This window comes from Brachionichthys hirsutus, chromosome 19 (genome assembly GCF_040956055.1).
Source record: "Brachionichthys hirsutus isolate HB-005 chromosome 19, CSIRO-AGI_Bhir_v1, whole genome shotgun sequence".
In the NCBI taxonomy this organism is placed as follows: domain Eukaryota; kingdom Metazoa; phylum Chordata; class Actinopteri; order Lophiiformes; family Brachionichthyidae; genus Brachionichthys; species Brachionichthys hirsutus.
The window spans coordinates 9,324,128-9,383,582 of record NC_090915.1 but is presented as its reverse complement, the minus strand read 5'-3'; the positions used below and the strand labels follow the sequence as shown (position 1 = coordinate 9,383,582).

At 41.9% G+C, this 59,455-nt stretch overlaps 2 protein-coding genes across 2 annotated transcripts; one reads left to right on the top strand and one right to left on the bottom strand.

The window, feature by feature from the left end:
* Positions 1-6,543: 6,543 nt before the first annotated feature.
* On the bottom strand, positions 6,544-32,778 carry si:dkey-247m21.3 (5-hydroxytryptamine receptor 4). The gene is made up of 6 exons (XM_068752761.1): positions 32,756-32,778; positions 32,481-32,666; positions 31,656-31,856; positions 29,093-29,246; positions 27,317-27,981; positions 6,544-6,637 (listed from the first exon to the last, which is right to left on the bottom strand). The coding sequence occupies exons 1-6, from the start codon at positions 32,776-32,778 to the stop codon at positions 6,544-6,546; spliced, it is 1,323 nt and encodes a 440-aa protein (XP_068608862.1).
* Positions 32,779-44,618: 11,840 nt separating this feature from the next.
* LOC137908815 (uncharacterized) lies at positions 44,619-58,300 on the top strand. The gene is made up of 11 exons (XM_068753236.1): positions 44,619-44,957; positions 45,979-46,056; positions 46,883-46,967; positions 47,812-47,847; positions 47,960-48,099; positions 48,410-48,533; positions 48,863-49,007; positions 49,165-49,269; positions 51,234-51,361; positions 54,751-54,838; positions 58,103-58,300. The coding sequence occupies exons 1-11, from the start codon at positions 44,768-44,770 to the stop codon at positions 58,298-58,300; spliced, it is 1,317 nt and encodes a 438-aa protein (XP_068609337.1). The 5' UTR covers positions 44,619-44,767.
* The last annotated feature ends 1,155 nt before the right edge of the window (positions 58,301-59,455 follow it).

Here is a 59,455-nt window from a genome sequence, read left to right as displayed (position 1 = left end):
CAGGTCCGCCTCATCACATCATCATTCGGCTGTGTTTTTCTGAGATGAAACAATAGAGGGAGGCACTCGCCCAGAGAGAAGGAGCAACTCGAACTCAAACAGGATGTGACTTTGGCCATACCTCCCTTACTGGTGCCTCTGCATCCACCATCAGCCTGTTTCCCCCTGAATTGCAACGCACTCTGCTGCTTTGTGACTGCTTCCTGCTTCCTCCTGCAAAGCATGATGGGAGCCTCTGGTTGGAGGTGAAGGGAGGAGGAGGGAAGAGTCGGGGAGACTTAGCGTGAAAGGAGGGGCTGTTGGTGTTTAATGATGGAGACTAAGCTCCTGCTGATGCGCGCACGCTCGTGCGTGTTTATAACAACAATGAATGATCCTGTGTCGCTGCTATTCATAAACTCATTTCAGTCCTCATCTCTACATGCAGTGTTTGATGTTTCCCGTGCGATCTGATGTCTGCAAACATGACATTTTGCAGAGTCTCTGTACAAAGCACCAAGATAATTAACTTATTTGCAGAATAAACTTCACTGGAGGTGGATGATGTGCTTTTTCCAACTGCCTGATGATATTAACACCAAGGAATTTAGCATGTTTATGGAATACACTTGGAGTGTATCATTTAGAAAGGCTTGTTCAAGCATAAATTATCTGACAATCAAAGACAAAGGTCAAGATTTCCTCAAATTGAGTTTTAAATCAAGCGCGATAACCAAAGCCGATAGGATAGTTCATCTTTTGGAATGGACAAGATAGAAGTGAGAGTATCGGCGAAAGTGGTTTGAGGCTTTCTGAGGACAATTTCAGATAAAGTTCAAAGCTGGTTAATATTTATGATATGCAGGAGTGACTTTCACCATGTTTCCACTCACCCACGTCTGTTTTTGGTCACCTTATAATCACTGCGTTTACTTCACATCCTGTCTGTCGGATTAATCTGTGACTTATTTTCAATAGATGGTATGAATGAAGTCTCCAGCAATTCTGCAGGCAAGGGTCATGAAGATAATTAAATATGTTAAGAAGAATATATTTAAGATTGCAAAGAATGAAAAGTAAAATCGTCTCTCGTTCAAGGACCCCTCTCTTTGTGTGTTATGAACGCAGATCTCGTTCAACAAGTGCAGTACCAATACCTGTACTGTATATTATATGTTGCAATACTATATGTGTTTATATGTGTGGTTTTTTTTTAAAAACTATATTTATACTGTCTGTTTCGTGTTGCATAATTTATTATTATTATAAAAGCACCTTTGCACTTTTTAATGGGTCTTTACACAAACTAAAGCCACAATATATACAATGAAGAATGCACATGTTGTCACATGAACTCCACGCATTTCTCCTTTAAATTATGGAGGCTGAAGTCGCTTACAGAGCTCTAAATCGGTCTTGCAGAGCCCTTTAGGTCAAGATGGGCTTGAAGAAAAGACAAAAAGAAAATTTAAAGTTCCATGGTCTCTTGTGATTCCACGAGTGCTGTTCTGTTCTGCAAATTGCCTTATAGTTAAATTATGAACTATAATTCTTTAAAACCAAAAAGGTGTTATTTTAGGCCAGATATTGCTAATTCCAAGACGTTTTTACGAAATAGTCTTGCAACAGTTATTATGTGTCACATAAGGGGTAACACATTAAAACGTTCCATCCTGATAAACACACAACACATCACCACTTAACCTCTTGTTCCAACATTTCTCAGAGGTCACAAGGGCCCCACAGAAGATGCTGAGAGTTTATTCGCGCTACATATTAACTCCTCGAGTTGCGAAACCTCTTTGCTGTTAGAAATGTAAATGTTTAAGGGAGATTAGCTGCAAGACAGGAAAAGTCATGCTCACAAAAGGCCTGCTGTCAAGCAGAATGACCAGAAAGTTGGTCATTCTGGTTTAAGTTTTCATGAAGGTTAGCTATTTAAAAAAGCAACAACGCACATCCTGGCTGGAAACATCACAAATTGGCAACGGAATTGTGTAACCCAGGACAGGAAAATGATTCACATTTCCTTCACATGTATTAAAATAAAAGCCCAGCCCAGCTTCTGTCCTCCTCGCCACACCATAAATGCACCATTGGTTTGTGTTGAATAAAGGTGTTACAGCTTGTATTTTGTCACGCGACCCTGCGCAGAATGACGAATCAACCTTAAACCTTGAAGTAAGTTGTCCTGTTGACTGAGCAGGAACATATCAGTGACTGTTTCTCACCCTAAAACTCACAGGATGACTAAAAGGTATGTCTAGAGGTACTTTTAAGAAAGTTTTAATTGAAAAAAATAAAAGGTTTTTATTGATGTTCATGTAACCTGTGTCCTCCTCCTCCTCCTCTGGTGTGCTCTTCCAGACTCAGGGAGTGTTGTCAAATTCTCTCTACGGATGTTGATGAATAATTATGTTTTAGTTAAAAACTAACTTCCTTCCTTCCACCCATCCTTCCTTCTTTCATCCATCCATCCATCCATCTGTTTTCTTCTGGTTGACTACCAGCCAGTTGCCCTCACTGCAGTGGCGATGAAGAATCTGATACGGGGTCACATCACATCACTCCTCCTCAAAAGTCTCCACCTTCACCAGTTTGCTTACAGGTGAAACAGGTCTACGGAGGGTGCAGTTGCCACATCTCTCCATGCAGCAATGCCCCTGTGTGTGCGTGTGTGTGTGTGTGTGTGTGTGTGTGTGTGTCCCCGCTAAAAACATTAGCAGGGACACCATCAGGGAGGCGGTACAGATCAATCAGAACACGAACAAACAGATTCAGGAACAGTTTATTACCCTACAGTAATAACCACTCTCAGTAAATGGTTAACATAATCTCCCTCATAGGAGGCAATGAATAGCATTATCGTACTATGTGTATTTATTTCTGTTTTATTTTATTATCTTTAATCTTATTCTAACCTTTTACTTGTTTACTCTTGTACTTGTGGAGGGCTTTGCAACTTTCGTTGTACTTGTTGCAATGACAATAAATACATACCGGTATTCTATTCTATTCTAGTAGTAGTTTTACTTCACGAGTAGTTTATCACAGTTTTTTCACAGCAGACATTTTAACTCACAGGAAAAGAGCCGGCGTTGCCAATAAAATGATCAATAGTTCCGATCTGCTCAGCTGACATACTTTTTTTTATTTAGCCACCATTAACTGTATTATCCAAGCCTGTGTTATACCTACTTTAAGACATTAACATGCATTGTGTGAACGAGGTCCTCGTCAGTGGAACCGCTTCCATTGTTAATTGTATAGCTACATCTAGTGGCAGCAATGAGCTGCTTCATCCTCCTCCTCCTCCTCCTCTTTCAGCTTCAACAGAAACATCTGTTTTAACTTTGTCTGACAAAAGAGACACTAAGCCCCACTTTAGAACTGTCAGGAAGTTGCTCGTGTTTCTAGGCAGGTGGTAACACCAAATGTCAGATAGAATTCCAGCTCGAAGGATCTTATCGTTCTCCAGCTTATCGTTCTCCGGACTGAGAATAAGATCTTAGCTTGGCTTTCTGGACATATAATGTATGGAAATTGCTTCGCAGCTTCCATAGCGCAATTCAAATGTAATTCTAACCTTGTAATGTGTGCTGGCATGGTGAGCCAACAAACAGACAAGAACCGGTGATAAGTACATTTTCTCAAATCACTTACCGGTAATTGAAATGAACATAGTTTCTCTTGTTTTGTTTTGTTTGTTTGTCTCTATACTAATGGATTCCTATGTGGAAGATTGGCATCTGCAGTTAAGTTATCAAAAAAATGCAACACAAAATAACGAAGTGAATGAGCTCAGTAACAACAGCCAAAAACAGGCAATCATTTTTACCAGCAGTCGGAGCCGATTGCAGTCAAGGAGTGCTCAGCTTCTCCCAGCTTGGTCTGGTCTTCTCCTTTAGGACCTTTCTTCAGGATTCGACTGCTGATTCTGTGCTACTGTAGCTGTCATGGTTGAACCAGTGACTAAGTCTGGGAACCCACTGATGCTCCACGAGGGACCACAGGGTCCCACCAGTGTTAGACTGCGGCTGTGGCTGAAAGCCAGGCGGAATCCACGTGGACTCCAGTGTTTCGTTCAATCTGAGGAATGAGCCTCTCATCTGTTTAGTTTTAGACGGTGCAAAACATGCAATTCATCCCCTGGAGTTTTCCTGATTGGTTAATGGCCAGCATAACGTAGTGGTCAGCACCAATCAGCACAACACATCAGCTCAGATAGCGCATTCTGCAGCAGAGGGAGTGATGGCATAATTATATTTGCTGTAACCTGAAGAGGGGCTATATGTGCATAATCGCTGCACGCCACCGCCAACAGCAGCAAAGGCTTGTTCAAATGTGCTGCGAGCCCACACAGAATAACATTAGTCTGTGCTTGGTGCTAATGTTGTTCCACCAAAGACAGGAGAACATCACAGAGCTCAAGCGACAAGGTGCAAATCAACAGCAGATGATCTGCGAAGACTGAAATAGTTCGCCGCCTGGAAAAAAAAAAAGGAGAAAATTGAATCATTTGGCACAATGTGAGAATTTACCGTATTTGACAGACGCTGGCTGTGGCTGCTCGAAAGAGAGATCAGGCACCTCCAGATAATTATGAAGTGAAATATAAGTAGAAAAGAACAGCAAATTCACTGGGTATATTTAAACACTTCGTCTTCTTTGCTTTCAGACTGTGCACTTATCCAGCCATTTGATTGGTGCAATTAAAGTGCTACTTTCAGACAAAGAATTTGTCAAAGTATTTAAACTGTTTTACTTGGAAAGGAATATGGCGCTCGTGAAGCTGTGCAAATGATTTTTGTTTTTTTTTAAGCATCATAAAACTGAAATATAGTTGAGGTGATATTCTTAAAGTGTTTGGTTTCATTTTGCATGGATTTAACTAAAACCAATTTAGGCTTGAGATATGCCTGAATTACAAAGTGCAATAAATGTCATATATACCTACTTATACCAGAGCATTAATGCATGTTTATATATATATATATATATTCTTATTATAATCTTATTGTAAAGAAACAGTTCAACCTTTATAGCATGTCCATTCTTGATCTTGGGAAAAATGTATAATTGTATGTATAGTGTATAATTAATAATTATAATAGTTATAATAATAATCTTAGAAACTCTCATGAACACCATTAATGCTGTTTTTCAGGAAAAATAACCACCTCTGATATAAATGACTATACAATGACCAATGCAAAACTAACCAGCTGACACACAGTAGAGCATTTCAACACAGGATAAACCAAACCACAACAAAGGATGGGGATATTTTACTTTCATTCAGGAGTCCAGAAACAAAACCTCAAATGAATAACCATGCATTCCTGAAAGGTTTTCCAGACATATGAATCGCAGCAACACTTTAGAACCTTCGTTATTCAGCCCTGTTTACACAATTGTTTTTGCTGAAAATGTATTTGTATTTTTTTGCTTTGCGTTCACACAGCAACAATGTCTATTTGCTGAACTTTAATGTATTTTCCTGTCTTATGTGGTGCATTTGCTTCCCAGAGACTACATACAGTATGTTAATTGGATGCACACTAAATCTGGTGCATCCAATTTTGATTTTATTTTCGCATTGTTTGCATTTAAAAAATAATCTGCCATTTAAATGAATGGCCAAATGTGTATGTTTAAGTGTGAAACCGCTGTTGTGCAAACAGCCTCAGACACCAATCACAGCCAGAGGTAACGAAGGTCAAACTATAGGAACTAATGCAACACAATTTGATGTGACTTATTCAACAATGGTAATTCTTTAAATACTTTTTATGATACTATATTTCCTTACAAACTTCATGGCTTCCATTTTCACATCCTCAACCTTTGGTGTTATAAAATTGAATATGAAGCCGCATAGTAATAAAATGTCCACACTAACACTACATCCAGCACCATGCTGGAAAAAGGTATGAAAACAGATGTGTGTACATTTGAACTTCAATGTAATACCCAACCCAACCCCAACCCTAACCTTACCTGTGTGGCTCATTTGTCCTTCAAAAGATGCCAGTTTTTATAATATGATGTTTTTATAGGTTTAAAAGATGAATTATCTCATTTCTTTTTTTTTTTTTTTTTTTTTTTAGATCTATGTGCTAGACTGCTGCCTTCATCTTCATCATCCTGTGATCCACATGGTCGACTGACAACGTACCTGGGCACATATTGGCTGCAGGTTTCAGTCCATATATCAAAGTGCTGTGCAACAGATTGCTGATTTTATTTTTTTCTCAATTACAGTCGCCAAATGTCAGATCTGACTTTGTCTGATGCCCAGCAATAGTACCTTTAGATGCCCCTGGCCTGGACAGAAATAAAGATTACCCGGGACAGCATCAACATATGTGTAAAAAAAAAGAAGAAGAAGAAGAAAAAGGAGTCAACACTGATTCTGGATTATAAGTAGAATATCCCAGTAAGACAAATAACCAATACATAGAGGTCAGATCAGTTCAGAGTAGATGCTTGAGATCGCTGAGGTGAAATCTTCTTTACTCCATCCCTCCCTACAGATGATGTCACTTCATGGGGAAGTTGTCCTTACAATGTCCCAAGAGAGCACTGCGACTCCTGCTCATTGGCCAGTATCGTCTGTCCGTTGTCACTGTAGCTCCGGTTTGGCAGGAAGGACAATCTGACAAAGAGACAGAGACTTCTTTATCCATCTTAAATAAAACAGCATCTTTACAAGGTTCTGCATCTTAAAATGTTAATCAAATTAAAACCATTTCTTTGATTTTTCCATTTATTCTCTTGACTGCTTTTTAGAAAATCTGAGTTTTTCAGATGTCTAAGGGCGAGAGGTGGGGTACACCCTGGACAAGGCGCCAGTTCATCGCGGAGCCACACATGGACAGACAATCATTCACACACATGCACACCTGCAGACAATTTAGCACAACAAATTCATCTATAGCTGCATGTTTTTGGTGGTGGGAGGATGCTGGAGAACCCAGAGAGAACCCACGCAGACACGGGGAGAACATGCAAACTCCTCACAGAAAGCAATCGAACCCGGTGCCTTCTTGCTGTGAGGCAACAGCGCTAACCGCTGCACCACCGTGCTGCCTCGCTGTTGAGCACCAATGCAGCAACCAATTAAATAAACTGTCACTGCAAAAGCAAACGTTACAATGTCCCTTTGCCATTGCCGTCTACGAGCGTGTCCTTGCGTGCCTCTGCAACCTGTCCTGTTTTGTCTGTGTCCCTCATCTCCTTCGATCCTTGCAGATGTCTTTGCCACCGACTGTGAGAAGAGGGTCGAACGTGGTTCTCATTCGTTTTTCATTCAGTTCCCATGTGCCCATTCTCTAACGTTCCCACTCACTCTGCCTCAGAGAAACTTCAGTGCTTGTCTTGGCCTGAACTTTTCCTCCTTAAATATTCTGTTGTACTAATATGGACTACCAAATTTCATCTGGATCTGACCGTATATATTAAAAGTGAACAAGACATTGTGGACCCGCCTCTTATGTTGCATCTCCTCTAATATTCAACCCTGAACTCAAAGCATCATTTGTGGATGCCAGATTAATATATTCACGTTTTTTTTTTTTACATCATGGGCTTTTGATCATCACAATCTGGATGCCCATTTTGATTTACTTGTTTAGAAAACGATACTGACAGCTTCTCTTTTGAACCACAAGTAGTAACATCAAAACTCTGCCAGCAGCAGCTGCTCCAACCGCCTGGAGGAAGTTTATGAGTTTGTTGATATTATTTCATTGGAATTTTCATCCAAAAATCCTTAAAGAGAATCTCCTGCAATAAATCATACCCCGCACGTATCCCAGAGATCTGACCCCGGATGTTATCTGAATACGACATGAACTTTCTTTGTGGGAATGAAAATCAGAACCACTCAATCAACTCAATTACAAACAAATTCATGCTTACGTTTGGCATCATGAGGCAAGCTTCTGGAGGCCATTTTGGATCGAGTTTCATCCAGCCTCTCAAGATTAATTCACATTTAAATTAATATGTACAGTTAGACTTAACACTACTTCACCGCTGATAGATTGGAGATTTCTGTAGTCCTCATCGCCACAAATGACCTCACATTCAGTTGAAATGCAGGTCACCTCCATGTATGGTATTGTTTATAAGAAAAACTAGCATGTTATCCTTAAACCTTATCTGTAAAACTAAAGCACATGTTTTGACTGCATGTATTAGATGATAGGCACTTCAATCAGACATGTATAAAAAGTATTTGTCCAGCGCTGAATATCTTTGCACAGATATTCATTTTAGTAGTTTCTAACCATGAGCAGAGCAGCATAAATTTGGCGAGTGTCACAGAAATTTAATCATAAAAAAAAGAAACTGTAATTTGTCAGCCAATAAAAAAAGGAGTTGGAAAGGGGAAACATTCCAACGAGTTAAATCAAATCTTTATAAAAATCAGTGTCACAAAGGAAACACAGCGCTAACTCTTTGTCCAGAGACATTTCAATATAGGCCCGTTTCTGTACCCTCACTGTCAAGTTAAAAGAAAACCCCCCGTAAAAGACAAAAGGAATTATTACTGCTATGCATGTGCACTTGCTATTGTCATTTTTAAAAGCACCCACATGTAGAGAATAGAGAAACAAAATTGATAAAACAAAAATAATGGAGTATTTTATGTACCGGTACATTTCTGTTTCTACTCTGATTTTAGTCGACACTGAGAGTTTATTTCACGACAATAGCCCTTGTTTCTCATTACCTGCTCACATATTGACTTTCATTCAGCCTCGTGCTGGATTTAAACAGCCTTCCATTACAAATGGGATTCACAGGAAATGATGCATCCTGCCTTATTCTAGTTTCTAGAACAGCCGTTCTCATCGTTGCAGCTCGATATTAAAAACCTTTCAAAATACAGCAACTCCTACAGTCTAACAGCTAAAAGAACTGCAATATATTTGTCGCTGGTTTGAACTGGTCTGGTCAAGTTAGTCACAGGAGCTTATTTGTTAATATTGCAGGTAGTAGCCTAACTCCTGTTCCTCTAACTGCAGATCTTTCAAAGCAGCTTCTGTTCAGACTGCTTTTCTTTTTCATTTCAGTAAATTTAAATGTAGGATAAACACAACAGAACACAATTCATGTACCCATAAATGCACACAAAATAAATAAACCTAAAGGTACCTGAAGGCATCAATTAAAACCCTGAAAGGATTTATTATTTTTAGTTGAGGCATCGCAAAAGATGGTAAGAAATGTAATCACAAAATATTGAAATGAATTGTACTTTCAATACTATCCAGTAACCTTTTAGGATTTGCACTATAATATATTTGATCCTCAAATTTGAAATGGCTGAGAAGCAGCTGTCAGGAAAAAGGCAAATTTAAAGCAGTTGTGCATGTCAGGTATTGGACTTGATGCTCCGGCCTGTGTCTGGTTCTGGAGCCATCAGATTTACTGTTATTCGCCCGTTAGGCTGATCTGTGGCTGAATTCCAGTCTGACAAATTGAAACAGTCAATCACAACATGCATCCAAACACCAAGATGGCGAGATGGGGGAGAACTTTGATCTGATTTATTAAGAGATTACAAATCTCGTAGTGAAAGAGGATTTTAACTGACGAATGACATTTCAGATGAAATACGTGCTTTATTTATTGCTTGTGCAGTCATATATTTATATTGGCTTCTGTTTCTGCTGCTTTTTTAAAAGTGCTCTTGCTATAATGTGTTTGACAAGCAAAGAGTTAATTTTAAATACAGGCTAAAAAGAAATACATCAGGCTTTTTAATTAAAAGACAAAATAAGTATTTTTAATTTCACCTGAAGTGCATTAGGCTGCAATCTTGACTGATTCATATACTGTATTTGTAACTGTATGAGAGCAACAGTCTGTGCCGATCCGAAAGGACACATTTATGACAATATATTGTTATAATGACTTTTGCATAAAGACAGAGCATGAAAGATAAAATAGTTGTGAGCAACAATTATCGGTAGCTGACACTGGAGAGTGTGCATGAGCAAACGCTGCTGCATTTGTAAACATGACCTCACAAGAGATTGGCTCGAGATCGAGGAGAGGTTTGTGTTCCTTTAATGCTAACATCTTTCAGGGACATCAAATAATCAAATTGTCTCCTTGCTTTGGGAGCTGAAGATGTAATGCTGTGTGTGTGTGTGTGGGGGGGGGGGGGGGGGGTGTTCTGATGGTGAAGAGAGATAAGGTGTGTTTTCACACATGGAACACTGAGAACCAGGATTGTACTAGTGGAGTAACCAGTTTGATCAAATGACATGTTTTACATGAGTAACTCATTACGGTGACCATTTGCCAGCAAAAATGACTTTGTATTCCAGGAACTTCATTTTGACAAGCGAGTATTGTTTTGGTGCTTGCTATTTTTGACATTTAAGACATTTAATTACCTATCCTTTTTTTGTTTTGTTACACACACATCAAAAGTCGTGTTCATGCACACACACACACATGAAAACAGCAACGAGCACTGGCTGCTTGGATAGCCGGAGCACTCAAGTGAATTTCATTGGCCAATTATGAATTCATTCCGATACCCTCAAACATTCAGAGTTTCCAGTACAACAAATATGCTGGATGGATCAACTGGGAGTTGAAGGATGCAACTTGGGAGCCGGGATCAATATATGCTGTGATGAAGGACACCAAATGAGTGAGTGAATTCGGGACACTCATGTTGCTTCAACCGTGCCAGCATGAAACCGTTTAAAAACAGCCGTCACCATCAACAGCAGGCGTGAATGAATGGACATTTTTTCAGGCACCTGCTGTCGTATATGTTGAAAACACACATAATGTGGACATGAATAACTGGGATCTTTTTTTAAACTGAATTGGTTAGATTGTGGAAACAGCTCCGAGCAGATCCTATGAGGAAATAATTCAGCAGTCTTCATGAATAAATTGTGTGTGTTTCATTTGCCTCAAACTGCTGAGCCTTATATGCAAACTCTAATATCTGATCACCAAATAAAATAAGTTATATCCTCTTCATATGGATCTCAAAATTTAAATAAAATACCAATTAGATAATTCAGAATATTTTTTTATATTTTTTCTTTTCTTCCTTTGTGAGATATCAGCAATTATTCCAATACATAAATACCACAACACATCAAAGTCTGATCTGCATCGCAGCAATATTCCACCACTGGTGATCCAGAAGGTTTAAATTTATAGGACTCACCGGATTTCATGTCTGAAAGGAAGCAGGTGTGAGAGAGCGAGTGAGCGAGCGAGCGATAGAAACAGAGAGAGAGAGAGAGACAGCCAGTGAGGTTTTATCACGAAGCGTCTCCAGCTGGAATCCAGCAGTCCATCTTTCCCGTCAATTCAGAAATCCAATAACTACTATACATACATCAATGCCTAAGAGTGATGGATGTTATTATTTAAGACAACTAAATTAAAATAAAACAGAGTGATCGACTCATGGCCTGGGTCACAGTTTTATCTGGCTGCACCAGAAATGACGGAGCTAATTAGTTAATCACTATTCAGGCAAAGAAAACATGCAAAAACATATGCATGCACTCTAACGTTAGTGTGAGTAGCATAGACTCAATCTTTGGCAACACTTAAAACAGAAGTTGCCTGCATGCAGCGAAGAGCCGTCCATAAAGCTGCAACGCATTATGGAGGATACGAAATGAGCTGCCCATCATCGGCTTCAAGTCGGGAGTCCAATTGTCCTGTCCGGGCACCCATCCATTCTCCCTCTGCAGACAGCCAAGTCTATTCTGGTTTCTACAGGCGAGTGTTCTTAAATTCCTATCAAAGATGATTTTTTTTTTCTAAGTCTTGTTTAAGTAATTCAATTTAGGACCTATTTATTAAGAGATCTCTAATCAACATTTCGTGGAACGTGTTATGGAAAACTCTTTGTTTTCCATGTCTTTTTTCAAGTTGCAATGGGCTGACATCAAAATAAAGAATATCTTGATGTTTAACTATAAATAATAAATGCTAATTTAATTTATTTACGATGCTCTAAATTTGACTTCGACATAGTGACATAACTGGCTCCAAATCTCAGTGAATACATCTGATATTGTGTAATATATTTAGCTCACCAAAATCTAGAAATGATTAAAAGTTTCTCTAATGTTGACAAAAAACCAAGATACATTTTATTTATCATTAAAAAATGGCACTTTGATTTCAGAGTTATTAATTATAAGAAGAATCGGAATCTGGATAATAAAAAAAAGGAGAACAAGATAAAACAACAACATGTTTATTTATTTATTAAACCCCGTGAGATGTCATTCTTCTGCCTTATATTTCATTACATTAGCGTGGAAATAATGAGAACTAAAAGTAATATTTCATCACCTGTTGTTCATAAGGAAATTAATTATATGGACACTTTGGAAAATTCAGCACAGAAAAAAACTAGAAAAGCACTCAGAGAGCGCAAATAAATGAATACATTCCCTGGTCATGTATTTGAACATTGTTGGATCCAGACTGTGATCTGGGTAGTCATTAAAAGGTTCTAAATTCTTCTTGGTATCCTTAGACACCAACCATCAAAAAGAAAAGTGAATCGAATTGTATTTTTAACTGTTTTTTGAATCCATAAATGGGGTTTTCAATTTTAAAATGTAATATTTTCTCCTGACCGCATTCTGGATCAGATCCCAAAGACATTTTTCATGATCATTTATATCAGACCCCTTTAAGACTGTGATTTTTGGTGAGTGAACTGAATGCATATTTTACAAGATGATTTAAAAAAAAAAAAAAAAAAAAAAAGCCTTCATTAAAAGTAAAGGGGAAAATCTAGATTATTTTTTTGTATCCAGACGGGTATCCGGATCGCTCTCAAAATTTGGTGGGATCTAAGTTAGAACGAGACCCATCTTCAGATTTTTGTTTTCATAAAGATCCATCCAGCAGTTTTTCCGTAATCCTGCTCACAGACAGACAGACAGACAACCACGCTCAAAAACATAACCTCCTTGGTGGAGGTAATAAGACGCGAGAGGATCTGACAGGAAATAAGAAGCTCTTTCCCTCCTTTCCTTCCACACCAGCTTGGTGTGTGACCACAGAGTGGAGCTCAACACCCAGCAGCGGGCAGCTGAGGCTGGTCCGAGCCGTGGGAGTGTGGGTGACAGCATGGCATTCTGGTTCTGAAGCACACCGTAACATTTCCATAAATAAATCCAGTACAAAAGTGGAGATAATGAAATGCTGTACACAGTGAGCTTGCAATTAAATAGAGAGGTAACAATGGGAGACAGAACACATGCTGATCAGATCTGAGGGAAAGGCCTCGGCTCCACTCAGACTACACCAAGTCCTCCATGGTTGTGTGTAAATATAAATCACGCCATCGGCTGCAGCTTTTATTGTAATCAATCTGAGATCTGAGATCCATCTGGTTTCTTCACATCTCTGGCGCCTGATCACGTCCATGTAACTCTTTTAAATTAGAGGGAATTACTTCTAATCTATACTACGAAGATGTGCAAAATAACACACATCGATGGCTCCGCTCTGCAAGTCAATGATGACGCAAGTAAATAGAACAATTGATTTAAGGTTTAAGGAAACGTGACACAAACGCGAGTCTAACATAACACAGAGGTGTGTCACGTTAACATGGCAAGTTGAATACTGGCGCTGAACGACTCACAAAATGACAATGACGCCCGACGGGAATGTGACTTCTGCCCGGAGGAGGTGAACAACATCTGAAATGATTTAATGAAAGCCGGATGGACTGCAATCACATTTATTAGGCTTACAAATGTAGTTATTAATGTTCCAGAAAGCCAAAAATGTCAAACTTGGGAACCATCAGTAACTGAGATACTTCAGCGTGGATCGAGACGATGGAACGTTCAGACTTAACTTGCCATTCCTGGACTCGTGCTGTCAACATGTGGGGAAGCACCTGCAGGAAACCTGGGATTATCATATGTTATCAAGCATGTGCTTTTGTGCAGCTGTGTACCCACAAACCTGGAACGAGACAGGGTTATGCAAAATCAAAGGGAAATTAAACACAAATGTGTGTCAGTCGTGATGTGGATCGCACCAACAAGCCATCACATGGCAGCGACAGTCATGTCTGCAGCATGAATATTAAAACTGATCATATTTCATTTGTGATTTCTAATACATGCATGGATGGAGACCGTGTGATTCATCCATCAAATGCCGGCTGAAGAAGCAGATCAACATCTTGTAAAATTGCAGGTTGCTCTCTTATCATAAAAAGAATTGCAAACCAAGCAACGTGTGCGTGTAGATTCTCCCTCATCCAGGCGGTCGTGTTGAACCTCCGGCTCAGAAGAGGCGCTAACGTCTCACAGATTAACTCCCCAGAAATCCCCATCGTACGCACCACCTTTTTACTCACGCTAAACAAACCGACGGCCACACAACGCCACTAGTGTGTGAGCTTAGTTAGCATGCTTTGCATTCCCCCCGAATAATAGAAGCATGATATGTGTTGTGGTATTCCGGAGCAGCTATAGTGGGAGGTTTCTTCAGTGCACTAAGCAGTGCTTTGTCATTTGCCTTCTCTGGCCCATGGCAGCTCGTCCTGCCTCTGGAGCTTTCGCGTTGTGTTCCCGATTTAAAGGCAGTTTCAGTCGATTATTTTCTTATTTGAGTGAGCCTCAAACTGCAACTCGTTTTTATTATAAATATAAACGCTAAAATGTCCCACAGTCTCCTCACATACCTAAATCAATTTGTACCTTTGTGGGTAAATGCTGCCGTTATATTATTTTATTTTTGACACCTTAAGTCTTAATGACAATACTCTTCAAATCTGAATACTTATGTATACCAACAGATGGAACTACTACAGTTTTAGGATAGGATGTCATACAGTGAATGCTTGAACCCATGAACCAGACAAAAAGGGCTTCCCACTCACAAACACGCATGGCTGCCATGCAAAGGGAGGCAAATGAAGCGCAACTTTTCCGTCACAGAAAACAGAATAATGTGGACTAAAAAAGCAGATCAGAATGATGAACATGAATTATATGCCTGAACCTCATCCCTAAACCTGCAGAGTGCTTACATGGACTTCTAGTCTGCCTGTCAGATGTAAACCCAGCCTTGGTCTTTCATTTTTGTCAGACTGACGTCTCCAATGTGATTCAGCTGAAGCTCAAAGGAGGTCAGCAGTTATCGATTGACAGAGTATTCTCATGTTACAACACCAATGAAATCAACTGTCCTATAGGAAGGCCTAACAAATGCTGCAGAATGGCACAAGTCCAAACTGCTTCCTGCTGTGCATGTGAACACACACACACACACACAGCTGTTTTCTGCCCCTAAAGTTCGCAAATAAGACAAAAATAAGTCTTCTCCTGATCCCACAAAGAAATCTGTACAACTCACGCATCAGTACATGATGCATCCTCCGTTCTGTAAAGATGGGGGTCTTCAGCATGTAATTCCATCATTAAGTGAGGACCAGCTGTCTGCTATGCAGAAGACGACCAACCTTCAGAGTTACCTTAAAAAGAAAATTCTGGGGAAATCTCAAAATAATGGATTTGTAGGAAATAAGGATAAAAAAATATTGAAGGCACAATTACTGAGCTCAGTCAGGCTGGTTAGAAGCTGGTTGTGTGGGTGGCAGTGGCTCAGTGGGCTGAGACTAGGGTTGGGAACCGGAGGGGCTCCAGACAGAAATATGGAGTGGCTGGAGAGGTCTACCTCCAGGGAACTGCTGAGGTGCCCTTGAGCACAGCACCGACTCCCCCAAGTCACTCCGGGTGCACCGTCATGGCGGCGCCCCTCACCCTTTGCCCTCTCCACCCATGCGATTTTATTCCTTCTACGACATCTTAAATAATCCATATCTGGAGGTGCTGTCTTGTCCTCGCTCGTCTTGCATTGTCGGTCGCATCAGCTGGAAGACATGTGCGGTTCTTGAGTATTTGTAAATGTAATATTGAGGGACTGAGTACTCTCACAGAATGATGGGAATCCGTGATAGTGGATATCCTCAGAAGCCCCATCAGAAACCTGGCAAGCAATCTGATGCAAAGTTCAATGGTGATGTTTCGAGGGACTGAAGTTCTCTCTGTTGTTTTTAGCTGCAACTCTCTGACAGTCAGCTGAGGTAACGTCCTGGAGGGGTTTAAGGCTTCGGATGTCTTTCTTCAGATGTCTGTGAAATCAGTTAGTCACGACTTCAAGTTGAATTTATCTTGTTTGTTTGTTTTACTTGATCTCATTTGTTCCGCACAAATGACAAATGCAAAAGATCACAATTTGGCCAAACAAAAAGTTTGGTTTCCCACACAGATTCGTCACAAGCTGTTTTTTATACGAGTCAAATGTTTGGGGCTTTCTTGCACCTTAAAGCTGCTAAAATCAATATTTCATAGACTTTGCCTCAAGTGAAGGAGTTCAGGTATCTTGGGGTCTTGTTCACAAGTGAGTGAAGGATGGAGTGTGAGATTGGCAGACGGATTTGTGCAGTGATGCAGTCGAATCGGTCTGTCGTGGTGAAGAACCGGTTAATCTACGTTCCTCCTCTCACCTCCTCACGAAAGGACATGATTTCGTGATTCTCCCGGAAGAGCTGGAGGAGGTGTCTGGGGAGAGGGAAGTCTGGAAATCCCTGCTGAGTCTGTTGCCTCCGGGACCCGGCACCGTATAAGTGGTGGAAGATGGATGGATGTAACTTTATTCATTTGATGAACTCCCATATAATGAATTGTTTTCACATCTGCAACAGGCATCCTTTGTTAGTGCAAATAACCTCAGTCCTTGTTTTTAGGAGAACTGAATGTGGAGTAACACCCTAAGTCATAATTGGGTTTCAAAAAGAACTTTAACCAAGTCGCTTCAATTGAGTTCAATTTTGTCAAAAAGGAAACTACGTTCCTGTTGAAGGAGGAGAGAAAGAGATGAGATTCATTTGGATGTTCAACAAAAAATAGGAGTAAAGAAACAGGAAATTGAATCTTCTGCTTAAGAAAAAGACATAAATAGAGAAGAGGGCGATGCAGAGAGGAGCAGCTGGAGGATTTCAGGTTTCAATCAAACAATAATAAATCTTGGACATCTCAAAATAAGTCCAGACTGTTTGGAATTCCCTGGGTATTCCAGCCAATTCATGTGTCTGTGGGTGACACATGAATTTGTGACCAAAGCGTTAAACGCCTGGAGGCAGACGACAACGCTTCCACCTAGCTGCCGGAGGTCAAACGCAACACGCAGCCCTAAATCGACATGCAATCTCAAGATAAAAACATGATGCAGCACTTTTTAGAATCAGTACCATATTATGAAAGAAATTATCATGCTACACATGTAGAAATATTTTCTTACACATTTAAATATCTCAATATTGAACAATATTGAATTTGATTTTTCACCACAGTGACCTGCCTCACATTTCTGCAGTACAAAAAGTTATTACCGGTAATCTGAAATCAATATTAAACCATTAAAATAGCACACGCAGTAACAGTCACCTGACAGTGGCAATGCGGAATATATCACACAAGATTATTCTCTATTAATAGTTATTTATGTAAGAAAAAATAAACCTGAAATGTCTGCCTGCCACAGACATTACTTAACCCTTATTATTTTTGGCAAGTTATATTTTTATCGCATGGCTATAATTGTCAATCTTGAATTGCAGCACTTGTGGGTGAACTGTGAAAGGCAGATATAAGAACTGTCAAAACAAAAGCATTAAAGAGTGAAATATTTTATGTTTTAGCCTCTAGTATGCGTCCAAAAAAGAAAATATCCTTTGTCTGTGGCCTGTTCCTTTGTCATGACCCGACATTTATTTACATACATGTCTAATTCCCCTGTTTCCATTATTTCACGCTTATTTCATGTTACATTTTTGCACACATAGCTCATTTGTTTCCTGCTCTGCTGAGCCCCTTCTGCATAGTCCTGATCTCCTTACATGGAGCTGAAGATTTCATCTTAATCAAAACACTGAAATATTTAGGATGGTAAAAACAGCTTAGATTGATCGTGGCAACAGGGCCGCGAGCCAAGGAGGCGTCTAACTCATCCTCCGCATAACCTTGATTCCAAAGACATTTCAACTTTGGATGTTTTCAAATAGCTAAATAGCCGTGCCCTGTTTTGCCATTTACTGCCAGAGAGTTGAGCCGCATAACAACGACACTGATTGTGCACAGATGATAATGGTGAGAGTTGAGCTCTCAGTTATTGAGCTGAGGGTGAATTTAGGACTGAACCAGAACACAGGGATAGCCCATCCTCCTAAATCGTGGCTCTTGACCGTTTTCACTCGACACAAGATGTCGTGGGTAAAGGGAGCGTCGATATGATCACCAACATGTTTTACTTGTGTCTGATTTATGATTTATTGTTCATTGTCCCAACCGCTTAATCCTTTATCGGGTCGCGGGCCAAGCTGGAGCCTATCCCAGCAGTCAATGGGCGAGAGGCAGGGGACACCCTGGACAAGCCGCCAGTTCATCGCAGGGCAACATGATTTATGATTTAGCCACTTCTATTTAATGAGCATGGAACTGTTGAAACGTTTACTGTTATCTGGGATGTGAAGCCGACACTGTATCTTACTGTAAATTGCGTTCACTACTGTTTGACTCACTTCTATTCTTTTATTTATGAGCTCACACATTCAACCAACACCGATCTAGGTACTGCCATCAGCTGCTCCAGAGGCGGTGAGACGATGGAGGCGAGAAGCAGAGGAGGACAGAGACTCAACTTTTAAAATGTATTGTTTCAGACCGTACTGTGGAAAAAAGAACTTGTCGCATTTCAGACCAATTTAGAATCAGATCTAACCATGCATTTGTGTGTCCTTTCCCTTTAATGCAAATGGTTTTGCCTTTCGCTCGATCATTATCTCAATATTAGCTTAAATAATTCCATTCTTGTGTAGACATATCATTGTTTTGCTTTTGTAAAGTTTTTTGACTGTTGATGTTCTGTCTGCCTTAAGACGTGAGCCTTCACAGAATTTTGTTATGTTGGCATAATTGTTACGGACTGGTGCGAGAGGACCCCAAGAAACAGAGGACGGAGACAGTACAAACGTGACTATAAGCTTTACTGGAATGTTCATCAGTCGAGTCACTATCCCGGAGCTGCGCACGGGTTACGGGGTGGCTGGAGCCCAACGAAAATATCTCGTTAAACAAAAAGACACAGCCAAAAGAACAAACCAAATTAAAGCCGCAAGCGGCGTTGTAGGCCCTCGCCGGCCGACAGGCCGTTGAGCTGACCCGCCGACGCACGCCGCTTTTGTCCTGAGTGCTTCGCAAGTGTTTAGATTTGAGCTGCATGAGTCGCTCACAGTTTAGTCAAATCGGTATTTGGATTATATGGCCATCTGCCATCAGGAGTTTTTAAGTTTCAATCCAATATGGCCGCCTTCCTGTGTGTCTGGGGGCGTGGCCATAATACTTTTTTTTTTTTTGCCCTGACATGACGCATGTCTGTACCGAATTTCGTGGCTGTCCGACAAAGTTGGCGTCGGACCCCTCACCATAGGAGGGGTTGCCATCGCCACGGCAACACCGTAAAAACAACAACAAGGTTACGATTGTGTTTTTTGATCGGGACCACATGAGGGACTTTTCTGGTAAGTTTCAATCATTTCTGGCAAAGTATTTTTTAAATTCCCATTCAATTTTTGTTATTGTTCTCTAGGGGGCGCTGTAAGGCTGATTGTCAAAGTGTCCCTTTTAAAGTGTCCAGGTAGGAAGGGTCAATAAGTGTTTAAAATTTGGTTTGGATTGGAGTGTGTGTGTGTGCAAACGCTGACTCTGCAGTTTTTAAAATTATATCCAATATGGCCGCCTTCCTGTGTGTTTGGGGGCGTGGCCATAATATTTTTTTTTTTTTGCACCGACTTGACGCATGTGTGTACCAAATTTCGTGTCTGTCCGACAAAGTTGGCGTCGGACCCCCCATAGGCACAATGCATTGTGATTTTTGTAGGTGGCGCTAGCGCGCCACTTTTTCATGCCCAATTTCAAAACACATAAAATAATTAATTTTTCGCCGGTTCTGAGCTTGGTTCAAAGTTTGGTGAGTTTTCGAGCATGTTCAGGGGGTCAAATTGCCGTTTAAACAGCAGAACAAAGAAGAAAAAGAAAAAGAAAAATAAAGAAGAATTAAAGCCGCAAGCGGCGTTGTAGGCCCTCGCCGGCCGACAGGCCGTTGAGCTGACCCGCCGACGCACGCCGCTTTTGTCCTGAGTGCTTAGCAAGTGTTTAGATTTGAGCTGCATTGGTAGCTCACAGTTTAGTCAAATCGTTACTTGGATTATATGGCCATCTGCCATCGGGAGTTTCAATCCAATATGGCCGCCTTCCTGTGTGTCTGGGGGCGTGGCCATAATACATTTTTTTTTTGCCCTGACATGAGGCATGTCTGTACCGAATTTCGTGGCTGTCCGACAAAGTTGGCGTCGGACCCCTCCCCATAGGAGGGGTTGCCATCGCCATGGCAACAGCGTAAAAACAACAACGTGGTTACGATTGTGTTTTTTGATCGGGACCACGTGAGGGACTTTTCTGGTAAGTTTCAATCATTTCTGGCAAAGTATTTTTTGAATTCCCATTCAATTTTTGTTATCGTTCTCTAGGGGGCGCTGTAAGGCTGATTGTCAAAGTTTCACTTTTAAAATGTCCAGGTAGGAAGGGTCAATAAGTGTTTAAAATCTGGTTTGGATTGGATTGTGTGTGTGTGCAAACGCTGACTCTGCAGTTTTTAAAATTATATCCAATATGGCCGCCTTCCTGTGTGTCTGGGGGCGTGGCCATAATACTTTTTTTTTTTTGCCTTGACTTGACGCATGTGTGTACCGAATTTCGTGGCTGTCCGACAAAGTTGGCGTCGGACCCCCCATAGGCACAATGCATTGTGATTTTTGTAGGTGGCGCTAGCGCGCCACTTTTTCATGCCCAATTTTAAAACACATAAAATAATTAATTTTTCGCCGGTTCTGAGCTTGGTTCAAAGTTTGGTGAGTTTTCGAGCACGTTCAGGGGGTCAAATTGCCGTTTAAACAGCAGAATAAAGAATAAAGAATAAAGAATAAAGAATAAAGAATAAAGAATAAAGAAGAATAAAGAATTTTTGCAAAAACAATATAACTTTTTTTCTGAGTGTGCGATTTCTACACAAAATACATTTTCGGAATGGTCTCGACGAGGGCTACGCGTCTGTGGGGGCACACAAACACGAGTTGACGAGCTTCGCTCGTCAACTCGTGTTTGTGTGTGTGTGTGTCTGTCCGTGTGTCTGTGTTGTTTAGTGTCGATGTGTGTGTGTGTGTGCTGTTGAGTGTCGTGGGTGTGGGCGTGGGTGTGTTGGTCGCCCGATGGTTGACTCGCTGCGCTCGTCAACCATCGGAAGACAGTTACAAACACGAGTTGACTCGCTGCGCTCGTCAACTCGTGTTTGTGGATCTCTGTGTGTGTGCATTTGTGTTGTTTAGTGTCGGTGTGTGTGTGTGTGCTGTTGAGTGTCGTGGGTGTGGGCGTGGGTGTGTTGGTCGCCCGATGGTTGACTCGCTGCGCTCGTCAACCATCGGAAGACAGTTACAAACACAGTTGACTCGCTGCGCTCGTCAACTGTGTTTGTCGATGTCTGTGTGTGTGCGTGTGTGTTGTTGAGTGTCGGTGTGTGTGTGTGTGTGCTGTTGAGTGTCGGTGTGTGTGTGCGTGAGTGTGTTGGATGCCGAGGGTTGACGAGCTGCGCTCGTCAACTTTGTCGAGGGTTGACGAGCTGCGCTCGTCAACTTGTCGTCTTCTGCGTTGCAAAAGCAATAGCCCCTTACGCCTAGTATAGGCGCTCGGGCCTAATAAAGAATTTTTGCAAAAACAATATAACTTTTTTTCTGAGTGTGCGATTTCTACACAAAATACATTTTCGGAATGGTCTCGACGAGGGCTACGCGTCTGTGGGGGCACACAAACACGAGTTGACGAGCTTCGCTCGTCAACTCGTGTTTGTGTGTGTGTGTGTCTGTCCGTGTGTCTGTGTTGTTTAGTGTCGGGGTGTGTGTGTGTGTGCTGTTGAGTGTCGTGGGTGTGGGCGTGGGTGTGTTGGTCGCCCGATGGTTGACTCGCTGCGCTCGTCAACCATCGGAAGACAGTTACAAACACGAGTTGACTCGCTGCGCTCGTCAACTCGTGTTTGTGGATCTCTGTGTGTGTGCATTTGTGTTGTTTAGTGTCGGTGTGTGTGTGTGCTGTTGAGTGTCGGTGTGTGTGTGCGTGAGTGTGTTGGTCGTCCTCAACAGCATGGCAAAGTTGGATGCCGAGGGTTGACGAGCTGCGCTCGTCAACTTTGTCGAGGGTTGACTCGCTACGCTCGTCAACTTGTCTTCTGCGTTGCAAAAGCAATAGCCCCTTACGCCTAGAATAGGCGCTCGGGCCTAACAAGCAAGCTCAAAATACAAAACTCTAACAAAGGCAGATCCCAGGGATGAGGAGCGGCAGAAAGACGTTCTGTACGCAGGGACGCGATCCACAAAAAATAGTCCGACTAGGAACAGCGGGCGGAGCAGGGCTTATGAAGGCCGGTCGTAATCAGCCTCAGGTGTGTCTGGGATGAGAGGCAGAAAACAGGTGTGAGTCGTAGGCCAATCAGCCAGTGCAGCCACATGACCCTCACAATAATGACAATAAAGACTCTTGAATCTTGAATCTTAAAGCATAGCTGCAAACTGAGAATGGAGCCAACACCTTATTTTTTATTTACAATACAGGAAGAAGTGAAACTGTGATCATCAGTGAGATCTTTATTGCGGAAGAAACAACAGAAAAGATCTCGATGGTCAGAAACCATGTTTCCAGATGTACTGGTGGGCCCGACCCAAAGTCTCAGTTAAGACTCCAAGCACGACCAAGTGTCTAATGTCCGCTGCAGGAGCTCAGCCTCGCTGTGTGTGCGGGAGGAAGCAGTAAATGACAAAGATGAAATAGTATAATTGTTGTAAGAAAAACAATCCCTGTTCAATGTATTTATTTAGGGCGGCACGGTGGTGCAGTGGATAGCGGTGTTGCCTCACAGCAAGAAGATCACAGGTTCAAATCCAACTGCAGGACCTTCTGTGTGGAGTTTGCATGTTCTCCCCGTGTCTGCGTGGCTTCTCTCTGGGTACCCCGGCTTCCTCCCACCACCACAAAAACGCAGCTTAGGTGAATTGGTTCCGCTAAATTGTCCATGAGTGTGACTGTGTGTGAATCATTGTCTGTGTAGCCGTGTGATGAACTGGCGGCTTGTGCAGGGTGTACCCCACCTCTCTCCCGTTGACTGCTGGGATGGGCTCCAGAACAAGCCGGTAACAGACAAAGCGGTTCAGAAGACGAATGAACGATATTTATTTTTCATTCTCAAGATATCAGAAGATCAATTAAAGGATTCAAGATTTGTACAGCTCCAAATTAAAACTAGTAGCAGCCAGCTATGTATTTATTTTCCTTTTCAACTGATGTCTTTGATTTGTTTTTGCCAAAACATGATGTACGGTGACATACTGGTATGTTGAGATACTATAAAATGAAATGAACTCACATTGATGGGAACTTGCAAGCAGGACAGAATTCACCATCACAGAATTATCTATGAAACAAAACCCAATTCAAAAACAAGTTGGAGCAAAATCATCTTCCGAGCCATATTTAAAGTTGATTGCATGCTTAATTCTGGCAAAGTTTTACGCAACCCTCTGCATTTATCCGGGCTTGGACTGTGCTGCCTCTGAGCAAAGGAATCCATTTTTTTTAAATAATAATATAACAACAATCAGGTGCCTCAATAATGACTGATAGAGACCAAGAAGCCGACGTCATTGAAGTTGAAAAACAACATTCCAACCACAACAGACAAAGAAAATGATCTGTCATTAAAATTAATGTTCCACAGCTACATAAATTATATCTTTCAATGATGAAAAACGTATAAAACATCTGCCTTTTATTGGGGCCAAGTCCAATAAGCCAACCAGGGTTTGGCTACTATTAACAAATTAAAGACAGAGGACACTTTTTGTAGTATTATCCATCAAACAACAGCGAAACACTCCCACGGACACCCACATCACACACGCAGAGACCGACTACACACCTCAACAAATGGGTTTGACCCAGTTCCTACAGTAATTTCAGTTTCCAGTATCCTGCCGGCTTTAATCTGATTGAGTCTGTTTTCCGTCTGAGGTAGGTTTGATAAAAAGGACGTCAATCTGGAGTTAACACTATTTGTCTTTCTGCTTAATACACACAAAAAAGACAGAAAGGCTTAAAAAAAAACATTAAAACCATCCACGTTACAAGAAAAGAAATTACTCAGTTTTCATTAATAAATTGTAAAAAAAAAGTTCAGAATTTGAGTTTGTGTTTTAGACAACGTCAGAGGTTCTCTTGTCTATGCTTCTGTTTGTACAAGTGTGTAAGCGTTCCTCTGTGGGGTGAAACACTTGTGTTAAAGTTAAACAGTGCAGACACAAGCAGGTCACCTCCTCCATCATCACCGCTCCGAGCAGCTGAGAGCACAAACACAAGGCGTGAAGTAAATCACCGACATTAACATCAGCAGAAACCCTGCAGTTTAAAAAAAAGAAGACTGCTGATCGTCATTATGTAACGAGACGTTGGGGGTCTGGAAGAAAAACGCATTTGGGAATTCGTACTATGTTTCTTGATATCTATGTTTCCAAATAAGCCATTAAAAATGACTCAAAACTGAAAAACACACTTTGTATTTCACTCCATTTAGCATTGTGATTGCCAATAGTAAAAGCAGTTTGGTAAGGATGGAGGAAGAGTATTTATCCAGCCTTTGGAAAGCTGCTGGTTCAATGCCAGCACTGCAGTCTTTATATCCCGCGTGTGAGTGTGCCGAACAGGAAGTACTTGCCTTGCACGGTAACCTTTGTGTGTCACGCATAATAATTAAAGGTATTATGCAAGTGGGGTCTAGTTACCATTTTAGAAGTAGTATTACAGCAACAGCTTTTAATTATCATGAAGTAAAGGATACATACTATTAAAGTACTAACAAATTTGTGACCAAAGCCGCAATTCTTTACTGTAATTCTAAATCTTATGTAACATGGGCATTTCACTGGAACCAACATTCTAGCTTCCGCTTTGGCATCGCCTCAACCTGCCCCAGCAGGGAGGTGGTAAACGTTGCAAGAAGCAGGACCCTCTCCTCTATCTCCTCCCCCCATAGACCAAAGAATACCTGAGAAAGTTTTCCTCCTCTTTTCACGTCTGCAATAAGAGCATCTCTCGTCTTTTTCGGCTCCAGCTCTGCAGAATAAAGTACAAGGCAGACCTTGTACTTGTGTACCTGTGTGATCTGTTTCTCTGACACTGGTTTTCCATTCCTTGCAGTGTGGGCGTGGGCGTGGCCGCAGAAGAGTTGGCTGAACACCCGGAGACACACCTGCCAGTCGTTTGTCAATTAGAAATGTTTGCTACTTAAGTCCCGCCCTGCTGCCGCAGCAGCTCCAGATTATTTAGTTATTTTGTAGTTTGTATTTTCTGTTATTCTGTATTGCCGTATCTGTTTTATCTTTGTCTAACTTTCACTCATGCCTCTGTCTCTGCGTTTTGGGGTCCACCGGCTTGATAGTTGTGTCCCGTGATGCTGCCAGTAGAGTCCTGGTGGAGCTTTTCTATAATAACGCACCTGAATATTAAGTTTACCCAAGCAACAAAACTCAATTCAGTGCCCCCCTTTGTCTGTTTTCCTGGTCTCTCATCCATCCTGTTTTCCAGGCGTTCATACCATGGTAACAAATTACCGGCTCCATTTTCAACGGCTCATCGTTTAGTCTGAGAAATCCTTTCGCTGTTTATTTAGTTTGTATATTATTTGTCCTGCTTTAGTCTTCGGCCAACAAGCCAGATCAGCAGACTGTTTGCTTTGTTGTAATGCCATCTAGCATTTCCTGATGCAGGAGAGGACCGAAACCACTGCTCACTTTCAAATGGAGTACTGCTTTAAAGAGTGTGTTTTTATTTTTGTTTTGTTTGTTTGTTGTTTTTTCTGAATATCCTTCGTTTTATCTCATTTATGTTTGAAATAAACTTAATCAATCAAAGAAAAAATCATTTTACTTTATCATTTCTTTTCCTTCCTTCTTTGCAACTATTCGAATAAAAAAACGCTCAAAATCGGCAAGTTCCCATTCAGGTCAGTGGTTCTAGCTGGGAACCGGTTCTTCAGGTTCCAAAGCTTTTGGTTCCGACGCTCCGTAGTACAAAATGAGGTACTGGTTATGCTTTCTTTTTAAAGACCAGTCAGTGCTGCTGGTTTGTTCCTCCTACATGCCGTTGGTATCGTCTGTGTCGCTTTACTCCTACATCCTTCCCACACCTTCTATTGTTCATACTGACTATCCTTAAACGTTAGAGGATGTTGAAAAGCTGAGAGCACCACCTGCCGCAACACGACCTTCATGCGGACCACAATCTTGGTTGAATCCATTCATTCTAAAATTAGAATAACTTTTGATTGATATCTCCTGGTAGGCAATTCTAAAACTCTTATGATGCACCTCATGAGCAGAGTCAATAGCGCAGGTTGAAGCTAAGCTCCGAAACTGACCGGTTTAGTTATTAAATATATTTTAAACAAGTCCCGGAAAGTTTCCGTCAGCGGAACACACAGCTGCTTTGACCACGAGCATTTATTTTTAGAGGAGGGACAGCATGTTTACATCTATTATTGATATTTTACATGATAACGCAGGGTCTCCTCTGCTGGTTCATGCACCATTTATTTCTGATTTACGAAGATATAAGGATTGGCTGAAGCAATGTTATTTATTATTCTAAATTGTAGTAATCGATAGTAATGTAATCTGGTAACTTACACAGAATGACAACATGTGCTTGCACATTCTCTAAGGTGCAAGACCTGAACTGTTCAACAGAGCAACAGTTCAACTTCTGGACTTTTGAAAATGCTGCATCAAAAAAAAAAGGTTATCATCAGAAGATTTTATGTTGGAGGCCAATTAGTTTTTTGATGACTCAGGCTCAGGGCACACACTCTGAAACACATTTACTAACGCGATATTTACAGTAATTCAAACATCCTCAAATGTCCAACAAAACATCATGCACTCATCGGAAAAAACAACAAGTGATGAAACAGTGAATCATAAATGTGTAGATGGAGAGTAATTCATCTACACAATAGTCTGTGTGTACTGGCATAATACTGTGTGTACTGAGTAACTATGCCATTCCCTGACCAAGGTCAAAAAGAAGAATGAATATTTGCTCTATTATATTAACAGGAAGATTGAGAAAACTCTCTTTACCTCAGTGCCATAGAGGTCCCGTTGGCTGATGCGGCTGAGCATGCTCTGTGGCTGTGCACGTAGGAGTAGCTCCCCTGCCTCGCATATCTCTCATCTCCACAGCAGAGAATCACCAGGAACGCCCTCCGGAACGCCCGGTTCAGGAAGGCGTACAGGAAGGGGTTCAGGCCGGAGTTGATGTAGCCGAGCCAAAGCCAGGCAGTCCACAGCTGCCATGGGGCCGAGTAATGGATAAACGGGTCCACCACATTGGTGATGAAGAACGGCGCCCAGCATAGGCAGAAGCAACCCATTATAACGGCGAGTGTCTTTGCCGCCTTCGTCTCGATGTGCATGCGGCTGTTTGCTATGGGCGCGTGCTCCGAGGAGGAGCTGTCCGTTGGCGCCCTGAGGTGGTAGTGTTCCGAGGGTTCGGACGCAGTGGATGACCTCACGGTGAACGCTGGCGCTGTCCCGGTCGCCGGCACTGAGCCAGCTCGCTGGAGCATCTCGATCTGCCGCACATGGATCATGGCGGTGACGTAGATGCGCTGGTAGGCCAAGATCATGAGGGCCAACGGGACGTAGAAGGCCACCGCAGAGCAGATCAGGGCGTATGGCCGGTTGACCATAAACATACAGTTTGTGTCATTGGAGCCTCCAGCCGAGATTATCCGCTCGTCAATCTGAAAAGGAACGACCAGAATCAGGCGAAAGGCTTCATGGTGAAACTTCACCGCTACATCCTGAATCACAGCCTGAAACCCGCAGAATGAAGTCAGCGTTTCGCAAAATACGTTTCCGGTCTTAGAGCTATAAAAACAGGAGGCAATTGGCCTATAGCTTAGCATAGAAAATTCTGAGCAAGGTGAAACCGTGAGAGCTGTAAAAGTTCAAGAACTATAGTTTTGCGTTTATATTTGTTTTATATGGAACTAGATGGATTAACCAATCAGCTGCCAGAATTGTCATTGAGAATATTAGGAAAAGTCATGCAAGTAGAGAAGTGCATCTCGTTGAGACACGGAAACTACCCTGTGAGCTCCGAATGACCTGCATGTCATAAAGTTTATATATAAGGAGGCAGTAAAATCTTATCTTAGCAGAATATGAAAGATAAGATTCAGTACTTGTGGTTTCAGGTGAGAGCAGCAAGCAAGCTTCGCAGCCTTCGTCTTTTGTTTTTGAAGATGGGACAGACACATCTTAAATCAAGTCGACATATCGTGCTGTTTCGTTCATCTCCTTTAACTTTGTGAATACATTCGGGAAAAGAGAAGTACCATTTTCAAATAGAGCAGGAGTATAATGTGAATAATATACAGACTAAAACTGTGCAGACACAAGTCATTTAAAGATCTGAGAAATATGACTTCCAAGATATCTGGGAAAATTGTTGTTGCTTGACTGAAAGACGGGAGAAAGAGCTGTGCGTTTCATTAAGTGGGGCTGAATGAATTCATCTAACCCCGCCTGCCTCTGGGATTCCTGCAGCTCACACCAACACATATCCAAACCGGCGCAGAATGCCCGTTGAGCGCTGTCTTTGCTCACAGCAAGAGAACCTCCGCGGGGACTGGAATTGTCTCGTGGTCATTGTTTAAGGGATTGGAAACATTATTAGAAATGGAGAATATTAGGCTGGAAAGGTTTATGTGGCATTTGCCTTTGCAGAGAGAACATCTCTCTCTTTAGGCATTTGAGGGCGATATATGAAAGAGCAGGAGTTTTTCTGGAACTCATTACTATTACTTCTTCCACTCGCCTTGATTTTCAACTCAGATAGCGAGGACTCACAATGTCTTCTATGCCGATGGTGTTCCAGCGTTGCATGATGGGAAGGAAAGAGATAAACGTGGGGATGAGCCAGCAGCCACTGAGCATGACGGCCACTCGAACGGGGGTCATCTTGTGTCTGTAGACCAGGGGTTGACAGCAGATAGCATAGTACCTGGAAAAATACACAAAGTATAAACAAAGCTGAACAATAACTATGTTTTTATGTGAAATGGATGAAAGTTTCACAAACTGAGCCTTCAAATGTAATTACGACCCTTTGCAGTCCCATTACCGTTGGTTTGCCTGTCTGTTAGTCTTTTAGCAAGATAACTCAAACGGTTTGATTATATTTTTGTGATGATCTAGAAGAGATCGTGGATTATGGTTCATTTTGAAATTTTTGTGAACATTGCAGTCAAAGAAGCATCTAAATTTGTTCCTCGATATCTCGGTTTATTATTGACTGAGAGTCATGCATGGGGGGGGGGGGGAGTCTCTATCTTACCGCCGGATTTCATCTGGATCTGATCCAGAATGAGGTCAGGAATTGTCTTTCATTTAAAAAAAATGCTGAAAATCACAGTAGAATTTATAATTTATTCTCATTAAGGTTCAAAATAAGCCACATTTGTCTTGTGCCCTTCAACAATGTGGAGTAATAAAAAAGAAATTTCTTACAGGAGTTCTAAAAACTCATAAAACACAATGACAAACGCAAAAATATCAGAGATAAGCCCCTTTCTTTCATAAAAAACGACATAAAAAATCCTATTACATAAAAGATTGTTCAGTGCTCATCCTGCTCCTATTTAAAATGTTTAATGAAACTGGAATAAATTAGATTTTAAATCTATTTATTGTGCTGCGAGGGACTCTGAACCTCCTTTCAGAGCTGGTACAGTGTGCAGAGCGTGGGATGGATCCGATGCTCCACCGGCTAGCCTGTTCATAATTAAGGTGCAGGAATACCCCTTTAATCTTCCATGCAGCCTACTTCAGTCGAACCAGTTGGGCCTTAATCTGCACAGAGAGGTTACCAAAGCGAGCAGTGAAGACACGATAAGAGTCTCTAACACTCAAGGTTAATTTTTGGTCATTCCAGTGCATTCTTTGTCAATGTAGAGGGAACTACTGAGACGGGTGTTTAAATGGGTGTTAATGAGTTGTCGATAAGAACTCCTCCCTCTATGTCATCACATGTCACAACCTTTCGTGTCTCTGAAAAGTAGTCAGACAAGTCTCTATCCTTTCACTGCTGAGGCAGGAGATGATTAGGATAATACAGGGAGAGGAGAACTGGCACAACTCCAGACTTCCGTGCTCAAGGCTCTTGACTCTGAGAAGGACCAGTAACAGTAAGTAATTGTTGGTTGATTAGAAGTGTCAATTAGTGATTAAGATCATTCATGTCATAAATTGGTCGACTTGGTTGCATTATTTTTAAATGTTAAGCAAAAACAGAAAACAGGTAAATCCAGAAGAGCAAAAAAAAAAAAAAAAAGAGGCTCAATTGGGCTTGCTTAAGTTTGATTGAAGACATTTCACCTCTCATCCAAGAGGCTTCTTCAGTTCTAACTGACTCGTTGTCCGGCCCACTCTCAGGTGAGCTGGGCCCAGGTGTGAAGGGTTGGCGTTTCCTGCTGAAGAAGCTTCTTGGATTAGAGGTAAAATATCTTCAACCAAATTTAAAGTCCATCTGACTTTTTTTTTTCCTACTTCTTTTTGCTCTTCTTGATTTACCTCAACCTGGATGACTGAGATCCTACACAGACCTTACATACAGGTATAGGGTCGTTAACATGCTTAGATAGCAGCATATCATACTATGACATCAGCTGTTACCTATAAGAAAGCAGATTACACAAGCTAATCTGGTTTTCTTCTGGAGTCAATGCCAGTGTCATCTATAGTTATTATTCTCTGTACAGTTAGCTTTTTTGAAAATAAGGACTGTCTCATTTTGTCTGGAGTTCTGTGTGAATATTTTATAAATCGACAGCGTCCCCACTTTTAAATAAACTCTTGTTTTTTTTAGCCTTGTACTCTTTAGTGAAAAGATGGGATTTGATTTCATTTGTTATTTTTTTTTGTGTTGGATGCATAGTTACTGATTTGTCTCTAAAAATAAATATAGTCTGGAATGAAGAAAATGATTTAAGTTGAAGCAGGAAAATCAGTCTTTAACTCACTACTACTACTACTGTACTTTCGTCTTGTCCCGTGAGGGGTCGCCACAGCAAACCAACCTTCTCCACTTCACCCTGTCCTTTGCATCGTCCTCCCCAACACCAGCCACTCTCATGTCCTCCTTTACTACCTCCATGTATCTTCTCCTGGCTCGACCTCTAGCCCTGTTCTTTAACTCATTATTGTTGTTTAGTTATTTAATTTGACCTCGGATTGATACTATTTTATTTAACTCTCTTTGCGACAAGATTGTGTTTCCATGATGGCTATTGTCCTTTTCTGAATTTGTGCGTTAAATTGTATTGGATTCCAAGTGTGCATTTCATCAAAGTATGTTGTGCAATTAAATTTGTCAAAAAAAAACAAATGAGTTGGGTTCAAATCCCATGCGAACCTGTCCAGTGCAATGCAGCAGAGGTGCAGGATAGATGCTGTAGTCAGCTGAACATCCAGAGACGTTCGGATCAGGCAGAAAATCTCTCCATAGTACCAACGACCGGTGGTCAGCTCGATCGCAGCAAAGGGCATCACCACCAAAGCAACCAGCAAGTCAGCAAATGCCAGGGAGACAATGAAGTAGTTGGTCTTCTTCTTTCTAAGAGAAGAGGGGACGAGATTATCCACATAGGTCTTCATTCAATCTGGATAAAGTCCATTGGACTTGCAAGAAAAGCTTTAAGGCGTTTTGCCTCTCATCCTAGAAGCTTCTTCAGTTCAGACCTGACGAGTTAACTTTATTGTACCTGGATCACTGACAACCTTCACAGGCGCCATCATTCAATGTTCAGGATTCAGTGTGTCTCACACGACGCCAAGCATTGTCATCCAGGTCATGGTAATCCTTCAAGGCTGAATCTAAATCAACAGCATTATGTGACCTTAATCTGAGGATGATTTTAGAGAAATTCTGAATGCGAAACGGGCAAGTGTCCAGTTTTGCATTCATAAAATAAAGAATCACAATGTTTGTTTTGGGTCCCAAAAAAAAATCTGTCATCGAATACTACTTTTAGTAGTGTTGCATCCCTTCCGTTTTTTGTATGATGTATGCTTTCAATACAAATGTGTGTTTTTGATAGTCTTCCTCTCCTTTTGTTCTGTGCCCCATCGTCTTGTCACGTGTGTTTTGTTAAAGTTACAGTGTATGTGTGGAATTTGAAAAGATGTTACGCGTGCAGATTTTCATTGCACCGGGGCCTGATTCTTGCACCAAACTCACCGTAGATGTCTGTCCTTGCAGAGTGCCACCATGACCAGCAGATTTCCAAATGCAGTCATGATGATGATAATGGAGAGAAAGATGGTGAGAAGAATTGTCTCCAGGGAGGCGAGGAATTCATGCTGATGCTGTTCTTCCTGTTGTTGTTGTTGTTGTTGTCCTGTGTTTATTATGTCATCCACCAAACTGCAAAATAGCCAATTAATTCAGTTAAATTCTCAGATGAAAATAATTTAATATATTTTTATTTAAAAGAGTCTGACTTCATGACTTACTGTCGAGGTGATGCTGTGGCCATCACTGGTCATCTGCATTGAAGTCAGTAGAGGATAGTCCTTATCACCCCATGCTTTAGCCCTGAACACACACACACACACACACACACACACACAGACATGGACATATGAACACCCAGGATAATTGTCCTGGCTCTTGCCATAATCTCGCATTTTTTGCATGACTAGGACCAAGAATGTTTGTCCAAATGGGCTCGATTTCTTGATGTTTGTCCATCTTGTGGCAACGCTGCGGCTCCCAAAATGTGGTGTTTGTACCTCAAACAAGTAAATGAATCACAGCTTGACAGTGTGTGATATTTAAAAGGCAAACAGGCAGCAGCTGTGTCTGCCAGATTCCATCAGCATGTTAGTTTGTCTTTGTAATGCAATAATAACATTATGCTTTGGTGTGCGTAACAAGGGGAATTTTCTTTTCCCTTTTTTTTCCTGTCATAGGAGGTCAAGGGTCATCTATCAGCTCCTGAAAAGCACCACTAGGGCATGTAGAGGTCTGCACCATAGAGATCCAGCTGTCCTGTGCCTCAAAGCCTCAGCTTCTAAGCACCTCAATGCTCAAAGGCGATTCAGGTCCCAGTCAGTGGTCCCTCCGACTTCTACTCCGTGTTCCCCGTCCACAGTCTGACAAACAGCTGGGCCTCACCCACTGTGAATGAGCCAGTCAATATCTGGTTCTACATCTGGAGCCTTACTAACATCTACTTCACTGAGAGCGTGGTCCGGCCAATACCTGTCCTCGGTCCCCAGTCTATGGCCCAAGCCGCATCTGATTCTGATTCTCTGCTGGTGGTCTCCAGTTCTTGTCTTGGTGGCATTTTTGAAAATCAATATTCTATTAAGAGGAAAAACCAGCTTGAAGTGGAAGACAATGACTTTCCTGTTCTCTTCAAAATAAGTCAATATTGATTGAGCAGTGAGATTGGCCAAACAAACACATCTATGTATATATATTATATATATAACGTTGCACTCAGAGCCTTTGAGCAGCCATTGCAACATTGGTCTTCTCTTTCTTTTGTGACTGCATTTTTATGGCGGCTGTCTGTTCTTATGGCACCTGGGGGTCAATATCATCACATGACAGTCTATGACAGCCGGCGATCCTGTCAACAACACCCACTTCCTGCAGGCAGACCGCCATTTACAGTCATGTAGTCTAGTAATGCTGCAGGAATTTGATCAAAGTTCATCATCCGCTCGATTAAATGTTGTCATACAATAACCGTCTTAGTCTCACAATGTGCTCTAGGGATCGATCCTTTTATCCTTTCAAGGTTTGACTCGCTCAGACAATACATTCATTGGGCTCAGTGCCTTTTTTAATGCCTTGAAAACCAAGGTGAAATTGATCAAAACAAAGTTGTCTTCTATAAATAACTCCACTTCCTTGTGAAGAATCGAGAAAGATAACACCTTCCAGAGAGATTACACCGGAGCCTATGCGTGTATACAGGCTCATTATCTGTTCTCGGAGAGGTCGCTGAGACACTCTGGTCTTTTCGGAACACTTGAAGACCGTATTTATAATCTGATAGCAGCCACCACAATCTGTGGTTGTTAAAACGCACACGTTCTGGAGTTCCTTTAGCGACTGGAAACACAGGTCAGCTAAAATGAATGAAGGGTCCGATTGGGGGGGCATCCAAATAAAATATATTTTATTTGGATGACCTGGCAGTGGTACAAGCTGAAAACTCATCCATCGTAAGTTAAGTTCTGACAATCTATGCTTCCGGATTGTCAGGCATTTTTACGGTGGTAGGAGGGTTTGGTTGGGGCTTAGTATCAGCTAGAGAGAGAATGGGAGTGACTCAGTTTTGCATTGTACTCATCGCTTCCTCTGCTTTATGTTGCAGTGACAGACCTGAAACGGTGACTGCCTGAGAATAGGAGTATGCAAAGCTGGGCTTTAGTGTGTTTTGTATAAAGTAAACCCGCTCAGGAAAACGTCACCTCGGTTGACGGTCTTGTTCTTCATTAAATATGTCCCATGACTTACAATAAAATGTAGCCAGAACATTTTGAATAAATTCAAAAGTGGAGCAAACAAGTAGATTTGTTAAGACAATCTCATCTGCTGATCATTTCATGATGAATTTGGAGACGCCTGCGCATTTCAGTCACAGTCACAACTCAGGATATTACTGCACACATCTTGCCTACAGTGTATGGCAGGTACTGTATATGTAGTTAAAACATTCTGAGCAATCCTGTAGACTGTGCCTGACAAACAACAGCATACAGGCTGATGTAGGAGGGCTGACTGATGCGTTTGACGTGAGCTGCAATTAGGAGACGCTCACTCGCCATCTGGGAAGCTTCCCGGTCGACCTGATTCATGTCTGAAAACCTGATTCCTCTTGATTCGAAGAAAATTTCATGACATGCTTGAAAGATGCAGTATTCTCTATCCCACCACCTAATTTCATCCAGATCAAATCCAAAATGAGGTCCGGAAAAAATATTCCATTGCATCAATTATAAACTCGATTTACGGATTTAAAATTCAGTGAAAAATACACAACTCTGATTCACTTTTACTTTTCATGGTTGGTGTATAACGATACCAAGAACAATTTAGAACCTTTTGGTGACCATGCGGACGGTGTAAATCTAATCTCTGAGTGCTTTTCTTGTTACTGTTCTGTGTAATTTAATCACAACACATTTTAATTGTTGCTCATTGTGCTCTGTTTATTTAATTACTTTTGTAAAAGATAACATACACATTTTGTATGTATCGGTCACTAAATAACTAGTGTTGTATAATTTGTCTGTATATTTTAAAACAAAATATGATAATATAATTATTACTTAATTTGTAAAACAAGACCAGGTTGCGGTAATGAGAAGGCCATGTCGGTAATGAGGATCAATATTTCGGAAATGAGAATTATATTAACTTTGGACAATGGGTCTGATACCCAACCATATTTGACACATTTAAACACATACCATTTTTAAATGATCACACATCAGCAGTTTTAGATATATCTACAACACAAAGGTTTATTAATAGGACAACACGTCACATTGCCTGTGTGTGTGTGTGTGTGTGTGTGTGTTCAGCTCACTAAATAGGAACATCTATCTAAAATATGGAAACGACATTAATTCCAAACATTCTGCTTATCAAAGATCTTGCAGACTTTGAATGAATAAAATCTTACGGGAAAATAAAAGTATGAAACTACAAAACATACACAATGGAACAACTGTGTCTGTTTTGGCAAACTCTCAAAGATTTTCAGTGGAAGTTCTACAGCTGAGCTTCAAATCTAGAGGAACGCAGCAAAATGAAATCCTCTTTCACTTTACACTCAATTTCTAGTCAGGTGGGAAGTAAATAATTCTCACATAATCTCACACCTCAGATTGTGAGAGGGTTGAACAATGTGTGTGTGTGTGTGTGTGTGGACCTGCGTGTGTTGATGTGTCTGTCTGGTTTCCATGGAGACAGAGTGGTATCACGCTCTGCAGACTATCCTTCTGTAATTTTAAATGTTTGAGTAAGGAAGGATGGTGCTGCCAAGGCAGATGCTGCTGCCGGAAGGTTCTGGAGGGTGCGTCTTGTGTCTCTGATGTAGTTACACATCAGCGAAAAAGATTTAAAAGATGATTCTGGACATATTTGAGAATTGTGAATCAATCCCACCTATAGATGCTGAGGAGTCAGAATGTCACAGAATAATCAACACCCCGGTGACACTATAGTCTTCATTGCCCTGGACATCCATCCATCTTCTTGTAACCGAGGCGACCTCAATCGTTTCATCTACAGCCACTTATCCACCTTGCAGGTCTCGGTTCTGCTGGAGCCTATCCCAGCTGACTACGGTTGAAAGGCGAGGTACACCCTGGATGAGACGCCAGCTCATCATGGGGCCACACAAAAGATAAACACTCACGCCTACAGACAATTTGGTGTAAGCAGTTCACCTAAGCTGCACGTTTTTGGAGGTGGTGGGGGGGCAGAGAAAACCCACACAGACACAGGGAGGACATACAAATTCTGCAGAGAAAGGAATCGAACCTGGAATCTTCTTGCTGCGAGGCAACAGCGCTACCCACTTCATTAATGAGGTAAGGTGTGTTTTGTTCATGGGGAATAAAACTGAATAACAAAGTTCCCGCCTGAAAAGTAGAAACAGACAAAAACAAAGTTGGATTTTCAGCACAGGCTGTACCTGGAACTATTTTTAAACTGATTTTTGAGTTTGTATGATGTTATAAAACAAAGACTGATGCACGCATGTTTTTTGGTAGCTGGTCACCTCGGTTGACACGGACACTCTGGAAAGATATCCGTTTTATTTTGCCGATGCTTTTCACAGAAACAGCATATAAAGAGCACACAACAGAAAGCAGATCGCTGTCAGTTCAACTCAGGAATGAACAGCCAAAGGCAAAACAGCATCCGGTCTCTCTCTCTCTCTCTCTCTTTGTCTCCCTCTCACACAAGTACACAAATATTAGCTTAACTGAGAGCAGCAACAGAATATAGAGGACAAAAATGTTGTAATACTTTGAACCAATCAGTTTGGGGTGCCAATCAAAACACAACACAACACGCACGTGTAATGTCTGCATTGTCATCTAGAAGTGAGCGAGCGAATGGAGGGTACGACAGTTTCCGCGGTCTCACCCACGATGTCTACCGAGACGACATTGTCTCTTTCTACTGCTCATTTACAGAATCATGACGCAGCATAATATACTTACAGGAATTTAACATGGGCCAAATCAGCTTACGACAACACCCTCGGAACCAATTGTGGTCGTAAGTCGCCCCCCCCCGTAATGTTCCACACACCTCCCAAACCAGGTTTGATTCTCAAGTCTTGGCTCTCCTTAGACATGTAGACCTCATAAAAAGCTAACATGTCGTTGTCCATAGTACTCTGCAGGACATAGACCCCCCCCCCCACACACACACACACACACCACCACCACCACCAGACTCCTGATAAAACAGCAAACAAGTTAATTCTAAAATGATTGCATTCGTCAAGCTTTCATGGGAGCAGCAGTCACAACTCTCCTCCCAAGACAATTATTGCACCTTGAACTCATAACACTCTGGATCATCAGCCTGGAATAGAATGCTCTGCCTTAACTCACTATCTCCAGTCAGAGTCTAATGTACTAAAATAAAGATTAGATTAGATCAAAGACATGAAAGTTCCTGCTCCATGCCTTATAGTGCACATGAACTCTGCAGATATGGAATGTGATGTGCAGACAGGACAGATAATCTGGTTTTCTTTATAAACTCAATTGTAAACCACATATTTTTTCACTAAGCTAAAAGCCTTACTGGAGAAGCTCGAATGCACGCTCATGCAAGGTATGCAGGGATCTAGTTGATCTTGTCAGACACCACCTCACCGGATGATTTTAAGGAGCCCTTTAGGTCCAGTCATGTAGGAGAATGCAGTCATACTCTGTTCCTGAGAAGCTTCAAAAACGTTTTGTGGACTAAAAACTTCATTTAATTTGACTACATTTCTTCAATTAAAACTGTGAAAACTGACACCGAGACTGTCTTCTGATGATACAGAGCTCGCATGATTCATCAGAAGCTTTCTGAACTTGCAGATACAGCAATTATTTTCCATTTACAACCATTTACCAGATGTGAGTAGAGTGCTTCTTACCAATGAAACAAAGAGATGGCAACAGATCTCTCTCAGCTCTCTCAGGAAGTCACACAAGTCCAGAAATGAAAAGCGTCCACCTGCTTTAATGAAGTCTTCTCAGACGGGGCTGAACAAACCCTCCCTTTATTCATATTCCTTCCTGGTTGAGACACACCGGTGCGTCCCACGTGTTCCTGAGCGAGATGCTATACTCTGAGTGTGTCTTCCGAATAGAGCTGTGTCGGGGTAATGGCTTGTGAGCAGGTAACTGAGCGCGCTGGGCTCTCCACAATAAGAATGCCAGCTCACAGGGTGAAGGGGATAAACTGGGAATGACAGAGACAAACAACCATTCACACACACACACACACACTACGGACATAACGCATGTTATTGGTAGGTGGGAGGAAACCGGAGAACACGGAGAAACCCCACGCAGACACGGGGAGAACATACGAACACCTACAGATTGGATTCAAACCCGGTACCTTCTTGCTGTGAGGCGACAGCGCTAACCACTACGCCACTGTGCCGCCTGCATGAAATCCATTTTCCAAAAAGATAAGATAATGACTTTGTAAGTCACGTCTGTGGCCTGGGTACTATAGGGTGTTTTCAGCTGTGTTTGTGAATCTGTATTTATGGGGATTGTTTCATAACTGTTGCCATGTGAACACAAAACTTTAACAAATTTCAATTTCAGCAAAAATGCTGCCGGGTCAACGGGGTCTCATTCAACTTCTGTGCTAGCCAAACCCAAAAAATAAATACAAGAAATGCCATCCAGGCATGCTTCTACCTGCTTCTTTTATGAAATAAAAATAGAGAAGCAGGAAAATTTGGAATTAAAGGAATTTCCAAGAGAAGCTTTAAGATTAATTCTAGCTGAACTGAGAGACAAATATAGCAGCTAAATGAGTGTAGTGGGCAAATTGCCAAACGTTGAGTGGGGGTTAGTTCTGGATACAATAAGAGCTGTTTATTCTGCTTTGGATACACATGAGGATCCGCTTTTAACTAAGCTTTATGCTCAATGTGAGTTTATTCAATTACAAGAGAAACCCGCACAGCCTTTACTTAATAAAAGAGGCAAAGCTTCATCACGCAGTGAAACCACAATCATCCGACAATCATCCGACTCCCAGCATAAATAACACCAAACGGCTGGTAGCCGACTACTGCTGATTCGCCATTGAGACAGACCATTCAAAGGCCACGTACGACAGAAGCCAACAACAGTGGCTCTGATTCTGATCCGATCTTTCACAGTTGGCACCCAGGATTTACTGTTGACTATTGATTACCCAGCCAAATGTGATCATCACAATCGCCCCTTCTGCTCCTTGGAAGCGTTTTCTTCTAGAGAGCATGATGACAAACTGAAACTGACCTTTGACCTTATAGGATATAAAATGACATCACGTCCTGCTGTAATTTCTTCCTACTAGAGTTTTGTTTTTTGTTTTTTTTGTGACCCTGTGCCACATTTGGCATGCAAATTCTTGCGTATTGTGATGTCACTGTGACCTTGAACTAAATACATTAAAACATATACGGACGGCTGGAAGGAGTGAATGATCATGCTCCAGCTGGTGCGGAGGATTAAACCAACATCGCTTTGCATTGTTAGAACAATCCTCCATCGCTTATCTTCCTGTCCATCCGGTCCTCCAACACCAGAGCAGCTGATCAGGTGTGGGTGTAGCGGTTGGTGTTAGCCACAAGCTTTATTCACAAATAAAAAATGACAGCTGCAAATGGCCTCTCAGTAAAATGAGCCCTGTTTCGTACAGCGTAAACCAGGGGTGGGCAAACTTTTTGACTCGGGGGCCACAATAGGTTCTAAAATTTGACAGAGGGGCCGGACCAAGAACAGATGGATGGAGTGTTTGTGTGAGCGAATATAAATGACACATGAAAGCTATAGCATTAAAGGATTTGGCCTTTTACAGGTAGCATTACAGGGAAAAGGTCAAATGAATGAAGTTTAATTATAATACAATTATATTTCATGATATAATTTGGACAAGTTCGGCGGGCCGGATTAAAAAGACCAACGGGCCGCATATGGCCCCCGGGCCTGGGTTTGCCCATGTCTGGCATAAACCATGACTGGAGCAAATGTTCAGAAATAGAAATGTCATCAACGTTGAGAGCATCATTCAAAAAAGTGCCGCTGTTCAAAAGAGAATTTATCTGTACTGTACAAGAGGCTGAAGTGTAGACAAATATGTGGCTTTGGTTGAGGTGACACTGGTGATGAATAAGGGCTGGATAGTCCGTGGAATTAGGCTAATGTCTTTGTATTGATAGCGATGGCCTAAAATTAGCCTGAGGGCATAAATTTCTACAGGGAATGGATAACGAGAACAGAACGGAGGGTGACCGCGAGGATCAGAAGTTAACTGTACAGTTGTTCCTCGCTATAATACTTATATATATATAAAAATGATATGCATTCATATATCACGGACTTTCCACAATACTGCGTCTGGATAAATGTTTCTATTGTTTTCATTAAAAAGACCTGATCACTCGGCTACAGATGATTATACCTCGACAGCGGTCAGTGAAGCCGATTTTGCCTTGCTCATGGGTTCAATATTTTGAATGAGGTGGGGCAACTGTCTAATATTCATGATCTGCCAGGACTGGTTTGAAAAAATAATTTTATTTGCTTTGCCTTCTTCCATTCAAACTAAATGCATGTCACCCCTTTTTATTATCTGAAATACTTTATAGTTTAGCAGACGTCTGCAGGCTGGGGGTTGTGGCTGTGGTCCCGTTGCGATTCCGTGACTGTTTGTATATTCCTGAAATGGGACATATTTCAATTTAGATGGGTGAATGTCAAAGCAAAGCCCCCCCCCCCCCCCCCCCCCTCTACTTCTAACGAGCTGAGAGATATTATTGAGAGTGTCCCAAAATGTCCCGATTTCAACTGGATCTGTTTCCTCGGGTATTAAAGGAACAAGTCCATTGACCTGCTCCGATGCTATGAGACGACGCTTGTTAGAAAACTCTATCGCTAATATTACATTCACAGTAGGCCGAAATGCAAGTGTATCTGTCAAATTCCATAAACATCGGTCAATAATCAACCGAGATATTGAGGCACACATTTTGAACCTTCGTGTACAGCAGTGTTGTAGACAATTTCAAAGCGATCCAGGAAGATCTCTTCTGGATCATCACAAAACTTTAATCATCTTTTCCTGGTAACATTCCCAATATTTCCTGAAAATGTCATCAAGAGCCGTCTAACTTTTTGAGTTATGCTGCTAACAGACAGACGGATGAACGTCCTGTGCCTTAATAGGCGATAAAGACTCTGTAAACCTGTCACAGGATGAAGATCTCTCGTAGGCCCCTTCTGTTCCGGTGAGGATGTGCGTTTATCTTCCTGCTTCCTTCGCTGGTGACAGTCAGCGTCCTCCCAGCGTGGTCAGATAGTTGGATGGGAAACATCGATGACCACAGCATTGAGGATTCTCTCTATTTGCTTGGCTAAGTCTGCTTTTCAGCTGGTAAAATGGAAGCTCTGAGGGTTTACTTTATTGTCCATCCGGATGGTTCACTGTGGACATGCGTACCGTAAAGAGAGACGGAGATGGGTGAGGCAGAACCATAGGATTCATGCCTGGAATCAGATTCCTCTTATCTGATCTCTAAAATGTTATCCTGATAGAAGACTAAAATATCAGAATATCGATCCACACCTGCATTATATGCTTCTTTTCACAGCTTTTCTCAGAATAAAATAAAAAGATTGTTACAACACTCACACACACTCACATGTGTGCAATCTATACGCTGTATCAGGGCTCCAGTGTTTACAGTCAGGTAAAAGCTCAATCAAATAAACAGCAGCCAGATATACAGAACCAATAGCAGGCAAGTGCATTTAGATCAATGGATGACACTTCGTGTGTGTGTGTGTGTGGTTCATGCTCCAAAGAGATGAATTCTCCAGTATTAAACCACCACAGGATCGGCTGCCGCAGATACATACATATCTACTGTATGTTTACCCATCCATACTCTCACATGGACACGCCTCTCATAAAATAAGAGATAAGACTTTAACCAAAGTTTAAGCTACGGCAAAGCTTCAGAGAAATTGAAACAGAAATCTTCCCGTCTTTAGGCTATCTTGTCTGCGTGTATCTCATCCATTCCAGACATTTCTGCCGGTATAAAAGTCACAGCGTCTGTCCACTTGGATTTCTTGTTAAAGAAAATAAATTATAATTAAATGATCACTTTGTACACTCATCATGCAGTTAATTGTCTTTGCAGGATGAAAAACAAGCCCATAAATGCCATCAAATGTGGTTCGAGGGAGGCTGATAATAGTTTTATGTTAATTATAATTCAGGTAGTAATAATCGCGCATGAGCCAAATAGATGGTAATTATTTTGAAGTGAAAGAATGTCCAAGATATAATAATAATAATATAATAATTAAACAGGGATGAGCATAAAAATGACAAGAACATTAGAGTCTCTTTATTGGTGTTAAAAGTCACTGAGCGGCTCTCTCTAATAATAATAACCGGACTGAATTTAACGATCACCTGATCGATGGTTTAACTTCTCAGGGCGCAACTGTTACAGGACCTAACAAGCTTCCTCAGGTCCGGCAAACTTTTTATAAACCGTCTCGCATGCTCACCTGTGCCGGGCTCCTCGCCTCCGTTCCTCCAACGCCGGGGCGCCAACGCTCGCCAGTCGGACGCACGCTCCAGCTGCGCGCCCACAGACTCAGGTGCGCACGATGGAGGACAACAGTCCGTCCAGTGTCACGGGGATGGAGGGAGAGAGAGGGAGAGAGAGAGAGAGAGAGATGGATAAAGGTGCTGCCATCTTGCGGCCATATGGTGAAAGACAGGCTTCACTTAAGCTGTCACTATACAAATAATAGCAGCAGAACGTGTCTGCTAACTGCGCAAGAATTACATTATAAAATAATACATCTGAGAGATTACAAATTAAATGAATTAATAGACTATTTTATTCTGTATTTTGTTTATTTGCTTTTTGCGCACTGTCTGCACTGCCTGTTCATCTACTCCTGCTACAGCAAATCAACCGTCTCCACTTCACCCTGCCCTTTGTGTCGTCCTCTCTGTCAGCACCAGCCACTCTCTGTCCATAATATATCTTTAAAATATATTTGAGAACACACAGTATGTTCGTGAACTTTTGTGCAGAGGAGGATGCTGATGATGATGAAGATGATGAATATATTTATTAGATATAATGTTAGAGTACAAGTACAGTCACACAGTAGCATGTATTACAGTACAAGTACAGTCAAACATCCTGTCTAAGAGGAGCATTTCTAAAAAGCCCTTGCGGTCTTGTTTCTGTTGAAAGTCCTTGGACCAAAGACGAGTTTTTGAACATCATGTAGAATTATAATACCAAGGTAAAAAAAAAAAAAAAAAAACCCAGCGATGGACAAATAATCACAATGTAATCAAAATCGACATTAGAATCTGTATTTGTCAGATTAAAATAAAGCTTTGGAGAGGGCCAATAAGCATTAGGTCACTGCCATCACTGTAATTTAAAGCAGATTCAGAGTTTAAAATAGCCAATGCAGAGACACCAGAACAGGGGAAATGTGTTCTCTCAGTCTGGTTCCCGTCAAAAGACGGGCTGCTGCGTTCTGGATTAGCTGAAGATGTTTAATAGACTTTATGGGGCAGCCGGACAGTCAGGAATTGCAGTAATCCAGTCTGGAAGTCACCAAAGCATGGACAATGCTTTCTGCATCTTGTCGGGTTAGTATAGGTGCCTGACCTTTGAAATATTACAAAGGTGAAATAACGCAGTCCTTGAAATGTGCTTTATCTGGGACTGAAAGGACAGGTCCTGATCAAAGATGACCCCCAGATTCCTGGCAGTGCTGCAGGTGGACACTGAGATGCCATCTGGTTCTCAGGTATGTAAACCTCAAAGGTGAGCCGCCCAACAAGCCGTCAGGACCCTTTGGTGATAGCTGCAGTCAGTAGTTGTAGTCCAGCAGCTGTAGTAAGAACTACATCTATATGATGTGGGGAAAACGTCTGTATTTATTTCAATGTGCGTGACTAAATTACGGAAAGCACCTGAACGCGTCACTTTCGGATGACATTGGATACGTTCCCGGAACCTCGGGAAAAAAGAGCACTTGGGCTGACAAAGCAACAATCAAGCGCGCAGGTCCGTCGTCCAGAGCCGGACAGGTGACCGCAGAATGCGCTGCGAACCTGGACGGAGTCTCCATTAACGATTAACACCTGGTTGATTCGAGATTCAAATTAAAACGCCGAAAGTTCCTCTCAACTGGCGGCCCTGAACGGTAATGGCGAAACTACCAGGAAATGCAGGTGTGTCGGTGCTCGGGGATAAAACGCTGGAGTTCTACCGCGGCCCGGTGGAGTTCTGCCGGGAGAAGATGGACAAACACCGGAGCAGAGTATTTCTGTCCCGGATCCTGAACAGACCGACAGCCTTAATCTGCTCCGTGAAGGCAATGAGAGAGCTGCTCTGTGGTGTGTTGTCACGTCTCATCTGTGTGTGTGCGCGCGTCATTACGCGCAACAAGTACACAATATACCTGTATTACAACGAGAGGATATTAATAATATTCATATATTGTAATTAATTTATGAGGATTTAAGCCTATACTTGGTGACTTTTATGATTTTTTATTATTATTATTATTATTAAAGCATATTTGTGTCACTACCTTTGCAGGAATAAAAGTTCATATTGATCTTGTTTACTTTGCCTCACGCAAATTGATCAGATTAAAAAATAAATAAAAATTAAACTCAGGATAAAGATAATTTATCTGAAGTAAAAAATCACCCTAATTCCAGTCTGGTCTGTCGGACGCGTGTGTGTGTGTGTGGGGGGGGGGGGGTTACAGTTTATTCTGCTATCCTTTAACGTAATGTAATGCTTCCATTATTAACATTTAATAATAACAGATCATCTATATGATGTGCTTAGGCAAATAGGCAAATAGCAATGTCAATATAAATTCTAAATACACTGCAAATGTTTCTGGGTAATTCATGTCCTATAAAATAACCTGCTTGTTGTTCCTGAGCAGCGCCATAAATTTGTAAAGTGATAGAACTGGAGTTCAGAGTTGACCCATGAGTATTGATTATGTAATCAATAACTGCTTGCAGTTAACAACCAAAGTCCTCCAAACCTCTTTTTTTTCACATTTATGACCAAGAAAATATCTTTATCAACAATAAATACAATTTAATTTCTATAGCCGTAACGTTATGAAATATCCAAATGTAAGAAACAGTTGCCGTGTTTTGAGATAAAGAAGATATTAATACCAGACATGACAATCAACCAGACTCTGAAACACGTTTATTGATTAATGATTATTCATTTTCAGTATTTGTTCATTGGTCTCATTTTGGAGAGCTGTGTTGTTTAGCCTTAAGTATATGCAACTATAATGTATATTTAGTTATTGGATATAAACACATGATTAGCATGCACTCAGTAAGTGTGTTTCTCATGAAGTATTTTTGTGTGTTTCAGAGAAGTCGAACATATTTCTGAAGGATCCAACTGACTTGATGACCAACGTTTACGGCGACACCGTTGTCACCACTAATGGTAAAGACTAATTAATCAGTGGACAGGAAGCTTAATAAGACATTTATTACATTCCCAAGCAAACATGGTGAGCAATTACTGATCAATATTCTACAAATGTGAATATGTCTTCATCTCATACATCACCACTCTCTCTCTTATTTCTGGCTTTGAGCTGCGGCGGGACAAAACGTGAGTCGAAGAGCTCACCGACAGATTGAATAAGAAAATAACACAAATAATTGATAAGGAAAGACATTAGTAGTTGCAGCTCCGAACAACGAGTTGTCTGCCTTGCTGCCAGGTGAACAAACATGCTTCTTGTTCTTTCTCAGAAATATTTTTGACTCGCATCCTTGAGGAAATCGGGGGCTTTTCTCAGTCACAGCAAAAAAATGCAGATGTCAGATGGAGATAATAAAAAGCTAAAAAAGCAGCTAGTGATTATTTATAACTATACAATACTAAGGTCATCTTAGTGGTGGCACGGTGTTTAGCGCTGTTGCCTTGCTGCATAAAGGTCGCGGGTTCGAATCTGACTTGCGGCCTTTCTGTGAGGAGTTTGCATGTTCTCCCCGTGTCCTTGTGGGTTCTCTCCGGGTTCTCCGACTTCCTCCCACCACCAAAAAAATGCAAATTAGGTGGATCGGTTGTGTTACCCTGTGATGAGCTGGCGGCTTGTCCGGGGTGTGCCCTGCCTATCGACCGTTGACTGCAGCACGACCCGCGACCCGGTAACGGACAAAGCGGATTAGAAGATGAATGGAAGAACATTCTTTAGTGCTTTGTTATGCATGTTTGGTAATGTAAACGTGACAATCTAAAAATGAGTTCCTGTGTCTCTTAGGAGAGGAAGCATGTCTTCTCCGTCTGTCTCTCACCCCCCTGCTCTCTGGATGCTGCCTGGAATCATCTCAAGATTATATCACCAGGTAGAAACAGGAATATTGTTATATCCGTTAAGTAGGATGTTTTTTGATGCTGTTTGTTTGTTTGTGAGCAGGATTATGTAAAAACTGATGGATGGATCTTGATGAAAAGAAATCTGAAAATGGGTCTTGGTCTGACTTAGATCTCATTAAATTTTGAGAGTGATCCGGATACCCGTCTGGATAAAAAAATATATAAAAAAACAAATCTGGATTTTCCCATTTACTTATAATGGATGCTTTTCAAAAAACCATAACTTATAAAATATGCATTCAATTCACTCACCAAAAATCACAGTAAGAATGGGGTCTGATATTCACTATCATGCAAAATGTGAAAAAATATTACATTTTAACTTTAAAACTCTAAAACAAAAAATACACATCAACTCCGATTCACTTTTAGAAGAACAATTTCTAACCTTTTGGTGATGATCCAGATCACCATGTGGACGGTGTTAATCCAATTAGGAGGAGAATGAGCTGTGTTCATGTTGACAGATGTTTTACCATAATTTCAAACAATCTGAAAGATTAAAATCAGTTTTAAATGCTGATGACATTTTGCAGTAAGCGTGCTTAGTGCCGTCGTCTCCGGGCTGCAGATGGCAACAACAGATTGTATTCCTTCGCCTTCGAGCTCGACTGAGATTAATCACTTGCAGGGATCTTATCTGAACACTAATGAAGTGAACAATGAGACGTCTGGGAATTTGTGAATTTACATATTTGTGATAGCTGTGGCGGTAGCTGTAATGCATGCATCCATGACAAAGGTTGTGTTAGAATGTTCTGAACGCGTTGACAATTCACTGATGTTCACACCAACGTGTGTTTCTACCTCTAGTGTGTGTGAGCGCTGTTTGAAGGATCTCTCCCCCAGGTAACCCGCTCAAAGCATTTCTATTTATTCCTTTGACAAGTGCTTTTTTGTTTTTGAACATCAGCTATGTGTGTGTGTGTGTGTGTGTGTGCGTGTCTGTGTGTGTGTGTAGTGACATGCCAGAGCGTGTGTATTCTATCTTTAAGCGTCTTGGGTCAGAGTTTGTGTTGGGTCTTTTCTTGAACGTACGAGCGGATGAGCAGCCTGAACTTTACCAGGAAATTGTGCAACTCTGCACCCAACACTGGCGTGGTAGGGACACACACACACACACACACACACACACACACAGAGGCAGCCATATATTGATGCACGAGCACAGGGCTGACCCTGACCTCCCTAAGCCGCCCACCCTTCTATCAGATCAAATAAACTGCTCTGAAAAAGCGTTATGTAAGAACAACAACGCCGGTACTGTAATGATTGCAATGCAGTGACTCGGTTTTTTGTTCCACAATGCAGCGTTGTAAAACGTCCTGCTTCCCCCTTTGTTCCTGTTGAATACATGCAACTTCTGTCGGGTGCTTTTGACTTTCTTTTTGCACGTCCTCTGCCCACACAGGTCTCATCTCTGCTCCAGTGAACATGAAGGTCCCCCTTTGGTCGTCGGGTTTGTCCGTCGCCCTGGAGGCCAGAGACAAGCTGATGGACATAGTCAAAGACAAACTGGAGCGTGACTCAAAGGGGTGAGGCTGCACTGGATGTCTGTCTCACACTCACAAACGCACACGTCATGCAAATCTTCTCAGATTTGCACCCACAAAATTCAATGTTGTCTTCTCCCAGTTTACTGCAGACCGCTGTTTCATTTAACTGTTTGAGAACGTTTTCAATGATTGAAGATCGAAATGGTAGATTCATGTGCAAACTCATATCCTACAACATACAGCAAATAAAGGAGCTTATGGTCTCATTTCTCTGGACCAGCCACGCTGTTGACTAGTCATGGTTTGTTGGACACGCTATCTCAGCCTACATTTTATCGCCTGCCCTCTGCTTCGCTCCCTCGCTCCAGTTTTGTCGGATCTCTTGCCTCTTTGCCGCTTCCGGACTCCAGCTCTGCCTCCCAGCACCTCCTGCTGTTCATCTCGGCACTGATCCCCAAAGCTCTGGCATCGGTGCTCACCTCGTTCACACTGGCCCTCAGCGGAAAGGAAGAGGTGGGCCCAGAAAGCTTGCATGGCTCGTGATGTTGTTTTAAGTTGATATACCTAAAGCGGCATTAGGGCACACCTTTTATATGTAATGAAAACATGCCCCCCCCCCCACATTATTAACAACCATAACCAACTGCACCATCTCTGTGTTTGCGAGAAGATGCGACAGCGAGCGATGAGAGACCCTGAGTACCTGCGAGGAGTCCTGCTGGAGGTTCAGAGACTTTGGCCTCCTTTCATTGGTGGACGGAGACTCGCCGCTCAGGTAGGACGGCTCCCAAAGGGTCCGGCTTCGTCCCGTGGGCATTTGAAGGGTCGGGACAAAAATGAAGACATTTAAAATGTCAGTAAATCTGTCATCCGCTTTCTGTCTTGTTTTTATGCATCAGAAGTTGACAAAGACAAGGGTTACGTGTGTTGTGTTCTGCTTCCTGCCACTAGATGGCGCCGCACTAACGCTGATAGAGCGCATTATAACTGCTGTGCACTAAATTCTTTACAGTTCAGTTTTCGTACATTGTCGCTGTTTGTTCGGGGGTGTCTTTATTATTCTTTATGTATTATCTATATTTAGATTAGTCCTCTTTCTGTTGAAGACATTTAACAGCGATTCAAGTGAGACAGCATAAACAGCTGCACAAATGCTCTTCTATCCTGTCGTCCCATTCTATTTTCTTTTTTACAACATGGATTTTTGGTCATTAAAATGATCACCTCCTTGTTTGACATCACCTCCGTCAGCCAATAGAATTCCACCATTAGTCACAGTCCTATCCTTCGATCGGACGGCTGCTTACTGCCAGCGTGGGTCTTGTCCCCCCCCCCCCCATCTCCTCTTCCTCCCACACCAGCTCTGATCAGGGTGACCTCGTCAAAAAAAAAAAAAAACTTATGCAACAGCCCAATCAGAGGGCATTGATCTGGCTCTGTGATTGATTGGCTCAGCTTCCCCAGAAGGAAGGGAGTTGGGCGAGGGCGGGTGAGTTTGTTAGTGTGTGTGTGTGTGTGTGTGTGTGTGTGTGTGATGTGTTCTGGTGGCACCGTGAAACCAAGTGGAAAGTCGTTTGTCACTTCTTGGAAATCCACCGTACAATTTGATTCCTGCTGGCCTCGGCAGGACAAGAGTTCATGTTGTGCTGTAAAGTAAAGCAAGTCCACAAAGTTTAGGATGGAAAACAATCACATAAAAGAAAAATAAGCTGCAAGATGGACTGATGGTGACTAAATTAGAGAATTTTGTAATTGTGTTCAAATGACTAGAAGAATAACTCTTTGTGACGTGGCGGATGGGACAACAAGTACAGCCAAATAAAGTCTAATTTTAAAAAAATAGAAATGTAAAAATGTATCATTAACGGTGGGAAAAAGAAGAAGGAAAAAAAACAGGACAAGTGTTTAGGATCTGGAGTGAAAAGAGTTGATGATTATGTGCAGAGGTTGGCGAGCAGGAAGGACGGACATTAGTATTCACAATCAGGTGGAAAAGTAGGAGCTCCGTCCAGGTGGAACGAAGATATGTGATAGGTTAAGCTGTGGTGTGTACGTGTGTGTGTGTGTGTGTGTGTGTGTGTGACAGATGAGGACTGTAGAGAAACAGTGATCATGTTCTCTGCTAGTCCATTAGTGCAGCTACTAATGGATGAATTGAAAGGGCAACAATCGGGTAAGTGTCTTTTTGCCCAAAGGTTATTCTTTTTACCAGCCTAGTAAAAAACAACTGTGGAATGTTTTTTATTTAAAATGATTTGAGCCAAACATGAGGATTGAATCAGTCTCCCGTGCATTACTATATAAAGTTGAGTCCGTTTAGTTTTTATTCCGGTTGTAAGACAGTAAGTGTTATGGGAGGTTTTAGCATTTGTGTGAGGCTCTGGGTTTGAATCCACATCTGGAGCACCTCTGGTTTCCTCCCACAACCCCTTAGGAAGGTCCCAGCCCCTTTATCACCCTGCAAAGGATAAGCAGTTAAATAAAAATGAATGTCTGGATGGTCATCCAGTAGAACATTCCAGGTGAAAACCGGTCCAGCAACGTTCATCCAATCAGATGGAGGGATTGTCTAAGAGAATATTGAAAAGATATTACAACATTTTAAGAGCTTGGTATGTCTCATCATAAGTTCCTAAAGAGATCCTAAAAGTAGAATCAATAGTAGTTCATTTAGATAATAATGCAGTGTGTTAATGTGTGTGTGTGTGTGTGTGTGTGTGTGTGTGTGTGTGTGTGCAGGACTCCACCCTCGCAGGCTTTCATATCCCCAAGGATTATGGCGTTGTCTATATCAGCCACGCTGTGCACCGTGACCCAGAGGTGTTCCAGCAGCCGGACCGCTTCCTGCCGCAGAGGTGGAGTGAGGGGTGAGGATCTCCGTTCGGGTTTTAGGCTTCGACCTCCTCGTATTTGCTGCGGCTGGATTAACTACCAGATTAACTACCTGTTAATCCAGGCTGGACATCCAGGCTGGTCTTCTCTGTGGCCTGCTGTGAAAGGAAGACATTGTCTGGGTGTCTTCACAGATGCTCGCTTTATGACTGACACTGTGCAGGAGGATCACAAGGTTATAGGGCCATATACAAAGAGACGTTGTCACCATAGCAACCGTTCCCTCGCCCATCCTCTGACCTCCTCTGCCAGCTCACTCCGTCCGTCCAGCCTTCATTCACTTCCTTCATTCACCTGTTCACTCTCATTCATGCTTGTTCATTCAGGCGATGGAGCAGAGAAGGGGGAATCTATGAATGTATGAATGTAATGAGCTGCTGCCATGGAAACGGGTCACCTGACACTGTCTTTACCAATAGGGATTCCCTCTGTGTGTGTGTGTGAGAGAGGATGGCGGTGAAGAATACCCCGTGGAGAGTGGGATGGGATACAGAGAAATGAGTCGCAGAAGATCCGAGCCTGCATTTCTTCCCTTTTATTTTCCCTTTGGTGATGGGAGTTCCTAAAAGGTATATCAAGCCAACATGACATGATAATGTGAAATGATAATGCTCTTAATCCAAGAGAAGAAAGAAAGAAAGAGCAGCATAGACCTTAGCTAGCACAAGGCTACAACTATCAAATTAAAAAAAATTTAAGAGACATAAGATAATGACGAAAGAATAAAAAAAATGAGAAGTGCCCACTCTGTTTCAACTATGAGAAAATGGAATTAATTAAACATGAAAGGTGACCAAAAAGCCTTTTGTCTAACACAGAGATGGGTTGATGCTCTGTGCAGAACAAAGCCATTTTGGGCTTCCCTCTGTCTGTTAAATATCACCATCGTTACTACTATTATTAGTGGAACTGATATATAAAACACAGGCATAAACATTTAGAGGGGCGGTATGTAAATGATCAGACCCAGTTCCTGCAGCGACAGATTATCTTGTGTCATTTTTCAAGGTCAAGATGCGACTCTTTTTAAAGACGAGCTCTTATTATCGCAGTCTGTTTCATCCGGTACGGACTGAATGACCAGAGTGATTTTCAAAGATGCTCTTCATCCTTTATTCTGGGAAATATTAACGGTCTTACAATAAATCGAATTAAAATGAGCTCTTCTTTGAATATTTGTTTAAATGAACAAGAATAAATAAAAAATGTTCTCCTTATTATTGTATTACTGTAATAGAATAATAGTTACGGTGAATTGTGTGTAAAGGCAACAGAAGACTCAGCCAGACAGAGAGTTTTTCTGAATGAAAGATGGGTATCTGCTGCCATGGTAACTGGCCACCTCAAACCGGTTTTTACCAATGGGGATTCCCTGGGCGCGTGTGTGTGTAGGTACGTAGAGAGTTGAAGGATGAGTTCCTTGACAAAAATCTATCACATAAGATATAAACACATATTGAAATATATATTTATATTTATACTGCTACTGTCTGCAGGATCCTCCTCTTCACACTTGAAATTAATTTTAAATGAAACTTTAATTAAAATCATGGACTTTCTAGTTTCTATTTTGAGTTGGTTTCTTAAAGACTGTCCTGCTGCTAGAAATATTAACGTGTACAGTATACCAAACTCACCAGCTAAAAATGAGTCCACAATTTACTCCTGTTCTGACGTCTTCGGAAAGGAAGTAACTATTTAACTTGACAGTGGGATCAATTATTTTTGAATCGTGTTGAGGTATTGTGTGTGTTCTTTCTTCACTGTCCTCTGTCCATTTCTGAGGGACATTATATCCCCCCTCCAGGATGGATATGATTTTTTTCTGCAGCTGTCTTTCTATTTGTCCGTGTGTTCGCTGTAGCCGGTCTTCCGACGCTCCGTTAATCATGCGGTCTGTTTCTCTCTCCTCCTACCTGTGTCTCTCTTTGCTCGTCCATCTGTCCGTCTTCCTGGACTTTATTTTCCCATCTGCCTTGATGGCCGCCTGGCTCCTCTCCTCGCCACCTGGCTGCTTAATTTATTGACTGCAGTCCCGTTACATAACCAGTCCACCTACAGTAACTGCATTTGAACCAATTTGTCGCTTTGTGTGTGCAGTTGATGTGTACATTGCCTGTAGTGTGCTTGTTTAGGTGTGTGTGTGTGTGTGTGTGGGTGCTTTTCCAGCTGAAAGTAAATAGCAGAGCTGGCAACTTAACATCCTATCAGCTAAACGCCCACACAGGCTCTGACAATGGATAAACGAATCGGAAACCCTCCCGGACACCGATAACAGACCAGGGTTTGTTGCTGGTCTGAAATAAATCCAGTAATAACAATTACTGACCTGTCAACGTTTCAGAAAGTATAGATAAGTGTGAGGTTTATAGATCAGCAACCTCTCGGCTTCAATCAATCAGGCATTGCCTAAATGCTGAAAAGTCATCCGAGTTTCCCAAAATGATCTTCAGGTGTTCGTCGTGGCTTTTGTTGTCATTTAAAGGGGGGGTCAGTTCAATCCTTATATCTGGTACTCTGATAGTAATCTGGCTGCTTTATTTTCCTAGCTATATGCATTTGGTTTCAATGCCTATTTTAAGAAACCGTTTTATTACTTTGACGAGCGTTCAACACATTTGTCGCAAAGTCAAACCCGACACGCAACTCTAACGTCTCAGCTCTCCAGAGGCTTGATGGATATCAGCGTGATGCATTCACTGTCAGCCAGGGAATGTGAAAACTGTGATATTTATTACACAGCACGAATGAAAGTTTTTAGCCCTTTTTTTTAAAAAACACTAATAACTGGATGATTCATTGGCTTCAGGGCTCCGTTGTTTTAGGCCACTCTCCTCTGATGATAGAAACATTAACTAGAGTGTTATTTACTTCCATTCCGCATGTTCCTTCTTGGTTAGACTTCCCCTCTGTATCAGAGTTACAGGCCCGCATGGTACATCGTTTCAGGGCGGGCCTGATAGAGCATTAAGCCATTAGACAGATGCTGCTTAGAGCACTGATATGCTCTCTTCCTCTCGCGCTCTCACACACTGCTCCCAGACTAGACGCAGCATTAACGCTTCCTGTTTTGCCTTTAATCAGAGCTCAGGTTTCAGGAAGACAGGATGCATTAGTGGCGAGAGGAGAGCCAACGCCAACATTAACATGCTGTTGACTAACCTGTGAGCGGGAGACGCGCAGCATCTCCTTATTCTAAATGATGTTGCAGAGGAAATAACCCTCGGTCGGGTGTCCCACACCGGAGGCCCGTCCTGTTGGACATGGCTGGCTTCATCACTCTGAATTGTAGACAGTGTTGTTTGGAAGGTTTTGTGTTCTGTACCCTTGAGCCGCTGATTTTTCTTTTTTCATGCTTGTGCAGGAATGCAGGCCAGGAGCACTTCCTGTGCTCCTTCGGCAGCGGGCCGAGGCGCTGCATCGGAGTTAAACTTACAGAACACTTTCTCAAGGTGACTCTTTCTCACCCCCTAACACACACACACACACACACACACACACTGTTATGGATCAGTCTTTAAAATGATCTTTTTGAGTGAGCTGACTGTTTTATGTTTCACTTCCTGTCTGACATCCATTTTGATGAATGTTCTGTCGCTGCACTTAGATGTTGGGACTTTGACACATTTGCGGTTTTGCTGCCTCCGCACCACATTTTGGTTTCATTTTTCAACATTTGGGTCACATTTGTAGAGAAGTGAGAAGTGAAAGGTCAATGAGGAATTCCAGTGTGTCTAATTCTTTTAGGGAAGGCAGTACAAATAAAACAGAAATACTATGGTAGCAGTAGAATCTCCACTGGTTTGAGCGATACTAGTTTGGGGTTGACACCTGTCCAGAGCAGTAAGAAAGCTCAAATCAATTTTAAAAAATGACACAAAGACAAACAAGCAAACAGAAGCAAGAATAGAGGTTTATTTCCCGTGTGAGGATGACCTCTGGGAGCAGCTGCCTGACCTCTGGGAGCAAACGGGGACAGCGTTTGGAATACCAAGGTTTTAATCGGAACTGGTTGCAGCCGAGTTGATTTTAAATAACGACACAAACAACATGGTGAAGGTTACCTGATAAAAGCATGGCAGTGTTCTTACTTAATTCTTCAAACGTAGACACAGCTGTATTATTTATTCTAATAGTATTTACGAGTGTAATCCTGAGCAAAAATGGGAACGATTAATTTAAGATGCAGAGCCGTCCACATGGACAAAACTTTGTTTATGGGTTTAATTCCCCACTTCGAGTTAAAAAAACCCAACTATATATATATAATTATTGCCAGACAGGTTTGGGCAGTGTGTTTCCCTTTTTCTTTTTCTTGTTTGATAAATCGTTTGTCTGGTACTGGCACTTCTCCAAATCCAAAGCAGAGTAGACAAAGCAGCTGATAATAACATCCAGAGCAGCTGACAAAAGGAAACGCTGCCCTGTTTTAGTTTTGAGCCAGTGAGCTCCACGGCCTTGTTTTTTTTTTTTTTATGTCTTCAGTCATGGCCAGGTCATCTGCTTATTGTTTCTGCTTCTCAATGAACCTGGTAAGACAGACCAGACCAGAACCGCAGAGGGAAGGAAGCAAATGAGAGGCTTGTCTCAGCAGCTCACATCCGCTGAGTCAGACTGTGTGTTGACCAACGTCGAAGTCCCAACACCGGCAGATTGATGACACACACACACACACACACACACACACACACACACACACACACTGGTCCATGAGTCACCGTTAATGTTGGGCCTGATTGAATGGAGCGCAGGTGAAATGTCCAAAGCGGTATATTGATCTGCTCTCTCCTCATTGTTCAGGAGGACAATCATACCTCATTATTTAGAATTGGATTACTTTTTACCCGATACGCGTGGACTGCTTGTTTTTAATTGCTCAAGCGTGTGACATGAATGAGATAAAGTGGGCAGGACACGAGTCCCGCGCCCCAAACAGACAATGGATAATCATCTTCCCTTCGTATACGTGCATAGGAAATACAATCAATAATTGAGGTTGGCATTCATCATCAATCCATCCATCCATTCATTCATTCATAACTCATGTTGTAGCACAGCCAGAAGCAGGTTGTTCTGCAGCTAAACCAAAAAAGACTGGTTTGATGCAGACATCTAGAGCTTCCACCAGACTGTGGTTATATAAATAATGTTATTGCCTCAGCAGTAAATACATGGAGCTGGACTTTAAGTGGATTAACTGTAAAAAATGCTGCTGTCAAGATGCCGATTTGGTTAAATGCCTTTTAGTAACATGTGACAGCTTTGTGATGAATGGCCATCCAGAGAAGATATAACATATATAACATGCCAACGACTCTGTTCCATCAGTGCAATTTAATAAATACTATATGCCAAATATAATTTTATATTTTATATATATATATATATATATATATATATATATTTCTGGGATTGGCTCCAGCTTGGCCCGTGACCCGATAACGGTGTAAGCGGTTAGACATGAATATATATTTCTTTATATTTAACATCATCTAACGTTATATAATAAGGTCCAGTTCCTCCCCACTCTCATATGTATTGATGAATATTTAATATCACATTCACAGACACAGGCTGCACCATCAACCAATCACTGCGGACTATATTAATCCAGAAACATGATGTCATCCAAAGCAAACGGGGTCAGCCCTTCCGCCTCTATGAGCAGTTGAGTCTCTGAATAAAAGCAACTCTCTGCGTCGTCAAAAACTCTAACCGACGACGGCTACAGGAAATACAAGACATGTGAGAGATGGTTTATTTTACATTAACGATCCCCGTCTCTTACTGAACATTCTCCGCTTGACTTAAACACCAGCTGATTGGCTGACAGGCTCTCAGCAGACTGGCCACATGCACATACGTCCACCACACGTGCACAGATGCACACAGGAGGGGGTGACTAGAATAAAGAGGAGGCTGCGGGGATCTAGGTCAGAGATGTGACTCATCGCCTCCTGTCTCCATCCTCTCCCTTCACTTCTTCCTCCTACCCCCCCCCCCCCCCATCCTGTTCCCTCCATCCTCTCCCTTCACTTCTCTTTTTCCTCCTACCCCCCCCTCTACCCTTATCCTGTTCCCTCCATCCTCTCCCTTCTTTCCGCCCTTCCTCCATCTCCGTTCATTCATCCTGCTCCTCCCCCTCTATCAGGACAATCTTAATTCATAAAGTGGTGGGAGGCAGGGCGACTGGAGCTGTCGGATGGCGGGCGTGAGCCCGTGGGGATCGCTGCCTATAATAGCCAAGGTGCTTAGCATGGGAAAGAGAATATTCGGAATTCCTTGCGTTGTGGCGCCATGGTTTTATACTTTCACACCAAATAGGCTGTGATGTTTGCCGGTGACGCTTTGGTTTAAAGAGAGAGTCATTGACAGAGAGCTCGTGGTGCATTATGGGTCACATTATCAACAGGAAGTGTTTGGAATGAGTCATTTCTGCCATCAATATTCTATTTCAAATCGCCGGGTAGAAGCTGCTGCATGTTCCTCTTTTCAAGCCTGGAAATCAGCGAACAAGCAGACGCAGCGCTTTGGAGGCTGTAGCTTAAGTTTGGCGTTGGCGGGGGCTCTCGCTCTGCCAAGTGCCTTCTAGTTCCATGCTACGTTTTTACTAAATTGTCACTCACGCCCCCCCCCCCCCCCACTGCGCTAACTTTAAGTACCCTCCAACAGGCATTTGCAGCAAAGGTACTTATCTTTTGTGCTTTGCCACCCAGGAAGCATGCACGTACCTGCTGAAGCACTACGACTGGGATTTGAACCCTCCATCGCAGGACCTGGAGTACAAATGGCTGCCTGTGTCTCGCCCCGTCATCCATCCCACCATCTCCTTCACCCCACTGCATCAGACCGTATCTGACAGCAGCACCAGCTCAGGAGGCGACGCTTTCTTTCGTGATGTGCCTGCTGATTAGTTTGGGGGGGGGGGGGGGCATTAACAGGAGGCCACATATGGAACCAGTAAGGCTGTGTGTAATGCAGTTATCTTCCAGGGAACGGCCAAAGAGTCTCCTGAAAGCTTTCTCTCTTGAATCTGCAACAGAAGACAAAATAAATGAGTTTGACTCTGAGATACAACAAATGTTCCCATTTTGAATGTAATTTATTTCACAGATTCACTATTAAATCTCCCTCCCCCTCCACCGGCGATCAACCTCCACTGCTTAGCAACAGTTCGTCATACCGACACTGACTCGCTTCCTTTTAGTATGCAAGCTCACATGCACACATACCCCCCCCCCCACACACACACACACACACCATCTGAATCACATGTAAATTATGTGTTTTTGAGCGTGCAGCTAATTTTAAATAAAGGTAGGAACTTTAATTTGAATTATCCACTAACCTAGATCTAAAGTGTGCCTGCTGAATTAAAACATTATAATAATTTAACCCCTTTATAATAATTTAACATTGTACTATAGTGTGTATTTGTCTTCCATAGTCATTTAAGTGCTCTTAAATATACATATTTATTAGTGTTATGGTTTGAGACATATTTAACTTAATATAACCTAATTTAAATTTGTGTTTTTTGAGACATCTCAACTGTTTTGCCCTCTTGTATTATTATAATAGCCTGTGTACCATATTAAAAAATAAAATCCGTTGACATATGCTTAATTTTTCTTTTATTTGTGCTTTAACTTTTGTGCTACTGAAAGCTCTTACATCCTCAGGCATGGAAAAAAGAATCCCTCTGAATGGATTTCTGATAGCTCACGTGCCTTCCCTGTGATGACGACTGATAAATAGACTTTGATTCTTTGTAAATTCCTGAAACCAACTAATGTTATTTCTATTTGCTTCTAATGTGCCTTTAAACGTCATACTTAACTGTAAACCTAATTCAAAATTTGGGACGTAAAAGAATAATAAAGCAGAATGTGATAATTTTCTTCACGGATTTTTGCAATTATATGCTTATGCTGATTTCTGTTCTTGTTTTCTTACAGGGCAATAGATTTAAATAGAAATTGACCGGATCTGCAGTTCAATGAATGAATGAATGTATTTTATGTGCTCTCACTCAGACTTATTCCTGCTGTGAGAGCGTGCTCGGTCTG

What these genes read in the sequence shown, in the direction of transcription:
- si:dkey-247m21.3 (XM_068752761.1), bottom strand. Translation starts at nt 32,778, where the DNA reads ATGGCCACAGCATCACCTCGACA. An exon ending in GCCACAGCATCACCTCGACA is followed by an intron (nt 32,667 to 32,755) that starts GTAAGTCATGAA and finishes GCTATTTTGCAG; the next exon opens with TTTGGTGGATGACATAATAA. An exon ending in CCATCGGCATAGAAGACATT is followed by an intron (nt 27,982 to 29,092) that starts GTGAGTCCTCGC and finishes GTTCCTTTTCAG; the next exon opens with ATTGACGAGCGGATAATCTC.
- LOC137908815 (XM_068753236.1), top strand. Translation starts at nt 44,768, where the DNA reads ATGGCGAAACTACCAGGAAATGCAGGTGTGTCGGTGCTCGGGGATAAA. An exon ending in TCTCAAGATTATATCACCAG is followed by an intron (nt 46,968 to 47,811) that starts GTAGAAACAGGA and finishes TTCTACCTCTAG; the next exon opens with TGTGTGTGAGCGCTGTTTGA. An exon ending in TTACAGAACACTTTCTCAAG is followed by an intron (nt 54,839 to 58,102) that starts GTGACTCTTTCT and finishes TTTGCCACCCAG; the next exon opens with GAAGCATGCACGTACCTGCT.